The 72089-nt window shown below is 48.3% G+C and overlaps 1 protein-coding gene and 1 pseudogene across 1 annotated transcript; both read left to right on the top strand.

Annotated features, from left to right (window-relative positions):
• Window positions 1-47315: 47315 nt before the first annotated feature.
• On the top strand, window positions 47316-49597 carry LOC141164688 (E3 ubiquitin/ISG15 ligase TRIM25-like). The gene has a single exon (XM_073650175.1). It carries the CDS (start codon window positions 47356-47358, stop codon window positions 48928-48930), a length of 1575 nt encoding a protein of 524 aa, XP_073506276.1. The 5' UTR covers window positions 47316-47355; the 3' UTR covers window positions 48931-49597.
• Window positions 49598-58579: 8982 nt separating this feature from the next.
• Window positions 58580-68000, top strand: LOC141164686 (E3 ubiquitin-protein ligase TRIM7-like; annotated as a pseudogene).
• Window positions 68001-72089: the final 4089 nt, after the last annotated feature.

Genomic DNA, 72089 nt, shown 5'->3' with positions numbered 1-72089 from the left:
CAGAATTCGGAGTCAGGTGGTGAGACAAGAGGAGGTGGAGGAAGTAGAGGAGGAGGAGTTGTATGCGGAAGGGCTAACATCTGCAAGGTCCAGACGGTCGGCAGCACCAAGGCGGCAGGCATGGGAGGGTGGGGGGGAGAGGGATTAACCAGGGCGCATGGTAGCAGCCAAACTAGTGAGGAAGGTGCAGGAGCCCAGGAAGAAGTGGAGGATGAACTGGCGATGGGCATGGAAGACTCATCAGATGAGGGAGACCTTGATCATATTTCTGCTGTGCGAGGTTGGGGGGAGAGGGCAGAGGAAGGAAGCATGATTCTTACCTCGCCACCAACACAACAGGGACTTGGTGCTCCTGGATGCACAAGACACATGAGTGCCTTCTTGCTGCACTACCTGCAACATGACCCTCGAATTGTCAGAATTCAAAATAATCCTGACTACTGGGTTGCCACACTCTTAGATCCCCGGTACAAAAGTAAATTTGCCTAAATAATTCCTGCCATAGAAAGGGAATCACGCATGCAGGAGTATCAGCAGAGACTGTTGCAGAATCTTACATGTGCTTTTCCACAAAACACCAGTGGTGCACGTAGTAAATCTCACAGTTCTAACTTGACAACCGTGGGACTGTCGAATCTTCAGCACTCAAACCGTAACAGAAACACAGTATCTGCTGGTAACAGCAATTTTGCGGAATCCTTTCACCACTTTTTTAGCCCATCCTTTGCAAGGCCACAGGAGACAGGAAGTCAGACACATAGTCAACGCCTAGAGACGATGGTACAGGAGTATCTCCAAGTACCCCGCAGCCAGCGTTCTCTCTGAACGTGTGTTCAGCGCTGCTGGTGGTGTGCTGACAGATAAGCGCACGCGGCTGTCCACTGACAATATAGACAGACTCACGTTCATAAAGATGAACAAATCATGGATCCGCAAGTACTTTTCTACCCCTGTGTCATCCTGGGGAGAGTAAAAGCTTGAGGATTTGTTAAAATCACCTCACCAACCGCTTTAAGCAACTCTGGGGCAATTGATGCCACTTAAGTGGTGTCTGTGTCCCAAATTTTTGGAAAAAATGGAGACTCTTTTTGGAGTCCCCTTGCTGTGTTTTACGTGACGTTGGCATCGTCAATTACAGGTGGGTTGGGTCTCCCTCCCCCCCTTTTAACCGTAAGAAACTACATACACTATGGCTTGGGGTAACACAGATGGTTGAGTCTGAAGAGCTGTTTACTCAGAGGTCTGCTCCAAAGCTTCAGTGTCTGATAGTCAGCGTAGTAACCCAGCTGCGAAGCAAGCTGCACCGCCTGTGTATCTAATAATGATTTTTAACTGCATCTAGCCTAGGTAGACTGTGGTGACCCCCAACCAAACCCAGACGCTCAGCCCCTTACCGCCCCCCTTTCATTGACAATACAATCATGTAACTCTTACAATTGGATGGGTGAGGATCGGTCACAGCTTTATTAACTGTTTATACTCATTACATTAGAAAGGCATTTTATTTCTAAAATAATTCAGCTTGTTGCAGCATGCCCTGTGTCTCCAGTCTCCACAACGGCAAGTTGGCCAACAAGTGTAACTCTCCAACATGTCCTTTCTATTTCCAGGCCACTGAGGATCCTGCGTACTCGTATGCAGGACTCTGACCCCCATCCATCACTCTTAACGCTTGTTCCACTCTGTCCTGGAGTCCTGACAGGAATATGTCCAGTCCAATATCCATTAAGTGAACACAGTCGGGCAGTATGAGGCCTGCTTTATCTCCTTCCAGTTGTCCGCCTCTTTCTCTTATAAATTTTGGCATCCAAATATTTATTAGCCGCCTTGTCCGTTCGATGGCCGTGATGTCTCGGGCACCTTGCCATACCGCGCTCGGCACAATCTCTGACTATTTTTGTGAACAATTCTCTGAAGCGCTCAGTGTCTAGTTTCATTATTGCCATTAGTTATGCGCTCTTGTGATAACCTAGGTCGTTTCCCCCGGCCTGTATAACTAAGATGACCGGACCTCTTGCCTCTCTCCCTACCTTGATTACCTTCATTAGTACCTGTGGCCATTGCAGGCCTCTAATACCTCTCCAATTCAAATATGTTTTATGAAACTCTAATTTCCTCCCGCCTGGGCGGACTTTCGCCCTTTTTTCTCCCCAATATATATACGAGTGGCCTATCACCCACACTGTTGGCTTAGCGTCACCTTTAAAAGAAACAAACCACGTTAGGATAACAAGTCCGGTCTTATGTATCTCGCCAAACATGTGGATCACCATCTCCCTATCCTCTGAACTTCCGTTTGTGACAGTCCTGCTCTTGCTGCTTCCGTGGCCGTGCCTATGCGGAATGAGTGTGTCCCATAATCTTTGGGGTGGTTCCCTGCCGATGTTATGCATTCATTAAATATAGCTTGGAACTGGTATCTTGATAATGGCGTTCCATCAATGTGTGATAGGAAGAAATTACTTAGTGATCTGATGGTTATATATGTTTTTACTATTGTTACCCGACTCAGCGTACCATTTGTGGGTTGTAGAAGTACTCAAGTGCCCCTGCCCGCTGGAACCGTTTTCGATTTGCGTATGCGTAGACGTATTGCATTATTGGCTATGACTACGTCCTGGTGTAATAAGCCTCCACTGGTGGTAATTTTGGATTGAGGGACTAATTCGCTTATGCATAGCGCACCGAAGAAGGCGATCGCAAATACAGTAGACAGTAGTGTTGCTTCGAATTGTGAGTATCATGTTAATGGTGTTAGGGATATGATGTGAGAAATCAGTTTTAGTGACACGGGACGGGACGTCTACACTCCTGACTTGGCTGACCCCTTTTCCACCCTTTTATGGAATGTCTGATGATGAATCTCTTTGTTACATGTCCCCAATTCAGTAGTTGGAAGTGAAATGCTACTCCGGTCAGCCACCGCTGCGCTGATGCCCCTGATATGCCCCTCATCATTAGCTGGTGGAGAAATTCTATGGTGACTTGTAATCTGGCTTGTTCACATTGGTCAACCCGTCTGCCTGCTACTAGTCGTGTCTACTGTTACCATGCCTTACCGTATGCTTGCCACATCGACAACTGACGCTCAGATTAATGGCTTCAACTATTCTCTGCTAGATCCCATAGGGAGGGTGGGCAACTGTTGCCCGATGGGTGGGCGCTGGGGAGGAGCTCTGTGAAAATCTGCCAATTGAATTGTGATAAAGCGTTAGCAGCAGCGTTAGACCCCTCAGCATCGTGGCTAGCGCGGACCCATACATTGTGTTTTAGGCACAGGAATGCTAGCCGGCGTAGTAGGCCTAGCACTGGGAGAGACGATGATGCCATATTATTAATGAACTAACCAACAGAGAGCAACCGAATAACAAAGATCAAAAAGTAGACATTATTCCTTAAAAAACCTTTAATGAATCATGGTTAGGCCATTAGGTGGCACTGCATAGAGAGACGCTCACACAACAATGATGTACATTGGGGGACATGTATTATCCCTATATGTTATGAACTTGACATAAATCAATACAAAATATAAGCAGCATGGTACATAATCATCTAAAAAATAATCACATCTTTCATAATACAATTGTAACGGTACCCCAATTCATTTAATTTATAATAGCTCTAAGCTAAAAAAGTGCCTTAGTGCAATAAATAATGAAACTATGAAGTACCATTTTCTGATAAGAGTACAACAGCACAAACAATTGATCAGTCAGATTCGTGATATCCATAGGGTGCAACAATGCCTCGGTGTAATATATACCAGATCGATACAGTGCCATGCAACTTCATAACTGTTAAGTGGATAGTCCAAGATGGAGGTAAAGTAGTATATCTATTTGTATATGGTATAGTGACCTGTGCTATCTATAGATATCAACAGACAGTATAAGCAACATGGCACATAATCAATCAAATGTTACATATCCTGTGTATTGGTATTATATCTCATAGTACATATGCAACATTACCCATCATTGTTTTTCTAAATGCATTATAGAATGTGCTGCCTTCCACTGGCATGTGCATACCTATGTGACCCACCAGAGCTGTGCGGCGCCTACCCCGACGCCCGTTTCGGCGTAACACCTTCGTCAGGGGGTGGCGCTAAGAAAGAACAAGAGGGTTTAAAAATGCCTCCGCAGCCAATCAGTATGTCCAGGGGATCCATGTGACGCGCGCCTTGTCCTGACACAGTGGATTTGGACACTCGATACTATATGTCCCCGGGGTCTCAACGAAAACCTCAGCTTCGCTCCGTTCCTGTGAAAACCTCTCTTTCCAGTTTTAGTTTGGGATAGTTACTATGTTTTTATTTTCTTGTGGTTTTAATAAGATATTTTATCCGCAGCGTCAATCCGAGATGTGGGGATATTATAGGACTTGTTCCTCCTTAAAAGTGGAGTGGACAGATGATATGGACACTCTTAATCATCATCCAAGAGCTCTTCCCAGAGGCCTTTAAGTGGGGCGAAGTATCCAAACAACCTCTAACCATCAGGTGGCCAAGACGTTTCCAGATACATTGGAACTACATTTATGTGGTGTACATTCGCTGATTTGCTCTGGGCATTTTGAACTGGCATCCTTACACACTCCCTGCTAAAGGACATTTATATGGCATGCAATGTGAACAGTGTATTGATATATGTCATTCTAGAAGTACTATGTAAACTGTTTAGCATTGTACTCTTATTTCAATTGTGAACTCTAGTGGAAACATTGTGTCTATAGCACAAAAGTATATATCAAAAAAATTGGGGTTATACTTGAGGCCAATCATAGATGGCTATATTATTAATAGGACTTTTTCAAAAATTTTAGATGATCTATCAATAGGTGTATTGGTGTCTATGTAACTCTCTTTACACTGTGTTCCAAATTATTATGCAAATAATATTTTCTCAGATTTTCCCAAATTACCTATATGAATTGCAGTCATTGTAATTTTCCAGTCAAATAACTATTCGAGTACAATTGAAAGTTTTTTGTATAAACTGCCTATGATAACAGGATATTTTTAAAAAAATAAAAAACTCAAACTGCACTCAAAATGCATGTTCCAAATTATTATGCACAGCAGAGTTTTCAACCTTTTCATTTTAATAAAGAACAAAAAAATGGTTATTTTTGAAATTATAAGCATTAGCAGGTTATTACAAACTGAAATCAAACAGTTTTCAACTCAAAACTTTATTCTAGGTGATGTTACATTTGCACATAGGACCCCTTGTTCGAAAGGAGCTTCTGAACTCTCTCGTCCATTGAATTTGTCAGGTTTTGGATGGTTTCTGCTTCAATTGTTTTGCATGAGGACAGAATACCCTCCCAGAGCTGTTGCTTAGATGTGAACTGCCTCTCGCCATCATAGACACTCCTTTTGATGATGCTCCAGAGGTTCTCAATGGGGTTGAGGTCAGGGGAGCATGGGTGACACACCATAATGCCCAATGAACGAGATGGGCGGCAAATTTAAACGCCGCTCTGCGGATTGGTCGCGGCCAGCTACCGCGACCAATCAGCGAGATGGGCGTCAAATTTAAACGCCTTTCTGCTGATTGGTCGCGGCTGGCCACCGCGACCAATCAGCAGAGCGGCGTTGAAATTTGCCGCCCATCTCGCTGATTGGTCGCGGCAGGCCACCGCGACCAATCAGCACAGCGGCGTTTAAATTTGCCACAAATCTCGCTGATTGGACGCGGTGGCCGGCCGCGATTAATCAGCAGAGCGGCGTTTAAATTTGCCGCTCATCTCGCTCATTGGTCGCGGCTGGCCACCGCGACCAATCAGCAGAAAGGCGTTTAAATTTGCCGCCCATCTCGCTGATTGGTCGCGGTAGCTGGCCGCGACCAATCCGCAGAGCGGCGTTTAAATTTGCCGCCCATCTCGTTCATTGGTCGCGGCCAGCCACCGCGACCAATCAGCAGAGCGTTGTTTAAATTTGGCGCCAATCTCGCAGATTGGACGCGTCTGGCGTCCGCGACCAATCAGCAGAGCGTTGTTTAAATTTGGCGCCAATCTCGCAGATTGGACGCGTCTGGCGTCCGCGACCAATCAGCAGAGAGTTGTTTAAATTTGGCGCCAAGCTCGCTGATTGGTCGCGGCTGGCGTCGGCGACCAATTAGCACAGCAGTGTTTAAATGTGGCGTCAAAATTGGTGATTGGTCGCGGCTGCTATTTAAATGTGGCGCCCAAATCGGTGAATGGTCGCGGGCAGCGGCCGTGACCAATCAGCAGAGCGGTGTTTAACTTTAGCGCCAAGATCACTGATTGGTCGCGTGTGGAGAGCGCGACCAATCAGCGAATCGTATTGGTGAGGAGCGGGGAGCGGAATGGTATTAGTGAGGACCGGGGAGCGCCGCTGCCTGTGCGGCTACTTCCACTGCGAGTAGCCGGGACATGAGCGACTGCTCGCAGCAGAAGTATCCTGACCCGCAGCGCCGCTCCCCGGTCCTCCCTTCACACCCTAGCCGCTGATGTCCCAACAGTAGCCGCATGGTGTTACAAAGGTCCGGACATTTACGTTAAAAATCGCTGATTGGTCGCAGGCGCTGCCCGCGACCAATCACCGATTTGGGCGCCAAATTTAAATATCGGCCGCGACCAATCACCGATCTTGGCTCCACATTTAAACACCGCTGTGCTGATTGGTCGCCGACGCTGGGCGCGACCAATCACCGATTTTGGCGCCACATTTAAATAGCGTCCGCGACCAATCAGTACAGCGATGTTTAAATGTGGAGCCAAGATCGGTGATTGGTCGCGGTCAGCGCCAGCGACCAATCAGTGATTTTTAACACAAATTTCCGGACCTTTGTAACACCATGCAGATACTGTGGGGACATCAGCGGCTAGGGTGTGAAGGGAGGACCGGGCAGCGGCGCTGCGGGTCGGGATACTTCTGCTGCGAGCGCCCGCTCATGTCCCGGGTTCTCGCTGCGGAAGTACCCGCACAGGCAGCGCCGCTCCCCGGTCCTCACCAAGTCGATTCGATGATTGGTCGCGCTCTTCGGACCCGACCAATCAATGATCTTGCCGTAAAAGTTAAGCACTACTGTGCTGATTGGTCGCGGACGCTGCCCGCGACCAATCACCGATTTTGGCGCCACATTTAAATAGCGTCCGTGACCAATCAGCACAGCGGTGTTTAAATGTGGAGCCTAGATCGGCGATTGGTCGCGGCCGATATTTAAATTTGGCGCCCAAATCGGTGATTGGTCGCGGGCAGCGTCCGCGACCAATCAGCACAGTAGTGTTTAACTTTTGCGGCAAGATCACTGATTAGTCGCGGGCCAAGACCGCGACCAATCACCTATTTGTGCGGCACATTTAAATAGCGGCCGCGACCAATTGGATGTCAGCGCCGCTCCCCGGTCCTCCCTTCACACCCTAGCCGCATGGATGTCAGCGGCGCTGCCTGTGCGGATACTTCTGCTGCGAGAAGCCGGGACATGAGCGGGCGCTCGCAGCAGAAGTATCCCTACCCGCAGCACCGCTCCCCAGTCCTCCCTTCACACCCTAGCCGCTGATGTCCCCACAGTATCCGCATGGTGTTACAAAGGTCCGGACATTTGTGTTAAAAATCGCTGATTGGTCGCCGACGCCATTTAAATGTGGCGCCAAAATTGGTGATTGGTCGCGCCCAGCGTCGGCGACCAATCAGCGATTTTTAACACAAATGTCCGGACCTTAGTAACACCATGCGGATACTGTGGGGACATCAACGGCTAGGGTGAGAAGGGAGGACCGGGGAGCGGCGCTGCGGGGCGGGATACTTCTGCTGCGAGCGCCCGCTCATGTCCCGGGTTCTCGCTGCGGAAGTATCCGCACAGGCAGCGCCGCTGACATCCATGCGGCTAGGGTGTGAAGGGAGGACCGGGGAGCGGCGCTGACATCCAATTGGTCGCGGCCGCTATTTAAATGTGCCGCACAAATCGGTGATTGGTCGCGGTCTTGGCCCGCGACTAATCACTGATCTTGCCGCAAAAGTTAAACACTACTGTGCTGATTGGTCGCGGACGCTGCCCGCGACCAATCACCGATTTGGGCGCCAAATTTAAATATCGGCCGCGACCAATCATCGATCTTGGCTCCACATTTAAATACCGCTGTACTGATTGGTCGCGGACGTTTTTTAAATGTGGCGCCAAAATCGATGATTGGTCGTGCCCAGCGTCGGCGACCAATCAGCACAGCGGTGTTTAAATGTGGAGCCAAGATCGGTGATTGGTCGCGGACGATATTTAAATTTGGCGCCCAAATCGGTGATTGGTCGCGGGCAGCGCCAGCGACCAATCAGCGATTTTTAACACAAATGTCCGGACCTTAGTAACACCATGCGGCTACTGTGGGGACATCAGCGGCTAGGGTGTCAAGGGATGACCGGGGAGCGGCACTGCGGGTCGGGATACTTCTGCTGCGAGCAGTCGCTGATCTCCCGGCTTCTCACAGCAGAAGTATCCGCACAGGCAGCGCCGCTCCCCGGTCCTCACTACTACGATTCGCTGATTGGTTGTGCTCTCCGCACGCGACCAATCAGTGATCTTGGCGCTAAAGTTAAACACCGCTCTGCTGATTGGTCGCGGCCGCTGCCCGCGACCAATCACCGATTTGGGCGCCACATTTAAATAGCGGCCGCGACCAATCACCGATCTTACCGCCACATTTAAACACTACTGTGATGATTGGTCGCAGAAGCCAGTCGCGACCAATCAGCGAGCTTGGCGCCAAATTTAAACAACGCTCTGCTGATTGGTTGCGGCCGCCCGCGACCGCTACCAATCAGCGAGATTGGCGCCAAATTTAAACACCGCTCTGCTGATTGGTTGCGGCCGTGACCAATCACCATTATTGGTGTCAAATTTAAATACCGCTCTGCTGATTGGTCGCGACCGCCAGCCGCAACCAATCAGCATTATTGGCGCCAAATTTAAACCCCGCTCTGCTGATTAGTCGCGACCGCCGGCCGTGACCAATCAACGATATAGTCGCCAAATTTTAACCCCGCTTTGCTGATTGGTCACGGTTGCCGGCCTCGACCAATCAGCGATTTTGGCGCCAAATTTAAACACACTCTCCAGTCCTCACTAACACGGCTTGCGGATTGGTCGCGGCCGCCGCCTGCGACCAATCACCGATATTGCCGACAAATTTAAACACCGCTTTGCTGATTGGTCACGGTTGCCGGCCGCGACCAATCAGCGATTTTGGCACCAAATTTAAACACCGCTCTGCTGATTGCGCCCGGTCGGCCGCATACATATTCTAGAATACCCGATGCGTTACCATCTAGTCTCTATATATAATTGTCTTATCCCGTCTGTCTGTCTGTCTGTCTTTTTGTCTGTCAATCTTTCTGTTTGTCTTTCTGTCTGTCTGTCCAGAAAATCCCGCGTTGCTCATTGGTCCGGCCGCGGCCAATCAGCGACGCGGGATTTGAGAAAAAGATGGTGGCCGTTAGCGGCTCATCTGCCGGACGGAGGTCAGCGGCAATGCAGCCGGGAGATGAGGCGGCGCGAGGCGCTCATCTCCCGGCCGCTAGCAGCAGAAGTATCCCGACCGGCGGCGGTGCCGCTGACCTCCATGCGGCTAGGGTGTCAAGGGAGGACCGGGGAGCGGCGCTGCCATTGGGATACTTCTGCTGCGAGCAGCCGCTCATCTCCCGGCTTCTCGCAGCGGAAGTAGCCGCACAGGCAGCGATGCTTCCCGGTCCTCACCAATACGATTCCGCTCCCCGGTCCCCAGCAATACGATTCGCTGATTGGTTGCGGCCTCTGGCCGCGACCAATCAGTGATCTTTGTGCTAAATTTAAACACTGCTGTGCTGATTGGTCGCGGCCGCTGCCCGCGACCAATCAGCGATTTTACCGCAAAATTTAAACAGCGGCCACGACCAATCAGTGATCTTGGCGTAAAATTTAAACACCGCTGCGCTGATTGGTCGCGATCAGCTGGCGGCCGCGACCAATCAGCGAGATTGGCGCCAAATTTAAACAACGCTCTGCTGATTGCTCGCGGCCGCCAGCCGCGACCAATCAGCGAGATTGGCGCCAAATTGAAACAACGCTCTGCTGATTGGTCGCGGACGCCAGCCGAGCCCAATCAGCGAGATTGGCGTCAAATTTAAAAAACGCTCTGCTGATTGGTGCAAAATTAAAACAACGCTCTGCTGATTGGTCGCGGCCGCCAGCCGAGACCAATCAGCGAGATTGGCGTCAAATTTCAAAAACGCTCTGCTGATTGGTGCCAAATTAAAACATCGCTCTGCTGATTGGTCGAGGCCGCCGGCCGCGTCCAACCAGCGATTTTGGCGCCAAATTTAAGCACCGCTCTGCTGATTGGTCGCGGCCGCCAGCTGCGACGAATCAGCGAGATTGGCGTCAAATTTAAGCATTGCTTTGCTGATTGGTCGCGGTCGCTGGCCGCGACCAATCAGCATTATTGGCGTGAAATTTAAACACCACTTTGCTGATTGATCGCGACCGGCGGCCGCGACCAATCAGCGATTTTGGCGCTAAATTTAAACAACGTTCTGCTGATTGCGCCCGGTCGGCCGCATACATATTCTAGAATACCCGATGCGTTAGAATCGGGCCACCATCTAGAAAATCTCATAAAATAAAACTTTTATTAAGGTAATAAATACAATATAAAAGTATAATGAATAAAACAGAGAAATCCCCAATTGAGGACCAGATGAAAAATTGCATACTCTAAAAATAGATATACAGTTTGTATAGATCAGTATACAAGCACGCCTTCCCAGTGCAAAGTACTGATGGGATGACTACATATACTGCCAGAGAAAAACACAGATCAGACTATCCAAAGTGCAGAGTGCAAAGCATATAGGTAAGAGTGTATAAGCACCCTCTTTGGCGGTAACAAGTGAATATCAATGTGAGATTCACCATATATTCCACTCCTAGTGGGGAGATAGGACTGTCTATGGGATAATATTATTAAAGTACTTACATATTGTAACGTGGCAGATGAGGAAAGCATGTGGTCCTGCCCCAGGACAACATACTTTCCTCATCTACCACAGTCCACATCTACAGTACTGTACAAAAGTTTTAGGCAGGTGCATATAGCAGAAGAGGCTCCACTCCAGTTCTGTCTGCGGCTGCTGCTGCTGTTAGACATTTCTAGACATAGGCCCAGGTCTCAGGGGCCAGGAATAATTTTTTTTGGATCTTAATCCTCATTATTTGCTTAAAAAGCAATCCAGAGAACACCGTTTATCTGCGCCATTTGCTTGTTGCCACTGCAGAATACAGACAGGTCCTTTCCATATTACAGCGCTAAAAATCCAGCTATTTAAAACTGTGGTTTGTCCTTCACACGGATCACATATAATTGCGCTGAAAATATTGCCATTTCTGGCCTCCATTGAAATTTTGTTGCAGTGTGTTAGTGAAGCTATTGACACCGGTTTGCTGTTAATAATAGTTACCTACGGGCCAGGTATTTAAAACTGTGGTTTGTCCGTCACACAGATCATATATAATTGCGCTGGAAATATTGCCATTTCTGGCCTCCATTTAAATTTTGTTGCATTGTGTCAGTAAACTTATTAACACCAGATCGGCGCTGTTAAAAATAGTTACCTACAGGCCAGCTATTTAAAACTGTGGTTTGTCCGTCACACGGATCACATATAATTGCGCTGAAAATATTGCCATTTCTGGCCTCCATTGAAATTTTGCTGTAGTGTGTCACTGAAGCTATTGACACCAGTTTGCTGTTAAAAATAGTTACCTACTGGCCATGTATTAAAAACTGTGGTTTGTCCTTCACACGGATCACATATAAGTTTGCTCCAAATTCAGCCCTTTCTGGCCTCCATTAAAATTTTGTTTCAGTGTGTCAGTGAAGTTATTGACACCAGTTTGCTGTTAAAAATAGTTACCTACTGGCCAGGTATTTAAAACTGTGGTTTCTCCGTCAGACGGATCACATATACGTTTTCAGAAAATTTTGCCATTTCTGGCCTCCATAAAAAAAAATTTCAGTGTGTCAGTGAAGTTTTTGACACCGGTTTGCTGTTCAAAATAGTTACCTACAGGCCAGGTATTTAAAACTGTGGTTTGTTTGTCACACGGATCACATATAACTTCGCTCCAAATTCAGCCATTTGTAGTGAGCGTGGAAGATATTATCCTCCATTTAAAATGGGAAAGGCGTGTGGCAAGGGACGGGGAACTTGCATACATGATGGTGATGATGCATGCAGAGGCCGAGGCCGTGGGCAAGCAGAAATTGTACCACAACAAACACCCACATCTTCTCGCTTGACCTTCCTGTTCCAATTCCTAGGGGACCGCAGCACACCACTATTGAACCCAGAACAATGTCAAAAGATTATTGGTTCGATAGCAGATAATGTTTCCAGTCACTTTGCCACCACCACCACCACACAGTCAAGTCTCAGTAGCCGTGAGTCTGGACTGCATATTTCTCACCCTGATCCTCCTTCCTCCCACCATGCCGATTGCCCGGAGACAACTGATCCCACACTTGGACACTCTGAAGAGCCGTTCACTTTTCCATTTATAGATTCGGGCCTCTCGCCCGGTCCACTTGAAGCGTGGCAAGAGGAGATCGCAGGTTGCGATGCCCAAATATTTGAGCAGCCACGGTCACACGAAGGCGACGATGGGAAAGTGTCACAAGAGGTGGACGATGATGAGACACAATCGCCAGAAAGTCAGGAGGAGGACCAAGGTGCGGAAGTGGAAGATAAGGTGGTGGATGATATAGTAACTGACCCAACCTGGAAGGAGGACATGCAGAGCGAGGACAGCAGCACACAGGGGGAGGGAGGCAGAGCACCCCAACAGGCAGGAAGAAGCAGTGTGGTGGCCGCAGACAAAAGGCAGGCAACCGTTCCCTGTAACACCAACACAAAGGAAGTTACCAGTACAACTGTTAGGTCTTCCTGAGTCTGGTTGTTTTTTAAAGACTCTGCCAATAACCCCAAAAAGGCCATTTGCACCATCTGCCAGGCCAGCATCAGCAGGGGTGGCAAAACTAGCAGCCTGAACACCACCAGCATGATCAGGCACATGGCAGCAGAGCACCCGACTTTGTGGGCCGAACCCCAGGGTCCAGGAACAGTGTCAACGGGTGGCACCATTGCTTCTTCCGCTGTTGTGCATGCAAGCCAATCCCCTATCCATGGTGTATGCGAAGATGCCTCCTGCCCTCCACCTGTCGTTGCACAATCTCAAGTAGTAGCATCAGGAAGCACGTCCACGTCCTTGTCCCAGCGCTGCTGTTATGATCTGCTTCAGAGACTAAGGAAAGGCAGGAGATCTGTCCCTACAATAGAACTAAACTAGATCCCTACGATGTAACGGGGAACCTGATCCTGCGATCAGACCCGCTAAAGTCCTCGGCTAGTCTGAACGCAGACCTATAGATGTGGGGGAGGGATCCCTACAAGATCTAAGGACTGGGAATAGTTGGACACCTCCTAGCAGAAATAGAAGCAGTCAAAGACAAACACACAACAAAAAGCGAAGAGGTCAGAAGACCTAGCAAAACTAACAGAGAACGGCAATAGAGTAACAAGCTAGCTCAACAGTAGTAAATACAAATGAAGTCCAGCAAAGCCAGGAGGGCGGAGCCGGATTAAAAAGGCAAAATGGTCATGTGACCAGCAAACTAAAAAAAACCTAACAGGAGAGTTGTAACAGTACCCCCTCTTCTAAGAGGATCCTCCGGATCCCCTAGGCCCAGGCTTACCAGGAAACCTCCTGTGAAACGCTCGGACAAGTCAGGGGGCAGAAACATCATCCGCCCTCACCCATGAGTTATCCTCAGGTCCGAAACCCTTCCAAGCGACGAGATACTGCAAACTCCCTCTATACCGTCTAGAATTTAGGATGCGGGAAATTTCATATTCCCCGTCCTCCACCACCGGAGGAACAGTGGCAGAGGCGTCACCATCCGACACATCAGCTTTTTTCAACAGAGAAACATGAAACACCGGATTAATCCTCCAGGACGTAGGAACCTCCAGCCTAACAGCAGATTGGTTAACTATCTGAAGTACCTTAAAGGGCCCTACGAACTTGGGACCCAATTTTTTAGAAGGAATCCTCAATCGCAGATTCTTAGAGGACAACCAAACCATGTCACCAACAGCAAACAAAACCTCTTGCCGTTTCCTATCAAAGTACCTCTTAGATTTTTTGTTAGCCTCCTGAAGATTACCACGCACATCCGTCCAAACTCTCTCCAAATCACCGGAAAAACTCTCCTCCTCAGGCACAGCCGAAACCAATTTGGAAAATTACCCAAAAGACGGATGTCTCCCAGAACAACAAAAAAAAGGCGAACACCCAGCAGAAGAGGATGTATGGTTGTTAAGAGCAAATTCAGCAAGTGGCAGAAACTCAGACCACCCCTCTTGATTGTCTGCCACAAAACAACGCAAGAACTGCTCAACATCCTGGTTCTTCCTTTCTGTCTGGCCATTAGACTCAGGATGATATCCGGATGAAAACGACAAATGAACTCCCAACCTGTCACAAAAGGCACGCCAAAAACGAGCCACGAACTGAGGTCCCCTATCAGAAACAATGTCAGTAGGAACACCATGTAGTCTGACAATCTCCTTGACAAAGGCCTTAGCGAGTGTCTTAGCGCAAGGCAGTTTGATGAAGGGAACCAAGTGACACATCTTGCTAAAACGGTCCACGACCACCCAGATGACCGTGAAACCTTCAGAGGGAGGAAGGTCAGTAATAAAGTCCATAGCCAGATGTGTCCAAGGTGCACTAGGAACCTCCAGAGGGCAAAGCAACCCCGCAGCAGGAGCATGCGAAGACTTGGATCTTGCACAGACAGTACATTGGCGCACCCACTTAATGACTTCCTTCTGCCATCCAGGCCACCAAAAACTGCGACCCACAAGTCTCTTGGTCTCAGAAATTCCTGGATGACCTGCCAACCGAGACTCATGACACTCAACAAACAAATCTCTCCTAAAGGTCCTAGGCACAAACAACCTCCCATGGGGAGTGTTAGATGGGGCATTCTCCTGTGCTTTAAGAATCTCATCCTCCAAAACGGAGTCCAAAGCAGCAATCACAACACCTTCTTGTAAAATGGTCTCCTCCTGCTCCTCAACACCGACCATGGGAGAAAAGCTGCGAGACAAAGCATCCGCTTTAACATTCTTGGTACCCGGGATGTAAGTAACGGAAAAATTAAACCGCGAGAAAAAAAGTGCCCACCTAGCCTGACGGGCATTCAAGCGCTTGGCAGCATCAAGATAGATCAGATTTTTATGATCAGTGAAAACCTGAATGGGAAAATCAGCACCTTCCAAGAGGTGACGCCAGTGTTCAAATGCGAGTTTAATCGCCAGCAATTCCCGATTACCAATATCGTAATTAAGTTCAGTCTCGGAAAATTTTTTTGAAAAAAAGGCACAGGGATGTACTCCATCCTTGTTTTCCTGAGACAACACCGCACCAACCCCCACCGAAGAAGCATCAACCTCAACCAAAAACGGCTTAGTCACATCAGGCTGCATAAGGATGGGAGCAGTGGTGAACCTCTCCTTTAAAAACACAAACGCTTCAATGGCCTCAGAAGTCCACTGAACCGCATTAGCACCTTTCCTGGTGAGATCGGTCAGCGGTTTGACAATAATAGAAATTTTTTTTATGAATTTTCTGTAATAATTGGCGAAACCCAAAAACCTCTGTATCGATTTCAAACCAATAGGCCTAGGCCATTCCTGCACAGCTTGAACTTTCACCGGGTCCATCTCAAAACCTTCACTGGAGATAATGTAGCCCAAAAAACTAATTCTCTGTACAGCGAACTCACATTTCTCCAGCTTAGCAAAAAGCGAATTGTCCATTAATAACTGTAATACCTCACGTACGCTCCGCCAATGAGACTCCAGAGCCGGCGAATAAATCAAAATGTCATCCAAATACACAACCACATCTTTGCCGATTAAAGGTCTAAGGATGTCATTAATAAGATTCTGAAAAAATGCTGGAGCATTGGTGAGACCAAAAGGCATAACCAGATTCTCAAAATGACCCACAGGAGTGTTAAAAGCAGTCTTCCATTCATCACCCTCCTTCATGCACAACAAATTGTATGCCCCCCGGAGATCAATTTTAGAGAACCACTTGGCCCCCACTAACTGGTTAAATAAATCGGGAATCAATGGCAGTGGGTAAGGATTGCGTACAGTAATTTTATTAATCTCACGAAAGTCCAGACAAGGACGTAAACCGCCATCTTTTTTTTTCACAAAAAAAAAAACAACAGCCACAGGAGACTTGGAAGGCCTAATGTGACCGGCGGCCAAGCTTGTCTGTATGTATTCCTCCAAAGCCTTTCTCTCAGGAATAGTAAGATTAAATAAACGACTCTTAGGAAGAGTCGCTCCAGGGACAAATTCAATGGTACAATCATAGTCTCTATGGGGAGGCAAAACCTGCGACTCCTCCTCAGAAAAAACTCTCCAAAAATCCTGAATAGGTACAGGCAATTCCCCTCTATCCACAGCAGCAATGCGCCCGTTACAACACTTGTCATAACACTTAGGGCTCCAGGACTTAATTTCATTGGTAGACCAATCCAGCATAGGATTGTGCAATTTCAACCAGGGTAACCCCAATATTACTGGAGAAGGCAAATTATCCAATACCACCAAATCCAAATTCTCTTGATGAATACCATTAATAGTGAGGGGAAATTCACAGACCTTGTGAGTAACACTCTTCAAGGGAGAGCCATCGACAGAAACCACAGCAATAGGGGATGACAAAGTTTTAGGTTCTAATCTAAGTTTTTCCAAGAATCCCCCATCAATCACATTCAGAGTAGATCCACAATCCACAAATACCCGAAATTCAATTAATTCATCCTGAGCAGCAGTAGTGGCAGATAGGAATACTCCCTTAGAATTTAAACAGGCAATACGGGCATGACTGACCATTTTTTTTTCTTTCTTCTTACGAAGCACACAGCTCTCAATAAAATGACCAGAATTTCCGCAATAGAAACACAAGCCTTCAGAAAGTCGGCGGTCTTTTTCCTGAGAGCGGGGCGCCATCGCCCCAATTTCCATCGGCTCTCCATTGTCAGCACAGAACCTCTCAGGACTCGAAGCTGACATAGCAGAGGATTTGCTCTCATTAACCCTTTCACGCAGTCTCCTGTCCACCCGTATAGCTAATTGCATTGCCTCCTGCAAGTTTCCAGGTGTGGGATAAGCAATCAGTAAATCCTTTACCCTTTCACATAGCCCTGCAAGAAACAAGCTTTTCAAAGCAGAATCGTTCCACCCCACCTGGGCAGACCACCGACGGAAGTGAGAACAATATTTTTCCACATTACCTGATCCCTGCCTCAAACGTCTTAATTCAGACTTAGCAGATGAGACACGATCAGGATCATCGTACAACAAACCCAAAGCAGAAAAAAAACTATCCACTGATCTAAAGCACGGATCACTAGGTTAGAGAGAGAAGGCCCATCCCTGAGGATCTTTGCGCAAAAGTAACATTATGATCCCTATGCGCTGTGATTCATCACCAGAGGATCCGGGTCTCAAACGAAAATATAATAGACAAGCATTTTTAAAAGAAAAAAAATCTTGTTGTTCGCCAAAAAATAGATCAGGCAGACGTACCTTAGGTTCCACAAAATGCGCTCCAGAACAGCTACTCATGTGTTGTTGGAGCTTGGTCACCTCCAGAGAGAGTCCCTGCAAGCGTTGAGCCAAATCTTGCACCGAGACCATGATGGAAAACTGGAGGTCTTTCCTTAGAGAAATTTTTTTTTTTTTTTTTTTTTTTTATGGCTGGACTTACTGTTATGATCTGCTTCAGAGACTAAGGAAAGGCAGGAGATCTGTCCCTACAATAGAACTAAACTAGATCCCTACGATGTAACGGGGAACCTGATCCTGCGATCAGACCCGCTAAAGTCCTCGGCTAGTCTGAACGCAGACCTATAGATGTAGGGGAGGGATCCCTACAAGATCTAAGGACTGGGAATAGTTGGACACCTCCTAGCAGAAATAGTAGCAGTCAAAGACAAACACACAACAAAAAGCGAAGAGGTCAGAAGACCTAGCAAAACTAACAGAGAACGGCAATAGAGTAACAAGCTAGCTCAACAGTAGTAAATACAAATGAAGTCCAGCAAAGCCAGGAGGGCGGAGCCGGATTAAAAAGGCAAAATGGTCATGTGACCAGCAAACTAAAAAAAACCTAACAGGAGAGTTGTAACAGCTGCGTTCAATTGTCCATACCCCAGTCCTTGGAACGCAAGCGAAAATAACCAGCCAACGCCCCACAGGCCACACTACTAAATTCCCACATTTCGCGACTGCTTGCGCTCGAAATGTTGCCTTTTAGGCTTGTGAAGACGGAAGCATTCCACAACCTGATGGAGGTCATCCCTCAGTACTCGGTCCTCAGCCGCCACTATTTCTCCCAGTGTGCCGTCCCCGCATTACACAAGCACATGTCCCAAAACATTAGCCGTCCTCTCTACAACGCAGTTACCAGGTAGGTCCACCTATCCACGGACACGTGGACAAGTGCTTGTGGGCAGGGACGGTACATCTCGCTGATGGCACACTGGGTTAACATAGTGGAAGCTGGGACCCAGTCGGACATTGGGACGGAAAACTTCCTCCCGACGCCAAGGATTGCGGGCCCTAGGTCAATCAGGGTTGCCCCCACAGTCTACAGCTCCTGCACCTCATCCTCCTCAGCCTCCTCCTCCTTTTCAGCCTCCATCTACGAAATGACCACATTAGTCACAAGCTGGAAGCACTGCAGCACTGCCTTGGCTAAGCGGCAACAGGCTGTGCTGAAGCTAATATGCTTAGGTGAAAAAACGCACAATGCTGAAGAGTTGTGGACAGCTCTGAAAGAGCAGGCAGATCTGTGACTCACACCGCTGAACCTACAGCCAGGCATGGTCGAGTGTGACAATGGCCGGAACCTGGTGGTGGCTCTGAGGCAAGGCGAGCTCACACACGTACCATGCCTGGCCCATGTGCTTAACCTCGTGGTTCAGCGGTTTCTCAAATCCTACCCGGAGCTGCCGGATCTGCTTGTTAAAGTACACCGCCTGTGTGCCCATTTTGGAAAGTCACCTACAGCTTCCGCCGCACTTGCTGTGTTTCAGCAGCTTTCGACTCACAGACTGGTGTGTGATGTCCCCACGTGTTGGAACTCTACACTGCAGATGTTGGGAAGGATTTGTGAGCAGAAAAGGGCAGTTGTTGAGTACTAGCATCAACAAAGCCTTCGGTATTCAGTTCAGACTCCATACATTAGACCTCAGGAGTGGACATGAATGTCAGACATATGTACCATCCTCCAAAACTTTGAGGACTCCACCAAGATGGTGAGCGGTGATGACGCCATAATTAGCGTCACCATCCCACTTCTCTGTCTTCTGAAACGATCTCTGCTCACAATCAAAGAGGATGCATTGCAGGCGGAGCACAATGAGATGGAGCAAGGAACCATACAAGGTGATTACACACAGCCCAGCCTCATCTCATCCCAACGTGGATTGGGTGACAATGAGGAAGAGGAGGAGGAGGAGGAAGAACAGGAGCTAGTTTCCTGCACTATAGACGGTACCACCTGCACAACTGTCATACCGTCTGTTCAGCGTGGATGGCCTGAGGACAGAGAGGAGGAGGATGAGGAAGAGAGCGTAGTCAGTCGTCCTCTTGGTGAGGACACGGAAGTCTTGCCTGTTAGCAGTCTGGCACGCATGGCTGAGTTTATGTTACGCTGCCTTTGCCGTGACCCTCGTGTTCTCAAAATTTTGGGTGACAGTTATTACTGGTTGGTGACACTTCTAGACCCACGCTACAAGGAGAACTTTATATCTCTTATTCCTGAGGCGGACAGGTCTTCAAAAATGGGGCTGTACCAGAAGGCCCTTATGGTGGAAATATTAAAAATATTCCTATCTGAAAACGCTGGTGGCAGAGGTCACAGTTCGTTGGACAACCAAGGACTACAGGCGAGAGAGACACAACTCCAATCCAGCAGAGGGAGGGGAACACTGTCAAAGTTCTGGGAGAATTTTCTCAGCCCCTCCCATCGCACAGGCCCTGAGGTGCGGGGTACTCTCACAAGGAGTGCAAAGTTTGGGAAGATGCTGAGGGAGTACCTTGCCGACCGTAGCAACGTCCTCTGTGATTCCTCTGTGCCTTATAATTATTGGGTATCCAAGCTGGATATGTGGAATGAACTGGCTCTCTACGCCTTGGGGGTCCTGGCCTGTCCTGCCGCTAGCGTTTTATCAGAGCATATTTTTAGTGCCACTGGTGGAATTATAACTGATAAGCGCATCCGCCTGCCAACTTAAAATGCTGACTCTTATAAAAATGAACAAGGGCTGGATTGGGCCAGACTTCTCAACACCACCGAATGATAGCAGCGTAACATAAACTCAAATCCAGTGTCTTTTTTTGGGAGGTGTATTCCCATGCACCTTTTCACACCCACACAGGGTATACGCTTTCCTATTTTGGCTACTTGCTCTTGTCTTCTCCTCATCCTCCTCCACCATATCACCAGGCTGACCGTGGTCCGTGATGCAACACCCACATAATTTTTTTAAAGGGTGTTTATGATGCCCGTAAAAAAAATTTTTATACAGTATGTTCATGTATACCCCCCAGTGGTAAATGTTTGTCAGCCCATACACTTAGTGCATGGGCATTACAAGTATAGGAGACCCGCTCCTTTCTAATGGGAACATTTTTTTATGAGGCCCTCCTCCACGTCTCTTCCAAGGGGCATTGGAGTGCCTTCCAATTTTTGGCAGCCCTTGCATTCATTGCATAGGCCAACGCTATGGGAGACCCACTTCCTAATAATGGGAACATTTTTTCATGAGGCCCTCTACGTCTTTTCCAAGGGGCGTTGGAGTGCCTCCCAATTTTTGGCAGCCCTTGCATTCACTGCATAGGCCAACACTATGGGAGACCCACTACCTAATAATGGAAACATTTTTTCATTAGGCCCTCTACATCTCTTCCAAGGGGCATTGGAGTGCCTCCCAATTTTTGGCAACCTTTGCATTCGCTGCATAGGCCAGCACTTTGGGAGATCCACTTCCTAATAATAGGAACATTTTTTCATGAGGCTCTGTACGTCTCTTCCAAGGGGAATTGGTGTGCCTCCCAATTTCAGGCAACCCTTGCATTCACTGCATACACCAACACTATGAGGGACCCACTTCCTAATAATGGGAACATTTTTTTCAGGAGGCCCTCTGACCTCCACGTCTCTTCCAAGGGGCATTGGAGTGCCTCCAAATTTTTGGCAACCCTTTCATTCACTGCATAGGCAAGCACAATGGGAGACCCACTTCCTAATAATGGGAACATTTTTTTTCAGGAGGCCCTCCTCTATGTCTCTTCCAAGGGGCATTGGAGTAGGTCCAAATTTTTGGCAGCCCTGCCACTCACTGCATACGCAATAACAGTATAGGAGACCCACTCTTTAGTAATGGAACAACAAAGCATAGCCGGCTGATGGCTCTCTAAGAATAGTGAGGGCCGACAGCTGGCCCTTTAAGAATAGTAAAGGCCGCATGATGGCCCTATAAAAATAGACTTACATTGGGCTCGTTGCTCAGGTCAAGCACCCGAGAATTCCAATGTGCTCGACCCGAGCAACGAGTACCCGAGCATTTTAGTGCTCGCAGATCACTAATTATTAGAGATCTCATCCATATCTCATCCACATTTTCACCCCTCCTCCTGGTCAGATGAGAGAAAGATGATTAATTGTATGCAAGGAAAGATGGGTGTAGGACATAATTCAAATTTATGCAATATTTTACCACAGGAACCTCGTAGTGAAATAATATAATATGACACCATATTTCCAAGTATACTTCCACCATCCTAGATGCACTTAGCATGACTATGAACCACACAAGCAATTATGTTATTAGATCACAGAAATAACCATGGATGGTGTTGATATCAGTTTATTATGGGCAACATGGCTGCTCAGTGGTTAGCACTGTTGCTTTGCAGTGCTGGGGTCCTGGGTTCAAATATCAACAAGGACAACATCTGTTCTCGTTGTGTTTGTGTAGGTTTACTCTGGTTTCCTCCCACACACCAAAGACATACTGATAGGGAGTTTAGATTGTGAGCCCCAATGGGAACATTAATGATAATATCTGTAAAGCGCTGTGGAATTTGACGTCGCTATATAATAATTATTAAAGGCCTTCAGCTCAATCTCAAACCACGGTGACTTGATGGATGAGCGCTCTGTAAGAAGATCAATCTTATGCAAGCCTAGATAGGTCCACCAGGGTCTTCTTGTATCAAGCCATCGGGTTGCTGGTCTTCCTCTTCGCCTTGTTCCTTCTATTCTTCCGACTATGATGTCCTTTTCCAGTGATTTCTCTCTTTATATGATGCGTCCAAAGTAAGCAAGTGGTAGCTTGGTGATCCTTGCTTTGAGTGACATGTCTGGCTTGAGTTATTCCAAAATTGATTTGTCTGTTCTTCTTACCATCCATGGTATTGATAGTATCCTTCTCTAGCACCACATTTCGAAGGCGTTGCTTCTTTTTCTGTCTTGTTTCTTTATCGTCCAGGTTTCGCATCTATATGTTACTACAGAAAAGACCAGACTATGTATGAACCGTGTCTTCGTCGCTAGTGAAATGTTCCACGATTTGATGACCTTGTCCAGTGACTTCATTGTTGATTTGCCCATAGCTATTCTCCTATTGACTTCTGGTGTCATTGCTGCATCTTGAGTGATCATTGATCTGAGTAGGCTAAAGTCCTTTACAACGTTCAGTTCATTGCCGTCCATCTCAAATGTGTTCCGGTCGTACCTGGCAGTAGTCAATATTTTTGTCATCCTTGTATTGAGTGGTGGTATATAAGCTGTTACGGATCCAGATGGTGGAACCACTGTGCTGTGGTACAAGGATTGAACAGAGGGGCATGACTAGGGACAAACCCGGACCAACCCTGGCTACATAGCGGCTTAGTCGACTCCGTGAACCAAGGAGGGACCGAGAGGGTGGGCCAGGTGCCACTCTGGGGCCGACCTTGTGTGAGAGCAGGCGATTCCCACGAGATTGGCGACAAGTGTAGACGGGCACGGCCGATAGGCAGGCGGGCACGGCTGGTAGACAGGCTGGTGAGCACAGCTGGTAGACAGGCTGGCGGGCACAGCTGGTAGACAGGCTTGCGGGCACGGCTGATAGACAGGCTGGCGGGCAGCACGGGGACCTGAGAACTGACAGGAAGGCTAGGAAACCAAATTAACACATTGCACAGGCACCTCCTGTGTTGGGGGAGGTGCCTTATATAACACCTGTCCACCGGCCATTGGCCGGGGACATCTTAGGATGGCGTGCGCGGCCTCATTAAGAGACAGGAAGCACGCGCCCTAAGCACAGTGCCCGGGGATCTGCGCATAGTGCACGCAACCCAGACACAGCCAGCGTGGGAAACGCCGGCTGGTTGCCATGGCGGTAAGGAGGTAGGCATCTCTGCCGGGCAGGAGGCAGAGACGCTGGTGCTACAGTACCCCCCCCCCCCTTTATGCCCTCTCTTCTTCAAGCCCGCAAGAAATTTTTCCAGAAGAAGAGGAGCATTAATGTTCTCCCTGGGCTCCCATGACCTCTCCTCAGGACCAAACCCCTTCCAATCCACAAGAAATAAAGTTTTACCTCTTACCCTCTTGGTAGCCAAAATGTTCTCTACCTCAAAAACTTCCTCAGCGCTGAATGGAGCTGCAGCGGTACCCGTACCGTCAGAGAAAGGATTGAGGAGAGACACATGGAAGAAATTGGGAATCCGTAATGAGGCAGGGAGTTTCAGCTTGCACGCCACAGAATTGATCTGTCTCAGGATCTCAAAAGGACCGATGAACCGCAGACCTACTTTGTATGAAAGTATTTTGAGACGAACATACTTGGAGGATAACCAGACATTGTCCCCCAGACCGAATAGAGGGGGATCAAGACGTCTCTTGTCTGCATGTCTCTTCATACTCTCAGAGGACTGCAGCAACGAAGACTTGGTGTCCTCCCAGATCTCGGAAAAGTTTTTAGCGAGAGATTCCGCAGCACGATTGTCAACAGAATCAGAAACAGGAAACGGGATATTGGGATGTTGACCGTACACCACAAAAAACTGAGACTTGGCTGAGGATTCACTCACGTGGTTATAGTAGGAAAATTCAGCCCAAGGCAGGAGTTACACCCAGTTGCTATGGTGGGCGTTGACGATGTGCCGGAGGAAGCTAGTAAGGATTTGATTGATACCCTCAACCTGGCCATTAGATTGTGGATGATAAGCCAAAGAGAAATCCAATGCGACGTTCAGAAGCTTGCACTTCTAATGAAAATATGAATATTCTAATATGAAGGGGTATACCATTGAGACGGAAGATGTGAAGAATGAACTCTTTAGCCAGCACTGGCGCTGAAGGAAGACCCGGCAAGGGAATGAAGTGGGCCATCTTGGAGAAGCAGTTAGCGACCACCCATATGACAGTACAACCGGCCGACACAGGAAGATCTGTGATAAAATCCATCGCAATGTGTTGCCACGGAGCGGAGGGCACAGGTAGATGAAGAAGTCGCCCAGTCAGAAGTTGCCTAGGAGTCTTGTTTCGGGCACAAGAAGAGCAGGCAGAGACAAAATCAGCAATGCGGGGTCGGCCACCTTGCGCAGGGTCGGCCACCAATAATGTCGGGAGATAAGCAGAAGTGTCTTTCTCTGTCCGGCATGGCCTGCCAGTTTAGACAAATGACCCCAGAATAGGACCCTCCTCCTATCCGGAGCCGTTACAAAAGTCTTACTTGGAGGAAGACAAGACAGATCAAATGGGGCGACAGAAATTATTCCGGAGGGCTCAATGATGGTCGGTCGACAGAAAGGATCTGGAGAGTGCATCTGCCTTGATATTTTTATCTGCTGGCCGGAAGTGTAGAGTGAAATTAAAGAGGGTGAAGAACAGAGACCATCTGGCCTCACGAGGATTAAGTCTTTGAGCAGACTGCAGGTATGCGAGATTCTTATGGTCCATGTAGATGACCACTGAATACAGAGCCCCTTCTAGCAAGTACCGCCATTCCTCCAGCGCCAGTTTGATGGCAAGCAGTTCCCGATCTCCAATGGAGTAATTACGCTCAGAAGAGGAGAAGAGCTTAGAAAAGAAGCCGCAGGTCACCATTCGCCCGGACAAGGATTTTTGGGTGAGAACTTCTCCGGCCACAGAGGAAGAGTGTAACGGGTCTGGGAGGCGGAACCTCAGAGCTACTATACAAGGGGGCGGTCCTTGTAAGGGAGCGGGTGGCAACCAGGGAAGACGGGCTGGAAGACTCAGCAGGTGAACGGGACAGTCTCTGAGTGAACGGGACAGTCTCTGAGTGAACGGGCTGGAGGTCACGGCAAGTGACCGAGGCAGTCTCTGGGTGAACGGGCTGGTGGTCACGGCAAGTGACCGGGGCAGTCTCTAGGTATAGGGTTGGTACGACCTGTGGCGGCTGAAGATAGATGTGAGCTCCCAGGTGAGCAGGCGAGAGTCTCTGGATGAACGGGTGGTCACAGCATGTGACGGCGGAGCCTCCAGGAAGACCAGCAGACAGGCAACAGGTGAGCGCTCCCAGGTGAGCGGGCAGAAGTCTCTGGACAGGCGGATGGTCACAGCACGTGACGGCGGAGCCTCCAGGTAGGCTAGCCGACAGGTAGCAGATGAGCGCTCCCAGGTGAGCGGGCAGGAGTCACTGGACAGGCAGGTGGTCACAGCACGTGACGGCGGAGCCTCCTGGTAGGCTAGCAGGCAGGTAGCAGATATGCGCTCCCAGGTGAGCGGGCAAGCTGGTCCATAGACAGACTGACAGGAGTTGGAAGGCAGACCGTCGGACCTCAGGCAAGCAGGCAGGTAGCTGAAGTGCGCTCCCAGGTGAGCGGGCAGGCTGGTCCTTAGACAGACTGACAGGATTAGTAAGGCAGACCGTCGGACCTCAGACTAGCGGGCAGGTAACAAGTAATCAGGCAAGAATCTGGCAGGTAACTGGCAGGTAACTGGCAGGAAATTGGCAACGGGACCTGAGGGCTGAAGCACAGGTGAGACACAGGTGCAAACAACATTGCTCGGGCACCTCCATTTTGGAGGAGGTGCCTTATATATGGTCAAGTCCTCCGGCCATTGGCCGGGGACTCCTTAGGACGGCGCGCGCGGCCCCTTCAAGAGGGAGGGAGAGCGCGCGCGCGCGCCCTAAGCACAGTGGCCGGGAAGGAGCGCGCGCTGCCAGCAGAGCGGGAGGAGGACGCCGAGCACGCAGCAGAGAGGTGAGGGGAACAGCGTCCCTGCCTAGCAGAGGGCAGGGACGCCGGCGCTACAGTACCCCCCCCTTTAGGCCCCCCCTTTTTTAGGCCAGACAAAAATTTAGCTAGGATGAGAGGGGCATGGATGTTCTCCAGGGGCTCCCACGTTCTCTCCTCAGGACCAAACCCCTTCCAATCTACTAGAAAAAAGGTCTTTCCTCTTACCCTTTTGGTGGCAAGAATGTTCTCTACCTCAAACTCGTCCTCAGCAGAAACCGGAGCAGGAGGCGTACCTGTAGACTTGGAAAAAGAGTTAAGAACCACAGGTTTGAGGAGAGATACATGGAAAGAGTTAGGGATCCGTAAGTTGGCCGGGAGTTTCAATTTATAGGCCACCGGGTTGATCTGACTGATGACCTCCAGAGGACCGATGAACCGAGGCCCTAACTTGTAAGAAGGTATCTTGAGTCGGACATATTTAGATGAGAGCCAGACTTTATCTCCAGGACGAAATTGTGGAGGATCCAGGCGTTTTTTGTCAGCGTGTCTTTTCATCCGTTCGGACGACTGAAGGAGTGCGGATCGGGTACTCTCCCAAATGGAGGAAAATTTGCTAACGGGAGATTCCGCAGCCGGGTTGTCCACAGAGGTGGAGACAGGAAAAGGAATCCGAGGGTGCTGACCGAAGACTACAAAAAACGGGGATTTGGAGGAGGATTCGCTCTGGTGATTATTATAAGAGAACTCGGCCCATGGTAGGAGATCCACCCAGTCAGAATGATGGGCATTAACGAAGTGCCGGAGGTAACTGGTCAGGTTCTGATTGATCCGCTCCACTTGACCATTGGACTGTGGGTGGTAAGCTGAAGAGAAGTCCAGGGTGACGTCTAGCAGTTTACAAGTGGCTCTCCAGAAACGTGAGGTGAACTGTACCCCACGATCCGACACGATGTGGAGGGGCAGGCCATGAAGACGGAAGATATGGCGGATAAAGTCTTTAGCCAGCTCGGGTGCAGACGGGAGGCCTGGCAGAGGAATAAAGTGAGCCATCTTGGAAAAGCGGTCAGCGACCACCCAAATGACCGTACAACCGGCAGAGACTGGGAGATCAGTTATAAAGTCCATAGCAATATGCTGCCAGGGGGCAGCAGGCACAGGAAGCGGAAGGAGGCGACCGGCTGGCAGGTGTCTCGGGACTTTGTTGCGGGCGCAGGACACACAGACAGAAACAAAGTCTATTACGTCCTTGTGCAGGGTAGGCCACCAGTAGTGCCGGGCAATAAGCTGGAGGGTCTTCTTCTGACCGGCGTGGCCAGCTAGTTTAGACGAATGGCCCCAGTGCAGGATCTTCTCCCGATCAGGCACCGAAACAAACGTCTCACCGGGAGGGAGACGATCCAGACCCACGGGAGCCACCTGCATTACTCTGGCGGGATCAATGATATGTTTAGGTTCTTCCTCGAGATCGGACACCAGAAAGGATCGGGACAAGGCGTCCGCTTCGACGTTTCTGTCAGCCGGGCGAAAATGAAGAACAAAATCAAAGCGAGCAAAAAACAAGGACCACCGGGCTTGGCGCGGGTTAAGTCTCTGGGCATGCTGGAGGTAAGCCAAGTTCTTGTGGTCAGTGTAAATTATTACCGGGTGAAGAGCCCCCTCGAGCAGGCAACGCCACTCCTCCAATGCCAGTTTGATGGCCAATAACTCTCGGTCTCCCATGGAATAATTGCGCTCAGAAGAGGAGAAGAGTTTGGAGAAGAAGCCACAAGTTACCATTCTCCCGGAAGATGATTTTTGAGTAAGTACCGCTCCGGCTCCAGAGGAGGAGGCGCCAACTTCCAGGAAGAACTGCTTGTTGCCGTCCGGGCGATGCAGCACCGGGGCAGAAGAGAAGGCCTGTTTTAGGGAAAGAAAGGCCTCCTCTGCTTCGGGCGGCCACTCTTTGGGATTAGTACCCTTACGGGTGAGCGCGGAAATTGGGGCAGTCCGGGAAGAGAAGTGCGGGATGAAGAGGCGGTAATAGTTGGCGAAGCCCAGGAACCGTTGAATAGCCTTCAACCCCTCTGGTCGGGGCCATTTCTCGATGGCAGACAGTTTCTCAGGATCCATTTGTAGGCCGGTCTGAGAGATAATGTAGCCCAGAAACGGAAGCGAGGTCTGCTCAAAGAGGCACTTCTCATATTTAGCGTAGAGATGGTTCTGCCTGAGCCTGAGCAGGACCTGACGAACATCCCTCCGGTGAGTCTGGAGATCCGGAGAGAAGACCAAGATGTCGTCCAGGTACACCACTACGCAGGAGTAGAGAAGGTCCCGGAAGATGTCATTGACCAACTCTTGAAAGACGGCAGGAGCGTTACAGAGGCCAAAGGGCATTACCAGATATTCATTGTGACCGTCCCGGGTGTTGAATGCCGTCTTCCATTCATCCCCCTGACGAATACGAACCAGGTTGTACGCCCCACGGAGGTCCAGTTTGGTGAAGATTCTAGCCCCCCTCAGACGATCAAATAACTCCGGAATGAGCGGAAGGGGGTACTTATTCTTCACCGTGATCTGGTTAAGGCCTCTATAGTCTATACAGGGACGGAGAGAGCCGTCCTTCTTTTTGACGAAAAAGAAGCCTGCTCCCGCCGGGGAGGTAGATTTCCGGATGAATCCCCTGGCCAGATTCTCCTCAATATATTCGGACATCGACCGAGTCTCAGCAGCGGATAATGGATAAATACGCCCACGGGGAGGAGAAGTACCAGGTAACAGGTCGATAGGGCAGTCGTATGGTCTATGAGGGGGTAGTGTCTCTGCCTCCTTTTTATTAAAGACATCAGCATAAGACCAATAAGGAATCGGAAGTCCAGGTAGATTAGCTGGGGTAGGAGAAGGACGGACGGGATGAACGGGAACCAGACAGGTCTTATGGCAGCCCTGTCCCCAGCGAAGGACTTCTCCGGTCTGCCAGTCAAGAACGGGTGCATGTTTCTGGAGCCAAGGTAGGCCTAGCAAGAGGGCGTGAGAGAGTCCAGGCAGAACATGAAAGGAGATACTCTCAGAATGCAGCACTCCCACCTGCAGAGTAATGGATTCGGTAATGAGTTGGATGGGGCGTGGTAAGAGACCCCCATCCACGGCAGCAACAGACAAGGGTACAGCCAGAGGTTTGGTGGGGATGCGGTATTTCTCCACCAGGGACTGTGAAATAAGATTCCCGGCTGCTCCAGAGTCCAGTTGGGCTAGTTCGAAAGAACGGTTCTCCCCGTAGACGATAGAAACTGACAACAGCAGGGATGGAGAGGATTTATTCTTGTCTAGGTGGACCTCTCTGAGCGAACCTAGACACAGGCGTTTCCCGACCTCTCCGGGCAGGCACGGATCCGGTGCTCCTTACTGCCACAGTAGAAGCAGGTCCCCTCGGCACGGAGTAAGTCCTGACGGGTCTTGACCATCTTGGTCTGGTCGACCTGCATAGGCTCAGGAGGGTGTACCTGGTTAGAGACAGAAGGAGTGACGGGTTTCTGAAAAGTAGGAGCTAGACGTGGTAACCTCCTCTCACGGGTGACCTCTCTGGCACGCTCCTGGAACCGTAGGTCAATCCGGGTGGCAAGAGTTATTAAGTCATCGAGAGTGGTAGGAATGTCCCGACCGGCAAGTTCATCTTTAATACGGCCGGACAGACCCTCCCAGAAGACGGAAACCGGAGCGTCGTTATCCCAGGCCAGCTCCGAGGCAAGGGTACGGAACCGTATGGCATATTGGCCCACGGTGAGACTTTCCTGACGGAGGCGTAGCAACGATGATGCAGATGAGGTCTTCTGTCCGGGTTCGTCGAAGACGTTCCGGAAAGCCGTGAGAAAAGCAGGCAAGTTGGACACCAGGGGGTCTCCTCTCTCCCATAGAGGATTTAGCCAGGCCAGGGCCTCCCCGGTGAGATGGGACATGATGAAGGCAATTTTGGCCCGGTCGGAGTTAAACTGGTGGGACAAAAGTTCAAAGTGCAGGGTGCACTGATTTATGAAGCCCCGAGCCTGGACGGAGTCGCCTCCGAAGCGAGGAGGTGCAGAAAGCCGGGGTCCGGGGTAGGATACCATGGTATTAGTGGGCAGCGGAGCTGCCGGATTGCAAGATATGGCACTGGCGGAGGTTGTTGGTGGATCAGACAGAGTGTTCAGGCGAGTATTGACATTCCGCAGGTGACCCAGGATGGACTCCTGTTGGGACCTCTGACGGGACAGTTCAAGACAGAGGTCCGAGAGCGAGGGAGCTTGGGTGCCACCGGGTTCCAGGGCCCGAGCAAACTGTAACGGGTCTGGGAGGCGGAACCTCAGAGCTACTATACAAGGGGGCGGTCCTTGTAAGGGAGCGGGTGGCAACCAGGGAAGACGGGCTGGAAGACTCAGCAGGTGAACGGGACAGTCTCTGAGTGAACGGGACAGTCTCTGAGTGAACGGACTGGAGGTCACGGCAAGTGACCGAGGCAGTCTCTGGGTGAACGGGCTGGTGGTCACGGCAAGTGACCGGGGCAGTCTCTAGGTATAGGGTTGGTACGACCTGTGGCGGCTGAAGATAGATGTGAGCTCCCAGGTGAGCAGGCGAGAGTCTCTGGATGAACGGGTGGTCACAGCATGTGACGGCGGAGCCTCCAGGAAGACCAACAGACAGGCAGCAGATGAGCGCTCCCAGGTGAGCGGGCAGAAGTCTCTGGACAGGCGGATGGTCACAGCACGTGACGGCGGAGCCTCCAGGTAGGCTAGCCGACAGGTAGCAGATGAGCGCTCCCAGGTGAGCGGGCAGGAGTCACTGGACAGGCAGGTGGTCACAGCACGTGACGGCGGAGCCTCCTGGTAGGCTAGCAGGCAGGTAGCAGATATGCGCTCCCAGGTGAGCGGGCAAGCTGGTCCATAGACAGACTGACAGGAGTTGGAAGGCAGACCGTCGGATCTCAGGCAAGCAGGCAGGTAGCTGAAGTGCGCTCCCAGGTGAGCGGGCAGGCTGGCCCTTAGACAGACTGACAGGATTAGTAAGGCAGACCGTCGGACCTCAGACTAGCGGGCAGGTAACAAGTAATCAGGCAAGAATCTGGCAGGTAACTGGCAGGTAACTGGCAGGAAACTGGCAACGGGACCTGAGGGCTGAAGCACAGGTGAGACACAGGTGCAAACAACATTGCTCGGGCACCTCCATTTTGGAGGAGGTGCCTTATATATGGTCAAGTCCATTGGCCGGGGACTCCTTAGGACGGCGCGCGCGGCCCCTTTAAGAGGGAGGGAGAGCGCGCGCCCTAAGCACAGTGGCCGGGAAGGAGCGCGCGCTGCCAGCAGAGCGGGAGGAGGACGCCGAGCACGGAGCAGAGAGGTGAGGGGAACAGCGTCCCTGCCTAGCAGAGGGCAGGGACGCCGGCGCTACAAAGAGGCATCAACCTCCAGGAAGAACTGTTTGTTATAGTCAGGCCGGTGTAGCACTGCAGCAGAAGAGAAAGCCTGTTTCAAGGATATGAAGGCACTTTCCGCTTCGGGAGTCCATTCCTTGGGATTAGCCCCTTTGCGGGTCAGGGCAGAAATGGGAGCAGTCCGGGAAGAATAGTGAGGGATGAACAGGCGGTAATAATTAGCGAATCCCAGGAACCGCTGAATAGCCTTCAGCCCCTCAGGTTGGGGCCACTTTAGAATGGCAGACACATTTTCGGGGTCCATCTTAATACCGGTCTTCGAGATTATATATCCCAGGAATGGAAGAGAAGTCTGTTCAAAAACACATTTCACGAACTTGGCATACAGACAATACTTCCTGACCCTCTTCAGTACCTGTCGAATGTCTCTCCGATGTGAGGGCAAATCAGGAGAAAACACCAGGATATCGTCCAGATACACTACCTCGCAAGAGAATAGGAAATCTTGGAAGATGTCATTCACCACCTCCTAAAAGACTGCTGGCGCGTTGCAGAGTTCGAAGGGCATCACGCGATACTCGTAGTGACCATCTCGAGTATCGAATGCCATCTTTCACTCGTCACCCTGGCGAATCCGGATCACATTGTATGCGCCACGAAGATCGAGTTTAGTGAAGATCTTTGCACATTTTTTGCGATCAAACAACTCGGAGATGAGAGGCAGGGTATACTTGTTTTTAATAGTAATCTGATTTAGGCCCCTATAGTCGATACAAGGGTGAAGAGAGCCGTCCTATTTCTTGGCGAAGAAGAATCCTGCTCCAGTCTCCTCTATGTACTCAGACATAGCATGGGTCTCGGCCAGCGACAAGGGGTAGATTCACCCACGGGGAGGTGAAGCACCAGGTACTAGGTCGATGGGGCAATCATACGGCCTATGAGGTAGTGTCTCTGCTTCTTTCTTATCGAAGACGTCCGCATAGGACCAGTAGGGTGCTGGCAGGCCAGGTAGGTTAGACAGAGTAGATGGGGGTCGAGCGAAACAAACCGGAACCAGACAGGTCTTATGGCATTCCTGACCCCAATGGAGCACCTCACCCGAGCTCCAATTCAGGACGGGCTCATGTCTCTGTAACTAAGGCAGGCCAAGCAAGAGAGGATGAGAGAGACCAGACAGTACGTAAAAGGATATCTTCTCCGAGTGCAGCATTCCTACCTGAAGAGTTATCAGCTCAGTAACCAACAAGATGGTTTCAGGAAGAAGCTTTCCATTCACAGAGGAAACCGCTAAAGGATCCGCTAGACATATAGTAGGAATCTGATAACGCTCCACAACGGCCTGTTGGATTGGATTCCCAGCGGCTCCGGAATCCAGATGGGCAGTCTAGAAGAAGCGGGTCTCACCACTGGTAACGGAAACGGGCAGAGTCAAGGGCTGAGAGGAATTACTCTTGCCTAGGATGACCTCTCCGAGCTGTCCTAGACTCTGGAGTTTCCCGGTCTCACCGGGCAAGAGCGGATCTGATGCTCTATATTGCCACAATAGAAGCAACTCCCCTCGGCATGACTGGTCTCCTGGCGAGACTTGACCATCCGAACTTGATCAATTTACATTGGCTCTGGAGAAGACACCCGGGGGAGTGCAGGTTGCGAGACTGGACTTTGGAAGATGGAAGCGAGGCGCGGAGGTTTCCTCTCACGGGTCATCTCCTTAGCGCATTCCAGAAAACGGATTTCAATCCGGGTAGCTAATGACACCAGGTCGTCCAGAGAGGGAGGTATGTCACGACCGGCTAGCTCATCCTTGATCCGTCCGGAAAGGCCCTCCCAAAAGGTGGACACCAGGGCCTTATTGTTCCAGGCAAGTTCATATGTGAGGGTTCGGAAACGCACGGCATACTGGCCCACAGAGAGACTCCCTTAGCGGAGTCGGAGTAGTGAGGAGGCAGTAGAAGATTTTTGTCCAGGCTCGTCGAACACCTTCCGGAAAGCCGCGAGGAAAGCCTGGAGATCGGATCCCCTCTCTCCCACAGGGGGTTAAGCCACTCCAACACCTCTCCGGTGAGGTGAGACATGATGAATGCCACTTTGGCCAGGTCGGAGATGAACTGGTGTGCCAGGAGTTCAAAGTGCAGCGTGCACTGATTTATGAAGCCCCGACATAGGACAGGATCACCACCAAAACGTGGAGGCGCAGAAAGCCAGGGTCCAAAGCCGGGTGCCACAGCGCCACGGGGTTGAGGTGCTGCCGGAGCGGGTGCCGCACGGTTAGAGGCGGACACAGTCGGGGTGGACAGCGTGTCCAGGCGGGAGTTGACTGTCCGCAGATAGGACAGCATAGTTTCCTGTTGGAATCTCTGACGAGAGACCTCCTGGTACAGGTCTGAGAGCGAAGGAGCCTGGGAGCCACCGGATTCCATGGCCTGTGCAAACTGTTACGGGTCCGGGTGGCGCAACCTCTGTGCTTCGATGCAAGGAGGGACCAGAGGGGCATAACTAAGTGCCTACTCGGACCGACCCAGGTCACACGGCAGCTTAGTTGACTCCGTGAACCAGGGAGGGATCAGGCAGGTGAACCAGGTGCCACTCTGGGACCGACCTTATGTGAGAGCAGGTGATTCCCACGGGTCAGATGACAGAAGCTGACCTGTACAGCGGATGAGCACGGCAGGTAGGCTGGCAGGTGATCCGGGTAGATAAGCAGGCAGGTATCGCAGATAGTCAGACAGGTGCTCCGGGTAGGCAAGCAGGCGGGTATGACGGATATTCAGACAGGTGCTCCGGGTAGGCAAGTAGGCGGGCACGGCAGGTAACCTGGCGGGTGCTCCGGGTAGGCAGACTGGCAGGCACGGCTGATAGAAAGATTGGCGGGTACGGCTGATAGACAGGCTGGCGGGCACGGCTGATAGACAGGCTGGCAGGCACGGCTGATAGACAAGCTGGCGGGCACTGGAACCTGGGGGCTGAGGAGAGTGTTAGCACACAAACAACAACCTTGCACAGGCACCTCCATATTGGAGGAGGTGCTTAAAATAGGGGCAGTCCTCCGGCCATTGGCCGGGGACTCTTTAGGACGGCGCACGGCCCCTTTAAGAGGGAGGGAGCACGCGAGCGCCATAAGCACAGTGCCCGGGAAGCTGCGCGTGGTGTGTGCCACAGCAGCAGGGGAGCAGGAAGACGCCGGACCGGGACCGCGGTGGTGAGGGGAACGGCATCTCTGCCCGGCAGGAGGCAGAGACGCCGATGCTACACTTATAACTATTGGGTATCCAAGCTGGACACGTGGCATGAACTGTCTCTCTACGCCTTGGAGGTCCTGGCCTGCCCTGCCGCTAGCGTTTTGTCAGAGCGGGTTTTTAGTGCCGCCAGGGGCATTATTACTGATAGGCACATCCGCCTGTCAACTCAAAATGCTGACAGGCTGACTCTTCTCAAAATGAACAAGGGCTGGATTGGGCCATATTTCTCAACACCACAGGATGATAGCAGCGGAACATAAACTCAAATCCAGTGGCTTTTTAGGGGGGATCTATTCCCATGCACCTCTTCACACCCACACATGTGTACACGCTTCCGGATTTTGTCTATTTTCTGCTGTCCTCCTCCTTTGTTTTCTCCTCATCCTCCACCACCATAGCACCAGGGTGACCGTGATGCAACACCCACATAATTTTTTTTAAGGGCGTTTATGATGCCCGTAGGAAATTTTTTTAGAGGCTTACCTCTAACATTTTGTATGTTATACAGTATGTTCATGTATACCCCCCAGGGGTAAATGTTTTTCAGCCCATGCACTTAGTGCATGGGCATTACCAGTATAGGAGACCCACTCCTTAACAATGGTAACAATTTAGGGGTATTGGAGTGCGTCCAATTTTTGGGCAGCCCTTGCAGTCACTGCATGGGCATTACCACTATAGGAGACCCATCCTTAATAATGGGAAATATTTTTTTTAATGAGGCCCTCCTGTACGTCTCTTCAAAGTGGTATTGGGATGCGTCCAAATTTTTGCCAGCCCTTCCAGTCACTGCATACACAATAACAGTATAGGAGACCCGCTTCTTTATAATGGGAACAATTTTTTTTACTGAGGCCCTCCTCTATGTCTCTTCAAAGGGGTGTTGGGATGTGTCCACATTTTTGGCAGCCCTTGCAGTAACTGCATACGCAATAACAGTATAGGAGACCTGCTCCTTTATAATGGGAACATTTTTTTTTACTGAGGCCCTCCTCTATGTCTCTTCAAAGGGGTACTGGGGTGCGTCCACATTTTTGGCAGGCCTTGCAGTTACTGCATACACAATAACAGTATAGGAGACCCGCTCCCTAGTTGTTATGATCTGCAACATAAACTAAGGAAAGATAGGGGGAAGCTGTCCCTACAGTAAGACTAAGCTTAATCCCTACGATGTAGAAGGCTGCCTGTTCCTTGTGAACAGACCCGCCTTCGTCCCCAGCTAGTGTGAACGAAGACCTATAGAATTAAGGGAGGGGTCCCTAAATGAACTAAGGACTGGGACAAAAAATAGGACACCTCCTAAACAGAATTGTTGCAGAGCACAAAAGACAAACTGACAAAAAGTACTAAAGGTCCCAGAGGACCAAGCAAACTAGAAAGAGATAGGCACCGGAGCACCAGGCTAGAGGGACAGTCAAACAACACTGAAGTCCAGCAAAGCCTGAAGGGCGGAGCTGGAATATATAGGCAGATGGTCACGTGACCGCAAACACAAGATAGAAAAACTAACAGGAGGGTTCTAACAGTACCCCCTCTTCTATGAGGATCCTCCGGATCCTCCAGGCCCAGGCCTATCCGGAAACCTCCTGTGGAAAGCTTTAACAAGCCTAGGAGCAGAGACATCATCCGTCCTTACCCAGGAGTTGTCTTCAAGACCGAAACCCTTCCAGGAGACAAGATACTGTAATTTCCCTCTATGCCATCTAGAATTCAAAATACAAGAAATTTCATATTCGCAGTCTTCCACCACAGGAGGAACTATGACAGTGGCGCCCCTATTATTTTTCAACAATGAAACATGAAACACAGGATTAATCTTCCAGGAAGTAGGGACATCCAACCTAACTACAGATGGGTTAACAACCTGAAGCACTTTAAATGGACCCACAAACTTAGGACCCAGTTTTTTAGAGGGAATCCTCAACCGCAGGTTCTTCGAGGACAACCCAACCATGTCACCCACAGTATACAAAACCTCTTTACGTTTCCTGTCAAAATACTTCTTGGACTTCTTGTTAGCCTCTAGCAGGTTACAACGTACATTAGTCCAAACTCTCTCCAAATCACCGGAAAAATTCTCCTCCTCCGGCACTGCCGACCCCAACTTGGAGAACGAACCAAAAGACTGATGTCTCCCAGTACAGCAAAAAAAGGAGAACACCCAGCAGAGGAGGATGTATGATTGTTAAGAGCAAATTCTGCGAGAGGCAGAAACTCAGACCACACCTCTTGACTGTCTGCCACAAAACAACGCAAAAACTGTTCAACATCCTAGTTCTTTCTTTCAGTCTGTCCATTCGACTCCGGATGATAACCAGACGAAAATGACAAATGGACTCCCAACCTGTCACAAAAAGCACACCAAAAGCGAGCCACAAACTGAGGTCCTCTATCAGAAACAATATCCGTGGGAACGCCATGGAGCTTGAAAATCTCCTTAACAAACGCCTTAGCGAGTTGTCTTGGCGCAGGGCAACTTAATGAATGGAACCAAATGACACATTTTACTAAAACGGTCCACGACCACCCAGATGACAGTAAAACCCTCGGACACAGGAAGATCAGTAATAAAATCCATAGTGAGATGCGTCCAAGACGCACTAGGAAGCTCGAGAGGGCAAAGCAACCCTGCAGCAGGAGTACGTGAAGCCTTTGACCTAGCACACACAGTATATTGACGCACCCACTTGATGACTTACTTCTGCCATCCAAGCCACCAAAAACTGCGACTGATAAGTCTCTTAGTCTCCAAAACTCCTGGATGACCTGACAACCGAGACTCATGACACTCCACAAACAAATCTCTCCTAAAGGCTCTAGGCACGAACAACCTCCCATGGGGAGTGTTAGATGGAGCATCATCTTGAGCATTCAGAATCCCATTCTCCAAAACGGAGTCCAAAGCCGCCACCACAACTCCTTCCTGCAAAATGCTCTCCTCCTCCTCGGCACCGACCGTAGGAGAGAAGGTGCGAGATAAAGCATCGGCTTTAACATTCTTAGTACCAGGGATATAGGTAACAGAAAAATGAAACTGAGAAAGAAAAAGTGCCCACCTAGCTTGACGGACATTCAAGCGCTTGGCAGCATCCAGATAGATCAAATTCTTATGATCTGTGAAAACCTGAATAGGAAATCTAGCGCCTTCCAAAAAATGACGCCAGTGTTCAAACGCAAGTTTAATAGCCAGCAACTCCCGATTTCCAACATCATAATTCAGTTCGGTTTCCGAATTTTTTTTCGAAAAGAAGGCACAAGGATATACTCCACCCTTTTTCTCCTGAGACAAAACTGCTCCGACCCCCACTGATGAAGCATCGACCTCGACCAAAAAAGCCTTGGTCTCATCAGGCTGCATAAGGATAGGGGCAGAACTGAACCTCTCTTTGAGATACTCAAACGCTTCAATGGCCTCAGTAGTCCACTGGGCCATATTCGCACCTTTCCTGATGAGATCGGTTAGAGGTTTAACAATTACAGAAAAATTCTTAATACATTTCCTGTAATAATTGGCAAAACCCAAAAATCTCTGTATAGATTTCAAACCAATAGGCCTAGGCCATTCCTGCACAGCCTGAACCTTCACAGGGTCCATCCCAAAGCCCTCGCTGGAGACAATGTAGCACAAAAAATTAATTTTCTGCACAGCGAACTCACATTTGTCCAGCTTAGCAAAGAGTGAATTATCACTCAATAACTGCAAAACTTCACGTACACTCAGACAATGGGACTCGAGATCTGGTGAATAAATCAAAATGTCATCCAAATACACAACCACATTCTTACCAATCAAAGGTCTCAGGATGTCATTAATAAGGTTCTGAAAAAATGCAGGTGCATTGGTAAGACCAAAAGGCATTACCAGATTCTCAAAATGACCTACCGGAGTGTTAAAAGCAGTTTTCCATTCATCACCCTCCTTCACACGTAACAAATTGTATGCCCCCCGAAGATCAATTTTGGAGAACCACTTGGCTCCCACTAACTGGTTAAACAAGTCAGGAATTAACAGCAATGGGTAGGAATTGCGTACGGTAATCTTATTAATTTCACGAAAATCCAGACATGGACGTAAACCGCCAACCTTTTTTTTAACAAAGAAGAATCCAACTGCCACAGGCGACTTAGAAGGTCTAATGTGACCAGCAGCCAGGCTCGTCTCTATGTACTCCTCCAAGGCCTTTCTTTCAGGGATAGTCAGATTAAACAAGTGACTTTTGGGAAGAGTAGCACCCGGAACAAACTCAATGGCGCAATCATAATCCCTATGAGGAAGTAAAACTTGCGACTCTTCCTCCGAAAAAAACCTCCAAAAATCTTGAATAGGTACAAGTAATTCCCCTTTTTCCACAGCCGCAATGCGACCATTACAACATTTATCATAGCACTTCGGACTCCAAGACTTAATCACATTAGTAGACCAGTCCAATAAAGGATTGTGCGGTTTTAACCAAGGCAATCCTAGAACAACTGGAGAGGGCAAATTATCCAAAGCAACCAAGTCCAAAATTTCTTGGTGACCTCCATTGATAGTGAGAGGAAATGCAGCAGTCTTGTGAGTAATACATTTCAAAGGAGCGTTATCAATTGCAACCACAGAAATAGGTGATGACAAAGGTTTGGATTTCATTTTAAGGTTTAACAAAAACCCTTTATCAATCACATTAAGTGTTGAACCACAATCCACAAATACCTGAAATTCCCAGTACTCCCAGAAAGAAACACTCCTGCAGAGCGTAAACAAGCTATACGGGCGTAACTGACCTTTTTTTTTTCTTTACTTAAACGACGCTCACAATACTTAATGAAATGGTCAGCTTTACCACAATAAAGACACAAACCTTCGGCGAATCTCCGATCTCTTTCCTGAGTGCGGAGTGACATCGCCCCAACCTCCATTGGTTCTCCGCTGTCAGAGCATATTTTCTGGTAACTAGTACCTAACGTTACAGGAGTTTTTACATCTTTAACTCTGGACCTCAGTCTCCTGTCCACAAGAACAGCTAACTGCATAGCTTCCTGCAGAGTCTCAGGTGCAGGGAATGCAATTAGCAAATCCTTAACCCTTTCACTCATACCAGCAAGAAATAAACATCTCAGCGCAGAATCATTCCATTTAACTTCTGAGTGTTATGATCTGCTACAGAAACTAAGGAAAGACAGGAGATCTGTCCCTAAAATAGAACTAAACTAGATCCCTACGATGTAACGGGGAACCTGATCCTGCGATCAGACCCGCTAAAGTCCTCGGCTAGTCTGAACGCAGACCTATAGATGTGAGGGAGGGATCCCTACAAGAACTAGGGACTGGGAGAAGTTGGTCACCTCCTAGCAGAAATCGTAGCAGTCAAAGACAAACACACAACAAAAAGCATAGAGGTCAGAAGACCTAGCAAAACTAACAGAGAACGGCAGCAGAGCACCAAGCTAGCTCAACAGTAGTAAATACAATGAAGTCCAGCAATGCCAGGAGGGCGGAGCCGGATTAAATAGGCAAAACTGGTCATGTGACCAGCAAACTAAAAAAAAACTAACAGGAGAGTTGTAACAGTACCCCCTCTTCTAAGATGATCCTCCGGATCCCCTAGGCCCAGGCTTACCAGGAAACCTCCTGTGAAACGCTCGAACAAGTCTGGAAGCAGAAACGTCATCCGCCCTCACCCATGAGTTATCCTCAGGTCCAAAACCCTTCCAAGCGACGAGATACTGCAAACTCCCTCTATACCGTCTAGAATTTAGGATGCGGGAAATTTCATATTCCCCGTCCTCCACCACCGGAGGAACAGTGGCAGAGGCGTCACCATCTGACACATCAGCTTTTTTCAACAGAGAAACATGAAACACCGGATTAATCCTCCAGGACGTAGGAACCTCCAGCCTAACAGCAGATTGGTTAACTATCTGAAGCACCTTAAAGGGCCCTACGAACTTGGGACCCAATTTTTTAGAAGGAATCCTCAATCGCAGATTCTTAGAGGACAACCAAACCATGTCACCAACAGCAAACAAAACCTTTTTCCGTTTCCTATCAAAGTACCTCTTAGATTTTTTGTTAGCCTCCTGAAGATTACCACGCACATCCGTCCAAACTCTCTCCAAATCACCGGAAAAACTCTCCTCCTCAGGCACAGCCGAAACCAATTTGGAGAATGACCCAAAAGACGGATGTCTCCCAGAACAACAAAAAAAAGGCGAACACCCAGCAGAAGAAGATGTATGGTTGTTAAGAGCAAATTCAGCAAGTGGCAGAAACTCAGACCACCCCTCTTGATTGTCTGCCACAAAACAACGCAAGAACTGCTCAACATCCTGGTTCTTCCTTTCTGTCTGGCCATTAGACTCAGGATGATATCCGGATGAAAACGACAAATGAACTCCCAACCTGTCACAAAAGGCACGCCAAAAACGAGCCACGAACTGAGGTCCCCTATCAGAAACAATGTCAGTAGGAACACCATGTAGTCTGACAATTTGCTTGACAAAGGCCTTAGCGAGTGTCTTAGCGCAAGGCAGTTTGATGAAGGGAACCAAGTGACACATCTTGCTAAAACGGTCCACGACCACCCAGATGACCGTGAACCTTCAGAGGGAGGAAGGTCAGTAATAAAGTCCATAGCCAGATGTGTCCAAGGTGCACTAGGAACCTCCAGAGGGCAAAGCAACCCCGCAGCAGGAGCATGCGAAGACTTGGATCTTGCACACACAGTACATTGGCGCACCCACTTAATGACTTCCTTCTGCCATCCAGGCCACCAAAAACTGCGACCCACAAGTCTCTTGGTCTCAGAAATTCCTGGATGACCTGCCAACCGAGACTCATGACACTCAACAAACAAATCTCTCCTAAAGGTCCTAGGCACAAACAACCTCCCATGGGGAGTGTTAGATGGGGCATTCTCCTGTGCTTTAAGAATCTCATCCTCCAAAACGGAGTCCAAAGCAGCAATCACAACACCTTCTTGTAAAATGGTCTCCTCTTCCTCCTCAACACCGACCATGGGAGAAAAGCTGCGAGACAAAGCATCCGCTTTAACATTCTTGGTACCCGGGATGTAAGTAACGGAAAAATTAAACCGCGAGAAAAAAAGTGCCCACCTAGCCTGACGGGCATTCAAGCGCTTGGCAGCATCAAGATAGATCAGATTTTTATGATCAGTGAAAACCTGAATGGGAAAATCAGCACCTTCCAAGAGGTGACGCCAGTGTTCAAATGCGAGTTTAATCGCCAGCAATTCCCGATTACCAATATCGTAATTAAGTTCAGTCTCGGAAAAATTTTTTGAAAAAAAGGCACAGGGATGTACTCCATCCTTGTTTTCCTGAGACAACACCGCACCAACCCCCACCGAAGAAGCATCAACCTCAACCAAAAACGGCTTAGTCACATCAGGCTGCATAAGGATGGGAGCAGAGGTGAACTTCTCCTTCAAAAACACAAAAGCTTCAATGGCCTCAGAAGTCCACTGAACCGCATTAGCACCTTTCCTGGTGAGATTGGTCAGCGGTTTGACAATAATAGAAATTTTTTTTATGAATTTTCTGTAATAATTGGCGAAACCCAAAAACCTCTGTATCGATTTCAAACCAATAGGCCTAGGCCATTCCTGCACAGCTTGAACTTTCACCGGGTCCATCTCAAAACCTTCACTGGAGATAATGTAGCCCAAAAAACTAATTCTCTGTACAGCGAACTCACATTTCTCCAGCTTAGCAAAAAGCGAATTGTCCATTAATAACTGTAATACCTCACGTACGCTCCGCCAATGAGACTCCAGATCCGGCGAATAAATCAAAATGTCATCCAAATACACAACCACATTTTTGCCGATTAAAGGTCCAAGGATATCATTAATAAGATTCTGAAAAAATGCTGGAGCATTGGTGAGACCAAAAGGCATAACCAGATTCTCAAAATGACCCACAGGAGTATTAAAAGCAGTCTTCCATTCATCACCCTCCTTCATGCGCAACAAATTGTATGCCCCCGGAGATCAATTTTAGAGAACCACTTGGCCCCCGCTAACTGGTTAAATAAATCAGGAATCAATGGCAGTGGGTAAGGATTGCGTACAGTAATTTTATTAATCTCACGAAAGTCCAGACAAGGACGTAAACCGCCATCTTTTTTTTTTACAAAAAAAAATCCAACAGCCACAGGAGACTTGGAAGGCCTAATGTGACCAGCGGCCAAGCTTGTCTGTATGTATTCCTCCAAAGCCTTTCTCTCAGGAATAGTAAGATTAAATAAACGACTCTTAGGAAGAGTCGCTCCAGGGACAAATTCAATGGTACAATCATAGTCTCTATGGGGAGGCAAAACCTGCGACTCCTCCTCAGAAAAAACTCTCCAAAAATCCTGAATAGGTACAGGCAATTGCCCTCTATCCACAGCAGCAATGCGCCCGTTACAACACTTGTCATAACACTTAGGGCTCCAGGACTTAATTTCATTGGTAGACCAATCCAGTACAGGATTGTGCAATTTTAACCAGGGTAACCCCAATATTACTGGAGAAGGCAAATTATCCAATACCACCAAATCCAAATTCTCTTGATGAATACCATTAATAGTGAGGGGAAATTCACAGACCTTGTGAGTAACACTCTTCAAGGGAGAGCCATCGACAGAAACCACAGCAATAGGGGATGACAAAGTTTTAGGTTCTAATCTAAGTTTTTCCAAGAATCCCCCATCAATCACATTCAGAGTAGATCCACAATCCACAAATACCCGAAATTCAATTAATTCATCCTGAGCAGCAGTAGTGGAAGATAGGAATACTCCCTTAGAATTTAAACAGGCAATACGGGCATGACTGACCATTTTTTTTTCTTAATTCATACGAAGCACACAGCTCTTAATAAAATGACCAGAATTTCCGCAATAGAAACACAAGCCTTCAGAAAGTCGGCGGTCTTTTTCCTGAGAGCGGGGTGCCATCGCCCCAATTTCCATCGGCTCACCATTGTCAGCACTGAACCTCTCAGGACTCGAAGCTGACATAGCAGAGGATTTGCTCTCATTAACCCTTGCACGCAGTCTCCTGTCCACCCGTATAGCTAATTGCATTGCCTCCTGCAAGTTTCCAGGTGTGGGATAAGCTATCAGTAAATCCTTAACCCTTTCACCTAGCCCTGCAAGAAAAAAACTTTTCAAAGCTGAATCGTTCCACCCCACCTGGGCAGACCACCGACGGAAGTGAGAACAATATTTTTCCACATTACCTGATCCCTGCCTCAAACGTCTTAATTCAGACTCAGCAGATGAGACACGATCAGGATCATCGTACAACAAACCCAAAGCAGAAAAAAAACTATCCACTGATCTAAAGCACGGATCACTAGGTTGGAGAGAGAAGGCCCATCCCTGAGGATCTTTGCGCAAAAGTGACATTATGAACCCTATGAGCTGTGATTCATCACCAGAGGATCTGGGTCTCAAACGAAAATATAATAGACAAGCATTTTTAAAAGAAAAAAAATCTTGTTGTTCGCCAAAAAATAGATCAGGCAGACGTACCTTTGGTTCCACAAAATGCGCTCCAGAACAGCTACTCACGTGTTGTTGGAGCTTGGTCACCTCCAGAGAGAGTCCCTGCAAGCGTTGAGCCAAATCTTGCACCGAGATCATGATGGAAAACTGGAGGTCTTTCCTTAGAGAAAATTTTTTTTTCTTTTTTTTATATGGCTGGACTTACTGTTATGATCTGCTACAGAAACTAAGGAAAGACAGGAGATCTGTCCCTACAATAGAACTAAACTAGATCCCTACGATGTAACGGGGAACCTGATCCTGCGATCAGACCCGCTAAAGTCCTCGGCTAGTCTGAACGAAGACCTATAGATGTGAGGGAGGGATCCCTACAAGAACTAGGGACTGGGATAAGTTGGTCACCTCCTAGCAGAAATCGTAGCAGTCAAAGACAAACACACAACAAAAAAGCATAGAGGTCAGAAGACCTAGCAAAACTAACAGAGAACGGCAGCAGAGCACCAAGCTAGCTCAACAGTAGTAAATACAATGAAGTCCAGCAATGCCAGGAGGGCGGAGCCGGATTAAATAGGCAAAACTGGTCATGTGACCAGCAAACTAAAAAAAAACTAACAGGAGAGTTGTAACACTGAGGCCCATCTCCTGAAGTGTGTGCAATAATTTTCAACATCATCTGACCCCTGATTCAAACGTCTAAGTTCTGATTCAGCAGATGAGATTCGATCAGGATCGTCATATAATAGCCCCATAGCAGAAAAAAATTCTTCAACAGAACTTAAACACGGATCATTAGGCTGGAGAGAAAAGGCCCACCCCTGTGGTTCTTTGCGCAAAAGTGACATAATAAAACCAATGCGCTGTGATTCATTCCCAGAGGATCTTGGTCTGAAACGAAAATATAACAAACAAGCATTTTTAAAGGAAAAAAAATCTTTCTGTTTACCATAAAAAACATCAGGCAGTCCTACCTTGTGTTCGACAAAATGCGCTACAGGACAGCTACTCACGTGTTGCTGAAGCTCGGCCACCTCCAGAGACAATCCCTGCAGGCGTCGAGCCAAATCCTGGACGGAAACCATACTGATCCACAAATTTCTTTCCTTTTAGTTTTTTTGGGCTGGACTTACTGTTATGATCTGCAACATAAACTAAGGAAAGATAGGGGGAAGCTGTCCCTACAGTAAGACTAAGCTGAATCCCTATGATGTAGCAGGCTGCCTGTTCCTTGTGAACAGACGCGCCTTCGTCCTCGGCTAGTCTGAACGAAGACCTATAGAATTAAGGGAGGGGTCCCTAAATGAACTAAGGACTGGGACAAAAAATGGGACACCTCCTAAACAGAAGTTGTTGCAGAGCACAAAAGACAAACTGACAAAAAGTACTAAAGGTCCCAGAGGACCAAGCGAACTAGAAAGAGATAGGCACCGAAGCACCAGGCTAGAGAGACAGTCAAACAACACTGAAGTCCAGAAAAGCCAGAAGGGCGGAGCTGGAATATATAGGCAGATGGTCACGTGACCGCAAACACAAGATAGAAAAACTAACAGGAGGGTTCTAACACTAGTAATGGGAACAACAAAGCATAGCCGACTGATGGCCCTCTAACAATAGTGAGAGCTGACTGTTGGCCCTTTAACAATACTAAGGGTCGCCTGATGACCCTGTAAAAATAGGATTTGTGACTTTCAGAGTCCCTCATGTGTCTCATCATGTCTCACACAACACATGGGCAGATAAGGTAGTAAAATGTTTAAATGGCAGTTACTGGTGAATGTATTTTTCACTGTTGAAAGCAATGCAAAAGTACAAAAATGCATCAAAAACGCTACGTGTGAACATAGCCCAAGGTGTGGCTGGCCATTTTTTTGTGTGTGTGTGTGTGTGTGTTTTTTTGCCTTATATACAAGTCATTACCCTGGAAAAAATGTCCCTTAACGTTTTTTTCCAGGAAAATCCATTTTGGCTTTGATTTTGTATGTTTTATCGTGAGTCTGCAAAAGTGGTGTAATACTCTGACAGCATTGTTCACAGCAGTGACCTGGGGGTCAGAAATGTTTCCAGGGGTCTTCCCCATGCTGTTCGCATGTCATTTCAGCACAGTTCCCATCGATTTGGACAATTTTTAGGCCCCCTGCAGACCTTCGGGGGGGCCGTCGTAAAAATACTCGAGTTTCCCATTGACTTACATTGAGCTCGTTGCTCAGGTCAAGCACCCGAGCATTACGATTTGCTCAACCCGAGCAATGAGCACCTGAGCATTTTAGTGCTCGCTCATTAATAGTCGGAAAATAAAGCTTTGTCATCTCAGTGATTTTCTTACTACTAAACAATTCTAAAGGCTCCCATTCACATTATGTTAATGTCAGATGAGCCCAGGAATACTGACCGGTTCGGCTAACAGTCTCATGTGTATGGGGGACTCTGACAGATATCGGAAGGGAGATAAGGACCTAGCATGTACGACCTCGGACTGCCGATCCTTTTGTTCTTTTAGATATAAGCCACCATCAGAGATGTTAGGCAGCTGCTCTCTCATAGAGAACTCGGCCAAGCGAGCGCTCCTGTGTATGGGATAGCCGGGGGGATATAAATGTCAGCTGAACGACCGGCCAAATCATCATGCCGCCAACAGCTATCTAAAATACATGTGGGCTTAATTGTTACTGTAGAAATCTTTACTGCAACCAAGAACCCAGTACCTTATATGTGATGTGAGCCCAATGTACTGTAGGCCCTAACTATACAGCAAACAGAAAATATGATTAGAACAATAATCCTTTAAAGGGGTTAATGGAAATTAATGTGCTGCTCCGCCCTGCCCTGTGGTCATAAATATTAAACCCGCCCTCTAGTTTATGAGTATCACCACAGTTTAGTTTCTCACTTCCTGTCAGCCATGGCTTCTGCTGATCTGAGAGACGAGCTGCTCTGCTCCATCTGTCTGAGCACTTATACAGATCCTGTAATGCTGAGATGTGGACACAACTTCTGCCGGGTCTGTATTGATCGTGTGCTGGATACACAGGACGAGTCTGGAGTTTATTCCTGTCCTGAATGTAGAGAAGAGTTTCCGGAGCGGCCGGCGCTGATGAGGAACATAGCTCTGCGTAATATAATGGAGAATTTACTGTCTACTCCACCAACACAGACCGAAACTGGGATCTGCTGCACTTACTGTGTGGACTCTCCTGTACCTGCTGTTAGATCCTGTCTACACTGTGAGGCTTCTCTGTGTGATAAACACCTGAGGTCTCACAGCAAATCACCAGAACACGTCTTATCTGATCCCAGCACTTCTCTGGAGAAAAGGAAATGTTCTGTCCATAAGAAGATCCTGGAATATTACTGCACTGAGGACGCGGCTTGTATCTGTGTGTCCTGCAGTTTGGCTGGGAAACATCGGGAAAACAGTGTAGAGATGCTATATGAGGCCTGTGAGAAGAAGAAGAAACTGAGAAATGTTCTCCAGAAACTGACCACAAAGAGAGAGAAGACTGAGGAAAGAGTCCGGAGTCTGGAGGATCGCAGGATAAAAGCTCAGGAAAAAGCAGCTGGAGAAGCCAAGAGAGTCACTGCCCTGTGTACAGACATCAGGAGACGGGTGGACGACCTGGAGAAGAAGGTCCTGAGTGAGATCTCCAGGCAGGAAAAGGAAGAGTCCCTGTCACTGTCTGCTCGGATCCATCAGCTGGAGATAAAGAAGGACGAGCTGTCCAGGAAGATGAGACACATTGAGGAGCTGTGTAACATGACGGATCCACTGACTGTCTTACAGGAACCAGACACCGGTGACTTGTGTGATCCTGAGGAGGACGGAGGTGATGAGGACACAGGAGGACATGATAAACAGCCCCATGATGGAGATGACCTGGATGTGGCTGTGATCTCACACACATTACACACATTATGTGACGTAATATCAGGTATAAGGAGCGGGATCTATGTGGAGGGTCCTGCAGACATATTACTGGATGTAAACACAGCTGATAATAATCTCCTTATATCAGACGACCTGAAAACTGCAACCGAGACACAAGAAATGCAGAATCGTCAACAAACAGCAGAGAGATTCCAGTATAATCAGGTGATGAGCAGGAGGGGATTTACCTCAGGACGACATTACTGGGATGTGGAGGGCAGTAGATCAGGGGGGTGGAGGGTGGGGATGTGTTATCCCAGTATAGACAGGAGGGAGCTGCATTCATATATTGGAGATAATAACAAGTCCTGGTGTTTGCTGTGGTGTAGTTGTAAGTATTCCGTAGTACATGGCAAGAAAGCGATCCTGATAAATTACAACATCTCCAGTTCTAGATTTCGAATATGTCTGGATTATGAGGCCGGGCAGCTGTCCTTTTATGAGCTGTGTGACCCCATCAAACACTTACACACCTTCACTGCCACCTTCACCGAGCCTCTTCATGCTGTATTCTGGGTACATGGCGGTTATGTAAAGATGTTGAGCCAATAGAGCGACTGGGAGAAACTATAACATATGAAATCTGGCCAGAACCAGGTGACAGGGACCAGAATCTGACTGGTGGATCTTCAGCCAATGGGATTAATGAGAAAACGTAGATACGAGTGATAATCTCTATGCATAGATCACATAGCTTGATGATTTGCTATACAGGTATCTGGTGATTTTTTCCTTGGGAAAAACTTTAGGCCGGAGATTATTTAGGCCTCATTCACATGACAGTTTTTCTCTGACAGCGCACTAATGCATTATATTCTGTTGGACTATTCACATGTGTATTGGAAAGGGTTAATTTAATGGTTCAGTTTTGTTTTTTTATCTTCTTTAACTTTCTTATTTTCAGCTTTGATTTAGCTTTTGGAAAGTGAGATATCAAGCGGTGGAAGGAACTAGACCACATCATTACACGATTGCTTTAGGACATTTGTTTATTGATTCTAGGAAGATCTATCATATCCTTGCTTTCTGCCCAGAGCCATTAGGTGGTCTCTGAGGAGGGTATAAAAGTTTCAGTTAGACAGAAAACAGTGGAGTCCAAATTAAACTTTTGTATGTAGTCGTTGATAACATCTTTAGATATATTGTGCATCTTTTGCTATTGTATATGTTTTTTAGTATCGTGTATGTCTCATATATAATTTCATTAAAAATTTCAGTAAAGTGTATTATTTCATTTAGCCATTGTGTGTGAATCCATTTATATTGCATCTTTGAATCCATTCTAAAATATTTGGTAGCATTGGTGCGATGCTTGAATAAATGGTAGATAAAGGGCTAGAGAGACGCATTGGTCTAACACCTTTCTTCTAGATTAGCCAAGATCCAGAGCCGATACACACATCAGTTTTTCTCATATGAGTACTATCCGCATTTTTTACTGTTAACAATCGTACCTCTGATAGTCTATGGGGGTATTCACATGTTAGATATTTTCCTTGGCCCGAGTGGCCTGCACAAAAGCACAGAGACATGTCCGATTTTGATCTGATTCTCGTATGTAATTCGATGCGTCCATGAAAAAAATCAGACAACACTCGGATGCCACCCGTGTGCTGTTCGTTTTTCATGAACTGCTATATAGGAGAAGCTTGAAAAACCTCTTTTTTTTCGCTATCCAAGAAAAACTGAACAAATTCTGACCAAACTATGATGATAAAAACTGATATAGTGACCAAACGTTGATGAAACTCTGATAACAAACACTGATGAAACTGATTTCTCGCCCTAGAAAAATCACTGACATCACCGAGGAACAGCCTTAGATTCCAACTGAGGATTCACTCCGTCTTCAGAATGGTGAATACTCATGCCTTCCAGGCTACACAGGGGGTAGCTTTACACCATACATAAGACACGGATAGAGACTTGGAAGCTGATTAGTTAAGAATGGCGTTGTACATGCCAGTCATAATGAAGGAGCATTGTGGAGTATAATGCCCAACTTAATGAATTCACCACTTCTTCTCAGAGGCATGCACCCCTATGTGCCTCGCTAGAAGTGCTACTCTACTCAGGGTTTGGAGTAGCATATCTGACCTAGCCTACAGTGGTGGCCAAAAGTATTTGCACCCCTGCAATTCTGTCAGATAATACTCAGTTTCTTCCTGAAAATGATTGCAATCACAAATTCTTTGGTATTATTCTCTTCATTTAATTTGCTTGCAATGAAAAAACACAAAAGAGAATGAAGCAAAAATCAAATCATTGATCATTTCACACAAAACTCCAAAAAAGGGCCGGACAAAAGTATTGGCACCCTCAGCCTAATACTTGGTTGCACAACCTTTAGCCAAAATAACTGCGAACAACCGCTTCCGGTAACCATCAATGAGTTTCTTACAATGCTCTGCTGGAATTGTAGACCTTTCTTCTTTGGAAAACTGCTCCAGGTCCCTGATATTTGAAGGGTGCCTTCTCCAAACTGCCATTTTGAGATCTCTCCACAGGTGTTCTATGAGATTTAGGTCTGGACTCATTGCTGGCCACCTTAGAAGTCTCCAGTGCTTTCTCTAAAACCATTTTATAGTGCCTTTGGAAGTGTGTTTTAGGTCATTGTCCAGCTGGAAGACCCATGACCTCTGAGGGAGACCCAGCTTTCTCACACTGGTCCCTACATTATGCTGCAAAATTTGTTGGTATTCTTCAGACTTCATAATGCCATGCACACGGTCAAGCAGTCCAGTGCCAGAGGCAGCAAAGCAACCCCAAAACATCAGGGAACCTCCGCCATGTTTGACTGTAGGGACCGTGTTCTTTTCGTTGAATGCCTCTTTTTTTTTCCTGTACACTCTATGTTGATGCTTTTTCCCAAAAAGCTCTACTTTTGTCTCATCTGACCAGAGAACATTCTTCCAAAACGTTTTAGGCTTTCTCAGGTAAGTTTTGGCAAACTCCAGCCTGGCTTTTTTATGTCTCGGGGTAAGAAGTGGAGTCTTCCTGGGTATCCTACCATACAGTCCCTTTTCATTCAGACGTCGACGGATAGTACGGGTTGACACTGTTGTACCCTCGGACTGCAGGCCAGCTTGAACTTGTTTGGATGTTAGTCGAGGTTCTTTATCCACCATCCGCACAATCTTGCGTTGAAATCTCTCGTCAATTTTTCTTTCCCGTCCACATCTAGGGAGGTTAGCCACAGTGCCATGGGCTTTACACTTCTTGATGACACTGCGCACGGAAGACACAGGAACATTCAGGTCTTTGGAGATGGACATGTAGCCTTGAGATTGCTCATGCTTCCTCACAATTTGGTTTCTCAAGTCCTCAGACAGTTCTTTGGTCTTCTTTCTTTTCTCCATGCTCAATGTGGTACACACAAGGACACAGGACACAGGTTGAGTCAACTTTAATCCATGTTAACTGGCTGCAAGTGTGATTTAGTTATTGCCAACACCTGTTAGGTGCCACAGGTAAGTTACAGGTGCTGTTAATTACACGAATTAGAGAAGCATCACATGATTTTTCAAACGTTGCCAATACTTTTGTCCACCCCCTTTTTTAGGTTTGGTGTGGAATTATATCCAATTTGGCTTTAGGAAAATTATTTTTGTGTTTTTTCATTGAAGACAAATTAAATGAAGATAATAATTCCAAAGATTTTGTGATTGCAATCATTTTCAGGAAAAAACTGAGTATTATCTGCCAGAATTGCAGGGGTGCCAATACTTTTGGCCACCACTGTATGTAACTTTTGATGAATTGGATGGGCAGGAGTTGCCACTCCCGAAATGTTAAACCCTGATCCTCCTTCCCCATCTGAAAAAATGTACGAAGATCCAATTCCTACGCGTTTAACCGAACACAGCTTCTTATCTTAGTTCTTTAGCATCGCTCTCAAAACTGACACTAAGGGGCTGATTCATCAATGTGTTTACGCCAGAAAACTGTTGTAAAATACATTGAAAAGTTGCGAAAAAATTTCGACTTTTGGCTTTTTCAAGCTAGCTCCGGCCAACTTTGCTGAAGTGGGCAGATCCAGAGCGGCAGATCAGGAGTGGCAATTACTGTCCAGCCAAATCATCTACTCCAAACCCTGATTAGAGTAGTATTTCTAGCGAAGCACATGGAGGTGCATGCCACTGAGAAGAAGTGGTGAATTCATTAAGATGGGCATGTTACTTCACAATGCTCCTTCATTATTACTGGCATGTACAACACTAGTCTTAATAAATCAGCTTCCAAGTCTCTATCCGTGTCTTATGTATGGTGTAAAGCTACCCCCTGTGTAGCCTGGAAGGCATGAGTATTCACCAGTCTGAAGAGAGAGTGAATCCTCAGTTGGAATCTAAGGTTGTTCCTCAGTGGGCGAATCCAGCCTCGATGCCACATCCTCACTGGACTGACTTGTATCTCCCCAAAGGTACCTCTCATTCATGCAGGTAATATTTTCCAGCAGTGGACAGCTTAAATAAAATGTCAAGGTTATCTGGAGGAGGAGACCGAACAGAGTGTGTCAACTCATGGCATAAACTCCCCATGTGCTGAAAATATCTACATCCCCTCAGATTGATCTGCTAACCCCATTTCTGGTTACAAAATAGAGAACATTTTATCTTAGTTCACGCACTAAGGGTTAACCAAAGCAGACTTCATATTTTAGATGTTGCACTGAAAGAACCTACATGTCAAAGGAGTAAAGAACCTCCGAATTTATTTTTTCCAAGTCCAGCAGTACGTCTAGAAGGATACATTTAAAATAATCCTTTATTTTGCACAATTAAAAACATGATAAAAAAGCAAAGAATCCCAGGAGACTGACCTATGCCTTTTGAACTATGAAGTTCTTAGTCATAACCAGGTCCCAGATTCCCGCCATTGTTAAAACGTTGAAGAAATCATTTATGTGTCCAAACCCAAGTTTTGCAGCTTGCATGCGTTATGCCACACATATATGGCATAATGTGCTCTTTTCATATAGCGACCACTTGGGGATAGTGATGTGGCTCCCTCCTTAATGATGTGCATCGTTGCACTGCCTTTCCTGCAGGGACCAGTGACACAACTACTTTAGTGCTGGGGCTCCACCTTTGGGATCATGCCAAGTCTCCATTGTGGAAACCACCTTGGAAAGCCCTACCCTTCCTATGGAATCCAGCTTTTACCTGCTGGGTGTAGTGCTGTAAGTGGAGTATTGGTCACATGTGAAACAGCAGATTCAGTAGGAACCTCCATATACACTGTGTGCAGAATTATTAGGCAAATGAGTATTTTGATCACATGATACTTTTTATCCATGTTGTCCTAGTCCAAGCTGCATAGGCTTGAGAGCCAACTACCAAATAAGTAAATCTGGTGATGTGCATCTCTGTAATGAGGAGGGGTGTTGACTAATGACATCAACACGCTATATAAGGTGTCCTTAATTATTAGGCAACTTCCTTTCCTTTGACAAAATGGGTCAGAAGAGAGATTTGACGGGCTCTGAAAAGTCCAAAATTGTGAGATGTCTTGCAGAGGGATGCAGCAGTCTTGAAATTTCCAAACTTTTGAAGCGTGATCACTGAGCAGTCAAGCGTTTCATGGCAAATAGCCAACAGGGTCGCAAGAAGCGTGTTGGCCAAAAAAGGCACAAAATAACTGCCCATGAATTGAGGAAAATCAAGCGTGAAGCTGCCAAGATGCCATTCGCCACAGTTTTGCCATATTTCAGTGCTGCAACGTTACTGGAGTATCAAAAAGCACAAGGTGTGCGATACTCAGGGACATGGCCAAGGTAAGGAAGGCTGAAAAACCACCACCTATGAACAAGAAACATAAGATAAAACGTCAAGAATGGGCCAAGAAATATCTTAAGACTGATTATTCAAAGGTTTTATGGACTGATGAAATGAGAGTGACTCTTGATGGGCCAGATGGATGGGCCAGAGGCTGGATCAGTAAAGGGCAGAGAGCTCCACTCCAACTCAGACGCCAGCAAGGTGGAGGTGGGGTACTGGTATGGGCTTGTATCATCAAAGATGAACTTGTGGGACCTTTTCGGGTTGATGATGGAGTGAAGCTCAACTCCCAGACCTACTGCCAGTTTCTGGAAGACAACTTCTTCAAGCAGTAGTACAGGAAGAAGTCGGTATCGTTCAAGAAAAACATGATTTTCATGCAGGACAATGCTCCATCACATGCATCCAACTACTCCACAGCGTGGCTGGCCAGTAAAGGTCTAAAAGAAGAAAAAATAATGACATGGCCCCCTTGTTCACCTGATCTGAACCCCATAGAGAACCTGTGGTCCATCATAAAATGTGAGATCTACAGGGAGGGAAAACAGTACACCTCTCGGAACAGTGTCTAGGAGGCTGTGGTGGCTGCTGCACGCAATGTTGATCTAAAACAGATCAAACAACTGACAGAATCTATGGATGGAAGGCTGTTGAGTGTCATCATAAAGAAAGGTGGCTATATTGTTCACTAATTTTTTTGTTTTTTGTTTTTGCATGTCAGAAATGTTTATTTCTAAATTTTGTGCACTGATATTGGTTTACCTGGTGAAAATAAACAAGTGAGATGGGATTATATTTGGTTTTTATTAAGTTGCCTAATAATTCTGCACAGTAATAGTTACCTGCCCAAACAGATATCCTCCTAAGATAGCCAAATCTAAAATAAAAAAACACTCCAACTTCCAAAAACATTAAGCTTGGATACTTATGAGTCTTTTGGGTTGATTGAGAACATAGTTGTTGATGAATAATAAAGATAATCCTCTAAAATACAACTTGCCTAATAATTCTGCACACAGTGTATATACTGTGAGCACCACATAGCCTCCTTATATACAGTGTTAGCCTCACATAGCCTTCATATATACACTGTGAGCCCCACATAGCCTCCTTATATACAGTGTGAGCCTCACATAGCCTCCATATATACACTGTGAGCCCCACATAGCCTCCTTATATACAGTGTGAGCCCCACATAGCCTCGTGATATACAGTGTGAGCCTCACATAGCCTCCATATATACACTGTGAGCACCACATAGCCTCCTTATATACAGTGTGAGCCTCACATAGCCTCCTTATATGCAATGTGAGCCCCACATAACCTCCTTATTTACAGTGTGAGCCTCACATAGCCTCCATATATAAACTGTGAGCACCAAATAGCCTCCTTATATACAGTATGAGCCTCACATAGCCTCACAGTGTGAGCCTCACATAGCCTCCATATATACACTGTGAGCCCCACATAGGCTCCATATATACATTGTGAGCCCCACATAGCCTCCATATATACACTGTGAGCCCCATATAGGCTCCATATATACATTGTGAGCCCCACATAGCCTCCATATATACACTGGCTGCAGCGGTGACGTGTCTATTGCTGCAGGATGAAGTGAAGAGACAAAGGGAAACATGGACAGCAGTATCATGGAATGATGGGAAATCATTTGAATATATGATTTTTTTTAAATTACTCTAAAAACACAATAAGCCCATTTTTAGAATGAAAAATTGGAGGACCATGCCACTTAGATACTGGACATGCCTTAAAAGACCAATTTACAATTTAAATTGAATGAAGCATTCAATTAATTGCACATTTGTGGCCATGAGTTTTGAGACCAACACAAATTTTGATATTCACAAAGTTTACAAGCTTCATTGTTTTTTTTAGATCCAAATCTGGTTTTAGATCTAAAATTGATCCCATTCCGTGCATGAGAAAACCCCATACATGAATCGTTTCAGGATGCTTCAATGTTGGCATGACACAGGACTTATGGTAGAGCCCACCTTTTTTTCTCCAAACAATCATTCTTTCCGGACATCCAAAACATTGTGAAGAGGGCTTCATCATAGAAAGACTCTCTGAGAATTGCTAAGCGAAAATTGGCCCAACTTTGGAAAGGAAGAATCATAGTTGATGCAAGTCCGAAGTTTATAACTTCTATCAATCCCAACAACTGCTTTTACTGCTTCTCAATCTACAGGAATGGCAGAAGTATAAGCCTAAAGTAAATACATTATATTAGCAAAGCACCTTGTGTAGGGGGGTTCTATTTCAAACATAGATTCTGATGTACACTCGAAAGAAGTTAGCAGGCCCCATCACAACCAGGACTGACATCTGACATATAACATATATAACATAGTTGACAACTTTTATGGATGGTCTTGTGAGAGGTCAACGAACACAAAGGATGCCACTGAAAAATTTCTTGCCAATGACCACACACCTGTTCTCAGGCAACACCACCTTCATGTCTTGTTCAAACTTCACGGTTTCGCAAATGTATTTTTTTCAACGGGCTTTAAGGAAGACTTTTCACCAAATTTTTCATGTAGAACTGGACACATGATATAATGTAATAGTGGCTTTGAGGTTTGTAAGGGCTTAGTATCCAGCATAAAGTTACTGCTCCCTAGACATAAGTAGCGGTGGAGTGTATGGCGGATATACTACTCATAGAACTGCAAAGCACATGTAATACAAGAAATAACTACAACTACAATAACCCTGGCTGCCGCTCCTACTGAAATTGACCACTTTGGCTTTTAATGGTATTGTACCTGTCGGGGAATTGTCTACTATTTTAAAGAAATTATTAATAGAAGTTAAGTTTACGATGTATACAGGCATGGTGGAAACTGGAAACTGTATTAATTGGACTTTGGACAATAGGAATTGGCCTATGAAGCTGAGTTTATTTTACCGGCATCCCTGATGTCTTGTGGTTGTACTTAATCTTTCATTTGCTCCCTGTATCCAATTCTACGCATGCTCATATTTCCAGTACCTCAAAAACATCTACAAAATCCACCCTTGCCATTCTTACCATGGAAACAGCAAAAATGACATTTCCATTGCGATTACTGTAATTCATCACTTATCTGTATCCTGAGTCCAGTGGCCAAGTCCATCTTTCTGTCTATTCTCCACACCAGAGCCAGGCAAAGTGCCGCCAGCGGGCTTTATCAGGCCCTTTGGCCCGCAACAGCCAAAAGGTTAAAAACAGTGGCTGAGTGGCTCATGGATCGCTCCATGCCGCAGCCCTTTCCAATCCAGTATCTCAATTTCACCACTATCTTCATCTTCAGGATGCAAATACCAGTGAATATAATGTTGGAGGAGGGAACTGACAGCTCCTTCTTCCACTATTTAGTCTGCGCAACTGAGACTCAGACAGCATACGTGATGATGCCACTGTGTGGAGTCTCATTGTGCACGCAGCAAAGATCCCCCGGGGAAATGTGAGCAGTGTGAGTATTTGTTTTGGATTTTTTTCACTTGTCAGTCACCTGGGGTGAATATGTGGAGACATCATACTATTTGTGAGTCTGTGGTGGCCAGCATACTGTGTGGGGTTACGCTATGTGTAGAGGCTATGAGGGATCATACTGTGTGTAGTTGGGATTTGAGGATCATCATACTATGTATGGGGGCTGTGGGGTCCATCATATTGAGTGTGAGTGACATCATACAGTGTGGGGTGGAGGGCTGTGGGGGCCATCATACTATGTGGGGGGGGCTGTGAGGATCATCAAACCATGTATGGAAGCTGTGTGGACCATCATACTGAGTGTGGGTGGGACATCATATAGTTTCGGGTGGGCGCTAAGATACCATGTATGGGGGGCTGTGTAGACCATCATACCATGTGGGAGGACTTTTGAGGGCGATCATAACAAGTATGGGAGTTGTGGGGGCTACCATACTGAGTGTGTGCTCATCATACAGTGTGGAAGAGGGGGGGGGGGACTGTGGGGGCGATCATACTATGGGGGGTATGGAGTCTACTATACTGTGTTGGGGCTGTGGGGTTCATCATAATGTGCTGGGGGGCTGTGGGAGTATTATATACTCTGGAGGGCTGTGGGAATATTATACTGTATGGGAGGTTGTGGGGGCCATCATACTGTGTGTGAGGCTGTGTGTGGGGAGCTGTGGGAATCATACTGTGTATAGAGGGGCTGTAAGGATCATCATACAATGTGTTAGGCAGGTGCCCCACACTCCACACACTAAATAGCAATTGATATCTATGTTCTATTTCCTCAAATATTGTAAGTATTCAGTAACAGATGTATTGTAACTGATCATGAGCTATTCAGCCCTGCACTATGAACCCAATATAAACCCGCCCTTTGCTTCAGAGCAACAGAGAATTGTAGTTTCGTTTTTCTCTTCCTCCGTCAGCCATGGCGTCTGCTTATCTGAGGGACGAGCTGCTCTGCTCCATCTGTCTGAGCACTTATACAGATCCTGTAATGCTGAGATGTGGACACAACTTCTGCCGGGTCTGTATTGATCGTGCGCTGGATATGTGACACCCCAGGGGTCTGGTTGCCACAGTGATAGAGATATTACGTCTGAGAGCAGGTGGGAGGTCTCTTGGTCAGGAATCCTATGCATGCCACACCTCCTGCACAGTCCTGGGAGGGGAAGAACTTCCCCTATATAAAACTGGGGCTGAGGCAGGGTTGGTGAGTAGAGAAGAAGTAGAGACAGAGAAAAGAAGCAAATATAGGAACAGAACATCAGGAGCTCTGTGGGAGCAGTGTTACAAGGAGTCAGGGGCTGGCAGCTGCAGAGCTCGCCCTGACTGAGAAGATTTCTTACCGGACCCGGAGTCCGAGGCTGTGGGGACTAACTCCTACCCAGCAGCAGAATCCGTCAGGCAGGGGATTCCAGGTCCTCTGGCCAAGAAACCCGAAGGCCCCGAGTCACCGGCCATACGGGTGAGCACCACACGGTACACTGAGGGACGTGGGCTACTTATACCCGCCTTTAGCAAGGTAGCCAGAAGAGTACAGTTAGTTTGGGAGGCCTACAACTCCGCCTGGCCAGGGGAGATCCCATCTGCTCAAGGACTGACCAGGCCACAATCGCTAGCCAGTACTCCGGGAGGGTCTATCTTTGTCACCAGTAAAGACCCTGAACTACACCGTACCGTCTCCGAGTGGTTCCTGCTACCCCCATCATCCACGTCGGCTGCCCTGAGGCCATACCCCTCCCGTTGGGGGTTATACTATCACGCTGCACAATCCTACCACCGGCCTCAGCGGTCTGCCCTGCAGCAGCAGCTCCTTAGCTGTACTCAACGGGTGGCGTAGTCGTCCAACATCTACCGCTGATACATCGCCGCTCAGTTTGACTCCCTGGGCACGGACCGGGTCACCGCCACGAGACTACAACCCTCAACAGATCCGGCTCCGGGTAAGCTCCCGCGTGCGCAACGCAGCGCGACACAGGCCCAGGGGCGCGTCAACTTTTGGCGTTGTCGGCAGGATTTCGTGCCCGCAACCACCGGGTACTGCGTGCCTGAAAAAGACTGTTCAAACTTACCTGTGGTGAAGATTCCCGCCATCCGGCGCCATCTTCAGCCTTCTTCTCGCCATCGGTGAAGATTCCCGCCATCCGGCACCATTTTCAGCCTTCTTCCCGCCTTCCGTGGAGTTTTCCCGCCGTTGGACGCCATCTTGAAGACGTCGCGCGGGAAGAAGAGGGGCGTGGACTCCGAAAGCGCGCGAGAACTGAAGCCCCGCCTCACGTTCCGGACGTCGCGAAAGGTCCTGGAAGGAGCCCAGCAGACGCCGACGTCACAGGAGCGCGACGGAAGGTCCTCAACCCTGACGATCTACTGCGGAGCCGCGGCCTACGGAAGAGGATCATCGCAAGGTAGGCCACGGTCCACTAGGGGGGAGGAGGATGTCGGATACGGAGGAGAGCTTCACTGCCTCAACCCCCGCCAGCGCCACCGCTGCTGCAGTCATGCCTTTCACCATGCCCTATATCCCGGGAGCGGCCTGGCTACCCCAGCACTCAGGGGAATCACATACCCTGCATGACTTTAGAGAAAAGCTGGATAGCCTCTTCCAGGTGTACCCCCTCACAGAAGAGCAAAAAGTGAGCATCCTGGTGGCCCAATTAACTGGGGCAGCCCGAAGGGAGGTAAAGTCCTGGCCACCTGGGGGGAGGACTGTCGCAGGGATACTAACCCGGCTGAGGGACACCTTTGATACCCGCACCTCAGCCGAGATCAAGCTTAGATTCTACGGGTGCAAGCAGCGAGCACACGAGAGTATAAGGGACTATGCCCTGAACCTACAAGAGGCCCTGAGAGCCATTAAGCAGACCGACCCTGACGGCGTGGGAGACGAGGACAGGCTGTTGACTGAACAATTTATAGAGGGTTTATATTGCAATGCCCACCGAACCCAGTTGCGGGCAATGGCCTTACAGGACCCTCATCTGGGATTTGCACAGTTCAAGGACAGAGCCATCCGGGTGCTCCGAGAACCGGCACCAGGTGGCGTTGTGACCCACAGACGCCCCACTACCACTTACCACCAGGAGGCGGCACCCTTGTCGGCAGGGCCTGTGGGAGCTGATGCGCAGGCTTTGAACAATGACCCGGCTCCAGACCTGCACCATCAGGTCCAAGAGCTAGCTAAAAGCGTTGCTGCGCTAACCCGAACTGTGCAGTCTTTACAGGTTTCCACTCCAGGGAAGATCCAGCTGGCATCCGGACCGGAGGACATCCCGTGGCGTCGACCAAGGAGGACCCCACCGGCCAGAGGGAGACCCAGCGACCGATACAACGAGGACGGACGACCCATCTGCCGCCGCTGCAATCAACCCGGACATATGGCAAGGTACTGTCCTTTAAACTGGCACAACCTAGGGTAGAGGGCCAACCCCCAGGAAAAAGATCACCAGGCCCATCGAACTGGCGCGACAAATATGTGGGAGGACGTCCAGTCTTACCCGTGGTACTGGATGGCATTCCTATGAGTGCCCTACTGGACACCGGGTCACAGGTCACCACCATCCCGTACGTGCTCTTCAAGCAGTACTGGAATGACTCGGATATCACCCGCTACCCTGACGACGACTTGAGTATCATCGCCAGCAATGGCCAGCCCGTGCCACAGATTGGATTTAAAGAGGTGACCATTAAAATCGGTAGAGTCGAACTGGCAGCACAGGGACTGATCATTGTAGACATTGACAAACACGAGAGTCACCCAAAGATAACTCTAGGAACTAATGTAATTGAAAATTGTCTTGCAGAGGTGATTTTCCTTTTACAGCAGGTTGCCAAGAACGCCAGCTCCGGCGAGCAGCGAGTGCTCCAAAAAGAGATCCGGGCACTGATGCGACGGCAACAGGTGGAACTCTCCGGCGGTGAGATTGGTAGTGTGAGAATGTGTGACCCTTTCCCTATTGCCATGCCCCCAAAAAGTGAAATGATGATTTGGTGCCGGGCAGCTATTGGTCTGAGAGGTAGAGATTACTAGGCAATGGTAGAACCAGTTTACTCAGACAGTAGGCCCACCATCTTGACAGCACGGGGGGTGGTTAATGTACGCCATGGGAGGGTGCCCGTTCGCATAATCAATATCGGGAAGAGGGAAGTGTACCTGCCCCGGTATGCCACGCTAGCCAAATTATATACCATTAACCAAAATGCTATACAATCTGTGGAACCCTTGCCTCCATCTCACCCGGAGGAAGGTAACGGCTCTAAGAAAACAATGGAGGACTGGTGTCAGCAACTACATTTGGGTACTGACTCCACTCCCTCACACCAGAAACAGGGAGTCTATTGGGTGGTTCAAGAGTACGAGAGAGTGTTTAGTAAACACCCGTTAGACTTCGGGCGAGTCAAGGTGGTAGAACACCACATCCCCACGGGAGACCATCCTCCCATAAAAGAGAGGTATCGACCCGTACCCCCTGCACACTACCAACACGCCAAGGGGATGCTTAGAGACATGAAGGAGGCTGGGGTGATCAGGGATAGCTGTAGCCCCTGGGCAGCTCCACTAGTCTTAGTCAAAAAGAAAGACAACACCATGAGGATGTGTGTAGATTACCGGAAAATCAACCGTATCACACACAAGGATGCGTACCCCTTACCAAGGATAGAGGAGTCTTTGGCTGCTTTAAGATCTGCTAACTTCTTCTCTACCTTGGATCTCACTAGTGGGTACTGGCAGGTTCCTGTAGCAGAGGCGGACCGGGAGAAGACCGCATTCACCACCCCGATGGGACTTAGCGAGTTTACCTGTATGCCGTTCGGACTCTGCAACGCACCAGGAACCTTCCAACGATTAATGGAGTGCTGTCTGGGCCACAGAAACTTCGAGACGGTCCTGTTGTACCTGGACGATGTCATCGTATATTCTAAGACTTATGAGGACCACCTGAAACACCTGGCGGAAGTGTTCGAAGCTCTGGCAAGCTACGGCCTAAAGGTGAAACCCTCCAAGTGTCACCTCCTGAAACCAAAGGTGCAGTACCTGGGACACGTGGTGAGCGCTGACGGAGTGGCTCCCGACCCTGATAAGATCACCGCAATTAAGGAATGGCCAAGTCCCTCCAGTGTAAAGGAAGTGCGGCAGTTCCTCGGGTTGGTAGGCTACTACCGCAGGTTCATCCCCGGTTTCACCAAAAAGGCAGCTCCTATGCAGGACCTCCTGATAGGCCAGTCCCGGAAGGCCAAGAACCAGAAGCCGCCCTTCAGATGGGAGAAGTTGGAAGAAGAGTCCTTCCGCCAGCTGAAGATGGCCCTCACGGGGGATGAAATCCTGGCGTACCCGGATTACAGCCAGCCCTTTATCCTCTACACCGACGCAAGTAACATCGGGCTAGGAGCCGTGTTGTCCCAGATCCAGCAGGGGAAGGAGCGAGTAATCGCTTACGCCAGCCGAAAACTGCGACCCACCGAAAGAAACCCTGAGAATTACAGCTCATTTAAGCTAGAGTTCCTGGCAGTGGTGTGGGCAGTCACCGAACGCTTTAAGCACTACCTCGCTTCTTCCCGGTTCGTCGTGTACACGGATAACAACCCGTTGACACACCTGGACACGGCAAGACTCGGTGCCCTAGAGCAGAGATGGATGGCCCGCCTGTCCAACTACGAGTTCACCATCAAATACCGGGCAGGACGCTCCAATACCAACGCGGACGCCCTGTCCAGGATGCCAAACCTACCGGACGTAGGAGAAGATCCAGAGGGACTGGAAGAAGTCGAACTCCCCGCGTTTCACCGTCATGGGACTATCCAGTATTCCCATCGGGTAAGGAGTAAGCAAGGCGCTACGCTTAACCCCTTACCTCACTACAACTGGGCGGAAACGCAAGACAGTGACCCTGCCGTCCGGCTGGTGAAGGAGATGCTGACTCGGCCAGAGGCTCGCCTTGACCCAGACGCTCCGGAGGAAGCCAAGCAACTGTGGGCAGAAAAGAGTAGACTGTTCCTTTACAAGGGGAAGTTGTGCCGCAGGATGGTTAACTCCCGGACGCATGAACTAATCTGGCAAGTAGTGGTGCCACGACGAGACGCAGCCATGGTGATGGAGGCATACCACGATGGAGCTGGGCATTTCGGATGGAAGAAGCTGGAGTTCCTGCTGCGCGGGCGGTTCCATTGGGTAGGCATGAGGGGAACCATCGAGAGGTGGTGCAGAGACTGTGGCCCGTGCAACCTGAGGAGGAAGGACCGTGCCAGCCAGAAGACTCCCCTGCAGTCCATCGTCACCCGGCAGCCGTTGGAACTGGTAGCCTTGGATCATGTAAAACTGACCCCAAGCAGAAGTGGCTACGTCTACGCGTTAACCATCGTGGATCATTACTCCCGGTTCTTGGTTGTCGTCTCCGTCAAGGACTTAACGGCTCAAACAGCAGCTAGAGCCTTCCAGCAGCACTTCTGCCGTTCACACGGGTACCCGGACCAAGTGCTGACGGACCAGGGACCTGCCTTTGAAGCGGAGGTCTTCCAGGAATTCTGCAATCTGTATGGCTGCCGGAAGATAAGGACGACACCCTATCATCCGCAAACTAATGGACTTTGTGAGAAAATGAACCAGGTGGTAATGGATCTTCTGAAAACGTTGCCCCTGGAAGAACGCAGTCTGTGGCCTGAGAAGCTGCCCGATCTGGTGGACCTATACAACCACATCCCGGTAGGTTCCACCAACTGTACCCCGGCTTACCTAATGAGGGCGAGACCTGGTAAGTTACCTGTTGACCTGGAAATGGGAGTCCTGACACCCGAGGACACTTCACCAGAAGCAGACTGGGACACAGAGAGGCAGCAGCAGTACCGGAAAGTACAGGAGAGCGTGGAGCGAAGTCTCTGTCAGGCTAGGGAGAGACAAGAGAAAACTTACAACCAGTATGCTCCCGCTGTTCCCCTGGTGCCCGGAGAGCAGGTCTTGAAGAGGAAAAGACGGCTCCACAAGTTGGACGACCAGTGGGAGAAGGACCCGTACACCGTACTGCCCTCAAGCCACGAGAACCCGAAGGTCTGTACCATCAGTAAAGACGGAGGGGAGACCACAGCCATTGTATCCCGGGATCACCTGAAGAAGTGTCCTGAACAGCTACGGAACCCTGAAGAGGAACAAGAAGACCATCGACCCGTAGAGGAAAGGGAAGATATGGTTAGTACTGTGCTCGGAGACTTCCCTCGGTCTTGGACTCAAGTCAATGGTGCAGTTGTGGTACCCGTACTCACCTTCCTCCAACCAGCATCCCAAGCACCTACGGAGCAACAGGTAGAGCTGGAAGAACAGCCGGTCCAGGAGGCAGAAGACCCCACACCAGCAGATCAGGAGGATCAACCCTCTGCTTGCAGTGAGCCTGCCATATCCCTAGTGAGCCAAAGGGCCCATAGACAGCTGCCCAATTTACCCTTGACAGCTCCTACACCCTGTAGTTCAGGGCCAGACTGTCAGCTCCGTAGGTCCACTAGGGCCACTAGAGGCCAGTTACCCGCACGTTGGAGGATTTGAAGTGTATAAATTGTTTTATTTGTGGTTACCTGTTTTTCTTGTTGCTTGTGTATAATTATGTGTTTCTAGTTGTTTATAGGAGTCTTTGGTGGATTTACCGGGAATCCTGTGTACATAGTTGGAGCGTAACCCAGGACGGACTAAAGACTGTTAAGGACTCGGGGCAGGACAGACCCCTACCTGGTTACGTCTCCCTGTTTTGGTGAAATGGACACCTTGCTTTCTTCAAAGACTGCACCCGGTTACGGACATGCCGTGACCACCTTTATGTGTTTCTTTATTGTATTGTTATTGTTATATCTTGTTATGTTTTTCTAAAATATGTTTAGTCCCGGAGTACTAAATTTCACTAGGGGGGAATGTGACACCCCAGGGGTCTGGTTGCCACAGTGATAGAGATATTACGTCTGAGAGCAGGTGGGAGGTCTCTTGGTCAGGAATCCTATGCATGCCACACCTCCTGCACAGTCCTGGGAGGGGAAGAACTTCCCCTATATAAAACTGGGGCTGAGGCAGGGTTGGTGAGTAGAGAAGAAGTAGAGACAGAGAAAAGAAGCAAATATAGGAACAGAACATCAGGAGCTCTGTGGGAGCAGTGTTACAAGGAGTCAGGGGCTGGCAGCTGCAGAGCTCGCCCTGACTGAGAAGATTTCTTACCGGACCCGGAGTCCGAGGCTGTGGGGACTAACTCCTACCCAGCAGCAGAATCCGTCAGGCAGGGGATTCCAGGTCCTCTGGCCAAGAAACCCGAAGGCCCCGAGTCACCGGCCATACGGGTGAGCACCACACGGTACACTGAGGGACGTGGCTACTTATACCCGCCTTTAGCAAGGTAGCCAGAAGAGTACAGTTAGTTTGGGAGGCCTACAACTCCGCCTGGCCAGGGGAGATCCCATCTGCTCAAGGACTGACCAGGCCCCAATCGCTAGCCAGTACTCCGGGAGGGTCTATCTTTGTCACCAGTAAAGACCCTGAACTACACCGTACCGTCTCCGAGTGGTTCCTGCTACCCCCATCATCCACGTCGGCTGCCCTGAGGCCATACCCCTCCCGTTGGGGGTTATACTATCACGCTGCACAATCCTACCACCGGCCTCAGCGGTCTGCCCTGCAGCAGCAGCTCCTTAGCTGTACTCAACGGGTGGCGTAGTCGTCCAACATCTACCGCTGATACATCGCCGCTCAGTTTGACTCCCTGGGCACGGACCGGGTCACCGCTACGAGACTACAACCCTCAACAGATCCGGCTCCGGGTAAGCTCCCGCGTGCGCAACGCAGCGCGACACAGGCCCAGGGGCGCGTCAGATACACAGGACGAGTCTGGAGTTTATTCCTGTCCTGAATGCAGAGAAGAGTTTCCGGAGCGGCCGGCGCTGATGAGGAACATAAATCTTCATAATGTCGCAGAACGTTTCCTGATTACTCTGCAAGAACAAGAGGAGATCACCGGGATCTGCTGCACTTACTGTGTGGACTCTCCTGTACCTGCTGTTAGATCCTGTCTACACTGTGAGGCTTCTCTGTGTGATAAACACCTGAGGTCTCACAGCAAATCACCAGAACACGTCTTATCTGATCCCAGCACTTCTCTGGAGAAAAGGAAATGTTCTGTCCATAAGAAGATCCTGGAATATTACTGCACTGAGGACGCTGCTTGTATCTGTGTGTCCTGCAGTTTGGCCGGAGAACATCGGGGACATCGGGTGGAGATGCTGGATGAGGCCTCTGAGAAGAAGAAGGAGAAACAAATGTTCTGCAGAAACTGATCACAAAGAGAGAGGAGACTGAGGAAAGAGTCAGAAATCTGGAGGCTCGCAGGAGAAAAGCTCAAGAAAAAGCATCTGGAGAAGCGGAGAGAGTCACTGCCCTGTGTACAGACATCAGGAGACGGGTGGACGACCTGGAGAAGAAGGTCCTGAGTGAGATCTCCAGGCAGGAAAAGGAAGAGTCCCTGTTACTGTCTGCTCTGATCCATCAGCTGGAGATAAAGAAGGACGAGCTGTCCAGGAAGATGAGACACATTGAGGAGCTGTGTAACATGACGGACCCACTGACTGTCTTACAGGAACCAGACACCGGTGACTTGTGTGATCCTGAGGAGGAGGGAGGTGATGAGGACACAGGGGGACATGATAAACAGCCCCATGATGGAGATGACCTGGATGTGGCTGTGATCTCACACACATTACACACATTATGTGAGGTAATATCAGGTATAAGGAGCGGGATCTATGTGGAGGATCCTACAGACATATTACTGGATGTAAACACAGCTGGTAATAATCTCCTTATATCAGACGACCTGAAAACTGCAACCTGGACAAAAAAGGAGCAGAAACGTCCAGAAACAGCAGAGAGATTCCAGGATTATCAGGTGATGAGCAGGAGGGGATTTACCTCAGGACGACATTACTGGGATGTGGAGGGCGGACGATCAGGTGGTTGGAGTGTAGGAATGTGTTATCCCAGTATAGACAGGAGGGGTGATGGGTCATACATTGGAGATAATAACAAGTCCTGGAGTTTGTGGAGTTCTAATAATCAGTATGTAGTGAGACATGACAGTAAAGAGATCCGGTTACCTGACAAGATCTCCAGTGATAGAGTCAGGATATATCTGGATTATGAGGCCGGGAAGTTGTCCTTTTATGAGCTGTGTGACCCCATCAGACACTTACACACTTTCACTGCTACCTTCTCCGAGCCCCTTCATGCTGCATTATGTGTATGGCATTGTTCTATAAAGATATTAGGGGAAAGTAGACAGGGTGACAGAAACCAAACTTTTGATTGCTGAATCATTTGACCAATGGCATTGAATAAGAAGGTGGGATATAGCTGATCTCTACATGGCCGGGGAGGAGCTTCTAATGGCACCACAACTGGCTAAATTGTTTGTGTGGAGAAGCTGCGCCTGCAGATGTATTTCACTGTGATATTTTCATGTGCTATATAAATACATTATGCAAGCAACATTTCCAAGGTGGAGGGGTATTTGCCCCGTGTAGTTTCAATCACACTTCCACCTCCCACATTTTATCCACAACAATAATGGCCTTTTACCGTTTACCAATAATAGCCTTTTACCTGGCGCCACTGAAAATTCGACTTCTGTGTATTTATACCACTGTAACTATTTCATGCTCTGCAGTCTCACATAATGAATGCAACCTTATCTTAGGAAATAAGACAAACGCTTTAAAAGGGAGCCTGACGAGTAAAAACAAAACAAAACACTATTAACATGCAGATATGAGGTTAATCTGCAGGTTAATAACGTTCTGAAGCAGTGTGGCCACTGCACTGAGAGCCCCGCTGCCTGGAGTAAATAAACGTTATTCCTCTCTGTAGCCTCGGGCTTTCAGTCATAGAGGTGCGGCCGGGGTGACTTCAGTATCCACTCAATCTATAGTGAGCGGCGGCTGCAGCCTCATCCCCGCCACTGAGTGACAGCTGACTCAGCTTTCAGTCAGGGCAGGGATGTGGTTACAGCCGCCGCTCCCTATGCATTGAGCGGATACTGAAGTCACACCGGCCGCACCTCTATGACTGAAAGGCTAGGGTCACACGAGCATACTTAACCCCTTCACAGCATGTGCCATATATCTACGGCGCATGTCGTGTCTTCCCCTTTGGCACAGGCTCCGGCGCTGAGCCTGCACCTTTTTAGGCACATGACAGCAATAAAATGCAATAACAGGTGATCTAAACATCGTATCTACACCAAAATTATATCAATAAAAACGTCAGCTCTGCAAAAAAAAAAAAGCCCTCACTCAGCCCCGGATCACGAAAAATGGAGACACTACGGGTCTCGGAAAATGGCACTTTTTTTTTTTTTAAATAACAAACTTTGGATTTTTTTTTCACCACTTAAATAAAAACCTATACATGTTTGGTATCGGTGAATTCGTAATGACCGGTAGAATCATACTGGCAGGTCAGTTTTAGCATTTAGTGAACATGGTAAAAAAAAACAATTGTGGAATTGCACTTTTTTTGCAATTTCACCACACTTTGAACTTTTTTCCCCATTTTCCGGTACACGATATGGCAAAACTAATGGTGTCGCTCAAAAGTACAATTTGTCTTGCAAAAAAACAAGCCCTCACACGGCCATATTGACAGAAAAATAAAACAGTTATGGCTCCGGGAAGAAAGGGAGCAAAAAACGAAAATGGGAAATCAGAAAATGGCCGCACCGTGAAGGAGTTAAAAAAAAATCGGTCCCATTTGATCATTTACAGGACCATTAACAGTTGTCTATGTTACAGAATTGCAATGTATCCGTAAAAATTGGATGCCATTCTGATGATCCGTATGGCATCCAATTTTTTTTTCTCGCACTGTCCGATTTCTGAGTGAAATCACAGCAGGCTGCGATTTAGTTCTCACACCAAACACAGCTGCTAAAGACAAAAACTCAGATCTGCACGGCCTGCACATAACCCCTTTAATTAATTATTTTTCCTTCTTAATTGTTATAATTGTTAGATTTATTTTCCTGTCTGATAATAAACTTTTGCAAACTAAGAGCTTGTTTAGTTTCTTAGTTATTGGGTTTAATTATTGAGTTTGATTATTGGATTATTGGGTATAAATTGCCTTGTAAACATGAAACTAGATGCAATATAAGAGAAACAAAAGAACGGCATGAATCCTTACATAAACGAGATAAAAAAAAAATAGAATGAAACATCATCATAATTAATGCAAGATATCATAAAACATTCCCAAAATGAGGGGAGTTATCGACGCGTTTCACTCAACATTGAATAGATACACATTACTCTTTGCAAAGCGATAAAGCTGTGGTCAAGAAGGAAGAAATACCGCCTGTTACCTGATGGCATCCGCGGCACTTCTTTTGATTAGCCGGCCTTGCACAATGTCATTGTTGCGACATGACGCATTGATGTTGCGCCAGGTCAATTAATCAAAAGGAGAGCCGTGAATGCCGGCAGGTAAGAATCGCTACTCTCTCTCCCATTCCAGCAGGAATGGTCTCTGGGCCGTACAAATAAATTTGCCCCAACTCCACAAATTATATAATAAATTCAATATATCATCACAATAGTCTGTAAGTCCTGGATAGCCAGAAATCTATCATAGTGGAACATATGCATGAAAATACCAGTCCTACTGGTGTACGTGTCATGCCACAGTCGCCAAAAAAACACAATATAAACATCCAAACAATTATTCAAATAATATAAAAAAATTGTGAAGTGTAATGTAAATCTAAAACTAAAATAAAATAATTTATTAGTAATCTATATATATATAATCGTCTTATCCCGTCTGTCTGTCTGTCTTTCTGTCTGTCCAGGAAATCCCGCGTCGCTCATTGGTCCGGCAGCGGCCAATCAGCGCCGCGGGATTTCTGAGAAAAGATGGCGGCCGTTAGCGGCTCATCTGCGGGACGGAGCTCAGCGGCAATGCAGCCGGGAGATGACCGGCACGAGGCGCTCATCTCCCGACCGCCGGCGCCGCTGACCTCCATGCGGCTAGGGTGTGAAGGGAGGACAGGGGAGCGGCGCTGCGGGTCGGGATACTTATGCTGAGAGCGCCCGCTCATGTCCCAGGTTCTCGCAGAGGAAGTAGCCGCACAGGCAGCGGCGCTGACATCCATGCGGCTAGGGTGTCAAGGGAGGATCGGGGAACGGCGCTGCGGGTCGGGATACTTCTGCTGCGAGCGCCTGCTCATGTCCTGGGTTCTCGCAGCGGAAGTAGCCGCACAGGCAGAGCCGCTCCCCGGTCCTCACCAATACAATTCGCTGATTGGTCGCGATCTCTCGCCGTGACCAATCACTGATCTTGGCCCAAAAGTTAAACACCGCTGTGCTGATTGGTCACGGCTGCTGCCCGCGACCAATCACCGATTTGGGCGCCACATTTAAATATCGGCCGCGACCAATCAGCACAGCGGTGTTTAAATGTGTCTGCAAGATCGGTGATTGGTCGCGGCCGCTATTTAAATGTGGCGCCCAAATCGGTGATTGGTCGCGGGCAGCGTCCGCGACCAATCAGCACAGCGGTGTTTAACTTTTGCGGCAAGATCAGTGATTGGTCACGGCCGAAGACCGCGACCAATCACCGATTTGTGCGCCACATTTAAATAGCAGCTGCGACCAATCACCGATCTTGCAGAGACATTTAAACACCGCTGTGCTGATTGGTCGCCGACGCTGCCCGCGATCAATCACCGATTTGGGCGCCACATTTAAATAGCGTCCGCGACCAATCACCGATCTTGCAGACACATTTAAACACCGCTGTGCTGATTGGTCGCGGACGCTATTTAAATAAAGCGTAATTCCATCGCTTTTTTACGGAGGCGCAGGATGGATACTCACCTACCCGATGTCAGGGGAGAGGCGTCCGGTCCGGTCCGCTCCAATCAAGCGCTTCCAGCATCTGCCGGTGAGCCGATCAGCTGTTAGCTAACCGGCTTGTAACCAGCCGGTCAGCTGATTACAAGCCGGTCACGTGACAGTCAGCTGATCGCTTCATGGCGTCTCTCATCCATTGGGTAGGTGAGTATCCATAGTCTGTACATACAGGGCTAGGGACACACACACGACACATAGACACACAGGACACATAGACACAGACAGTACACACACGACACACAGACAGTACACATGTCACCCTTCATTTTCACACTGTTTTTTTTGCTGCGCTTTTTTACGCAGTGTGTGAATGGAGGTGCTTTTTTTACCTGCTTAAAAAAACGCAGGGAAAATACGCAGCGTAAAAAAACGCAGGGAAATACGCAATGTGTGAACGCAGCCTAAGAGTGCGTAAAGAGAAGAAACACCCTCCTGAACAGTGCTGATAAGTTTTATGTTGCTACATTTTCCATATGTTGATGTTTGATGCAATTATTTAATTTGTGATTAATCCC

Source organism: Phyllobates terribilis, unplaced genomic scaffold (genome assembly GCF_046119375.1).
Source record: "Phyllobates terribilis strain yellow unplaced genomic scaffold, ASM4611937v1 Scaffold_10__3_contigs__length_209671492, whole genome shotgun sequence".
NCBI classification, from domain to species: domain Eukaryota; kingdom Metazoa; phylum Chordata; class Amphibia; order Anura; family Dendrobatidae; genus Phyllobates; species Phyllobates terribilis.
This window is presented reverse-complemented; position numbering and strand designations above follow the sequence as displayed.

Bases quoted from the DNA above. Each gene is read 5' to 3' on its own strand.
- LOC141164688 (XM_073650175.1), top strand. From the start codon at position 47,356: ATGGCTTCTGCTGATCTGAGAGACGAGCTGCTCTGCTCCATCTGTCTG.